The 71,591-nt window shown below is 47.7% G+C and overlaps 2 protein-coding genes and 1 pseudogene across 3 annotated transcripts; 1 reads left to right on the top strand and 2 right to left on the bottom strand.

Annotated features, from left to right (window-relative positions):
- Positions 1-29,687: 29,687 nt before the first annotated feature.
- On the bottom strand, positions 29,688-52,281 carry LOC128337329 (shematrin-like protein 2). Of its 2 annotated transcripts, XM_053278191.1 has the most exons (4): positions 51,969-52,281; positions 44,401-44,544; positions 33,756-33,917; positions 29,688-30,429 (listed from the first exon to the last, which is right to left on the bottom strand). In XM_053278191.1, exon 4 carries the CDS (start codon positions 30,405-30,407, stop codon positions 29,904-29,906), a length of 504 nt encoding a protein of 167 aa, XP_053134166.1. In that variant the 5' UTR covers positions 30,408-30,429; positions 33,756-33,917; positions 44,401-44,544; positions 51,969-52,281; the 3' UTR covers positions 29,688-29,903. The 2 variants fall into 2 exon arrangements, with proteins under 2 accessions (XP_053134166.1, XP_053134165.1); XM_053278190.1 differs by lacking the exons at positions 29,688-30,429; positions 33,756-33,917; positions 44,401-44,544 and adding an exon at positions 41,525-42,449.
- LOC128337233 (scale keratin-like) lies at positions 35,124-35,612 on the top strand. The gene has a single exon (XM_053277995.1). It carries the CDS (start codon positions 35,124-35,126, stop codon positions 35,610-35,612), a length of 489 nt encoding a protein of 162 aa, XP_053133970.1.
- A 6,341-nt stretch (positions 52,282-58,622) lies between the features above and the next one.
- LOC128336924 (shematrin-like protein 2) lies at positions 58,623-59,246 on the bottom strand (annotated as a pseudogene).
- Positions 59,247-71,591: the final 12,345 nt, after the last annotated feature.

The following is a 71,591-nucleotide window of genomic DNA, read 5'->3' as shown; positions in this document are numbered from 1 at the left end:
TTTAAATTGTTAAATTGATTTTAAGTTTTTGTATATGTTTTTAACTGGTTTTCTGTTATTGGTAATCGCCCATAGATGAAAGTTAGGGGCGGTGTACGAATTTGATAAATCAATCAATCAATCAACCTCAGGACTCCAGCTCCACTCTGGGGAGGATGCACACCTACCCCGCTAGCATGCGGTAGATTTTGCTGAGGTGACGTAGGTGAAGGATTGGAACCATTCAATGGAGGAGGGGTAATGTAGTAATTTACTTCTAACACTCCACTGCAATCAGGCCCGTAGCCACTAGAGGGCAGTCACTCCCAAGAAGCAGCCGTCCCTCCATCCTTACTGGTCCACACTGGGAAGACCTGTTTATTTCAAGAACCCAAGGGAGCATGTTCTGAACATACTCCGTGGACTGAGGACTCCAGCTGCTGGGTAAACCACCAGCGAAGGAAGTCTATTGCTTTTTGACACTGTGTCACAGTTTCGATGCCCTGTGGGCCACCTCCAGCCTCAAAGGCAGGATGCCTCTCAGTACCAGTTGCAGTGGAATAATGGCAGGTGAGGGGGCATGCCCTCAACTCCTGTCTGTGGCTTCCAGCGGCATCTGGTGGGCCACTGTGCGAAACAGGATGCTGGACTAGATGGGCCTTGGGCCGAATCCAGCAGGGCTGTTCTTATGTTCTTATGCCCTGCGCACAAGGGCAGATTCGACTGGTCATAGGAATTTTAGGGTACCTTCCCTCCAGTACAGCATATGGAAGTGTGTTAAATCGTGCCAGGGAGAAGGCACTTCTCTGGGACAAAGTAGTTAAATTCTTTATATAGTGGTCTGGTTTATGGTAATTTGTGAAACTACCAAGAATGTTTCTTGCAGAGATTCGTGCCAGCTTGCTCTGCTTTTCAGAGTCTGCTATACATTGTTTTATAAGCCTAGAGGTTGGCCCAGTGGCATTAGAAATTGAGGGGAGAATCCATGCTTTCACATGGGATTCATGGTTGCTTAATGGCTCAGTTCCTTCAGATTTTCCGGCGGAATATACGCATTGGGTGGGGGCCAAACCATCTATAATTGATTATGTTGCCGTTTCCTCCAGAATGTTGTCCAGGGTTTTGAACTTCCAGATTATCCCCAGACTTGAAAGCGATCATCCCCCTATGCTTTTGAAGTTTTGGTTGGGTGTTGGCTCAAGAGGTGCAGCTGGACCGGTGGTAGGAGATTTTAGGAACACTAGTTACCAGAGATTGAGGTGGTCTGAGGAACTTGCCACACGAGTTGCTAATGTGCTTGGATCAGCAGAGGCGTGTAGTTTACGGGAAGCAATTATAACAGGATCTATTGGCTCCCAGAGGTGTTCAATGTTAGATCCTTTTTCTTCAGTCTTAGCACTGTTGTGCCCAGTTTTTGTCACCTCAGTATATCCAAATAAAAATTCAAATCACGCCAAGTCCTTTTCTCGTTCCTGGTTTGATCGGGATTGTTGCATTGCCAAAAATAACACACTTAAGGCTTTCTTAACTTATAGAACAGCACCCTCTTTGGAAAACAGGCAAAGGGCGCTCTCGATGAAATCCGCCTAGAAGAGGTTGCTTAGAGAGAAGAAGGCACAAGCCGTTAACAAAAAACAGCTTGATTTAATTGAGGCTGCTAAGTCTAACAATCAGTCTAAGTTCTGGAGACTTGTTTCACCTGCTCTGTCGAAAACACCTACACTTCCAGCTTCTGTGATTCCAGCTCAGGTTTGGGAACAACATTGCCTACAGCTCTATAGTAAGGCTGATAATATGGTTTATAATGCTGAACAACTAAATGGAGATACTCTTAGGTGGAACCCAGTCTCCTGTTCAGAGACTGAAAACTTATTCAGAAATTTAGTAATGGTAAAGCCCCTGGTAGTGATAACATTTCTATTGAGGCTATCAGAGTGAATCTTGATTGGTGGGTCCCCGTTTTAGCCTCGCTATTTACCTATATAGATACAACTGCTAACATTCCCAGTGATTGGGGCCTTGCTATAACAATTCCTCTTTATAAAAAAGGTAGGCGTGAGGACCCAGCCAACTATCGTCCCATTAGCTTGCTTAATGTTATTAGTAAAATGTATGCGAGGCATCTTCTCATAAAACTTCTAGACTGGATTGAGGCAAATGACATTTTAGCTATCGAGCAGGCAGGCTTTCGGGAGGGTCGTTCCACCACGGAACATGCTTTTACCCTTCAATTTCTGGCAGAGAAGTATTCTAGGTTCCCAGGGTCAGCACTTTATGTAGCATTCATTGATCTTAAAGCTGCAGTTGATTCAGTTTCTAGAGAGAGACTGTGGTCTAAACTGGAAGCCCTTGGAATAGATAAAAGATTACTCAAACTTATTGTTAGTCTGCATAAGCATACTTGTTTGAAAGTTCGTTATGGCCCAACTGGACAGTTAACATCGGAAATTCCAACTTTCAGAGGACGTCAGGGCTGTATACTTGCTCCTACTCTGTTCAACATCTATGTTAATTCTGTGGTTACTTGTTTGTCCACCCTCTCTATTCATCCACCAAAGTTAGCCGATAGGCACGTCTCCATATTATTAAATGTGGATGACATGGCTATTTTGTCGCAGACACCTGTAGGCCTTAAGCGTGCCCTAAGACTCTTCTCATCATTTTGTAACCAAGAGTCTATTGAAATAAATTATAGTAAGACTAAAGTCTTAGTGTCTGGCAAGCGAGCTAGGCATTATAATTGGTCCATACAAGGAAACAAGATTGAGCAGGTTAATTCCTTTAAATATCTAGGAATTACATTTCACTCTGTTGGCTCTAGAAATGCCCATTTTAACTCCATCAGACAGTCTGCTCAAATGGTTGTAAATAAGATCAAATCTTATCATTTTACACATGGTGCTGCTTTTATACCTGCGACAGTGAGACTTTATACAGCCAAAGTACTGCCTTTGCTCTTATATGGAGCCCAACTGGGACCTGAAAGAAATTTTGCCTTACTGTAGGCTATCCAGACTAAGTTTATTAGATGCATTTTGCAAGTTCCATGTTGTGCTCCGAATGCTGTAATCAGAAGAGAAGTTGGTCTTATTAGGTTGGAATCCTTATACTGGTGCTGTCTTTTTCGATTTTGGTTAAAATTGAGTTTTGGACAGGCGGGTTTAGCCTCTTTGGCTATGAACGATGGTTTTAATTCGAGCTGGAAACGAGCTGTGTTGAGCAAATTTTCCTTTTTTGGCCTCTCCATAGAGGATTTGCATACTGTAGGAATTGAGCAAGCCAGGAAGTTAGTTAAGCAATGTGTCCTGGATATAGAAGTTCAACAAGAAGGTGATGGCTCAAGCAGGGTTTATACTTAGGGAGTCAAGCTATTAATCTTAAACCAGCTAAATATTTTGATGTGGTGCTTGTCCCTAAATTTAGACGAGCCCTCACTTTAGCACGTTTAAATGTTCTTCCTGCAGCAGTATTGGATGGCAGGTTCAAGGGAGTTCCGCTATTTTTACAACTTTGCCCATGTGGCAAAGGGGTTATAGAATCCACCTCGCACATTATTCTTTATTGTGATTTTTATAGGGTACCCCGTTTAAGACTTTTATCTCCAATGTTAGACAATTTGCCTGGCCGGTCTGATGAATTTTATTTAAATTATCTTTTAACTAATGAGGACACTGATATTATTTCTGTTATGGCCAGGTTTTGTTATATTATTTGTAAAATACATACTGGTTTATTGGAAATTTTTGCTGGTCAATGACCGAATAAACTTATAACTAAAATATCATAGATTTGTTATGCCAATTAGAATGGAAGCTGTCTTCAAAAACAATGGAGATTAGTCTTTTAGAGTAGAAGATGATTTAATCCAACAGTTAAATACATGTATCCAAACCTTGGTCTCCACTCTTGTTAGGTTGGCCTCCACCCATAGAATGACATTGGGCACACATATGGGGGCCGAGAATAGAACACACAAGAATTTTGATTGGACCTCCTCCATTTGTTTAAAGGTATGCAGAGCACAAATAGCAGCACCATACACCAAATGTGAGAGCACTTTAGCCTCATAAGCCTTAACTGCAGCAGCTGTTCAGTGGCCATCTCTCTGGAAGAAGAACTTTAAGATAGCAGAGGCCCTCTTCTGAGTGTCAGTTGCAACATGCTCACAGTGGACCCTCCAAGAAGCATTTTTACTGAAAACCACTCCCGGGTATTTATAAGTCCTTACTTGATCAATTGATTGATTAAGTGCCATCAAGTCGTGTCGACTGTTAGCAACCACATAGATAGATTCTCTCCAGCATGATTTGTCTTCAACTTGGCCTTTCAGGTTTCTCAGTGCTGCATTCATTGCTGTTGTGATCGAGTCCATCCACCTTGCTGCTGGTCGTCCTCTTCTTCTCTTTCCTTCAGCTTTCCCCAGCACTATGGACTTCTCAAGGGAGCTGGATCTTCGCATAGTGTGTCCAAGTATGATAGTCTGAGCCTGGTCATTTGTGCCTCGAGTGAAAGTTCTGGATTGTTTACCTCCCCATTAATCCACCAGACATGTTTCTTAGATTTTTTTAAAAAGCAAAACTCATGCTCTAAGACTTTTGGACATTTATTGATAAATGGTCTTCTTCTCATGTCAACAGATGTGATGTTCTAGATAGAATAACTGCATCATCATCATAAAGCAAAACTGTGATCGATTTACTGGCTAATTTAGGAGGGTGGAAATCTGGGTTATCCAAGAGCGTAAACAAAGATTGAAAAGAAGTGGGGCAAAAATGCATCCCTGTTTGATTCCCTTCTGTGTGGGTACAGACAGGGTCAGATGTCATTGGACATTGCATCTCACCCGAAGTGAGGTGTTCTCATGCAACATTCAGATAAGCTGACGATCAGTGGAGGAACTGGCAAGTTTACTCCCCAAGCACTCCCTAGAAATGGAGTCACACCCTGCCTTAAAAGCTGCATACAGAGGTGAATACTTTTCAGCCAGATGTTGTAGAACTTGGGCCTGATCAAGAGCCATCCGAATGGACATAAACCCCGCCTGTTCCTCCCTTAGTATGTTCTCCTGTTCCAACCAGTCTGTGAGGTTAACATATAGATGTCTAGAATATAATTTATGAATAATGCTTAACAGATTGATTGGTTGATAATTAGAAGGGTCAGAGTGTTGGCCTTCTTTATAGATGGGAACAATCACCGTTGTACTCTACTCCTCAGGGATACAGGCAGTACAATCCATATAAGTAAAGAATCTTGCAAGTACAGGAGCCCACCATTCAACATTTGATTTTAACAGTGCAGAGGGTATCTGATCCAACCCTGGAGTCTTACCGGGTTTGGGTTGGGTCACTAAACTAGAGACCTGCTTGAGGGAAACTGAGTGTCAAATTGGTAGAAATTCTACAGGGAAAGGGGCATTCCTTCAGGGGCAGACATCCCATACAATGCTCGAAAGTAGGTTACCCACACATCTGCAGGTATGTGACAGCCCAGCCTAGTCCCCCTGCCAGAGGAATGGACAGATACTATCTTGAGTGTTCTTCATGTACAAAGGTTTTGATTCTCCCTAACTGCGTGGATGTGACAGAAGCTCAGTGGTAGAGCATCTGTTTGGCATGCAGAAGGTCCCTTGGTTCAGTCCCTGGCAGCATCTCCAGGCATGGCTGGGAAAGATCCCTGCCTGAAACCTGAGATAGATGGACTAAGGGTTAGAGATTTGCATGGAACCAGGTGTGGGTCCTCGATGGCGTGGGAGGGTGCCCTTCCCTTCCCTCCATTTGCCCCCCTGCTGGCACCAGGTATTTCCCAAGTCCTACGGGGTAGCATCATACTTCCCTGCCACCCCATTTGCTCTTTGGTTGGAAGTGGCTGGAAGTAGCTGGCACGCGTATGTGTCCATGTTCAGGTCCAGCTTCTTCTGGCCATTTCCTGCCGAAGAACAAACAGGGCAGCAGGGAAGTATGCTGCCCCCGGGTAGCACTTGAGAAATAGTGGGCGTCAGTGGGGGGAAAGTGGAGGAAGGGGTAAGTGCACCCTCCCCTGCCCCCTTAAGTGCAACCCCCACCTTTGAATGTCGAACTGCCCCAGTGCCCCATAGCAATTGGTGATGCAGTGCAAATAAGGTGCCAACCACCCCCATACCCTCAAGCCCATGGGGTACTGGGATTTGTGGTTTTTTAGGTGTTCTGAGAGTAGATTCTCTGGTAGCAAGTGAGAGTGGATTCAAAAATTACTTGGGGCCACCACCCCCCACCGGGTGGGCAGCAAGATGGATTTGGCTGGCCTGGAAGCTGGCTCCACCTCCACATCTGCCACGGGAGGATCCTTCTTCCCTGGCAGGGGAGGCCCTCCCTCCAACTGCTGCCTGGCCGCAGGCCCTGGCATAGGGCCAGGCAGACAAGAGAAGTCCAGCCTGTCCACCCAAGCAGGGGTGGGGGTGACTGGGGGAGGTCTAAGCTGCTCTTGGTGTAGTCAGTGCCTGGATGGGAGGCTCAACGATGCCACTTTTGAGGTTGGAGCTATAGATCAGTGATGGATGCTCCATCACTGATCTATGGCCGCAATTTAAAAAGTGGCATCCTTGAGCCTCCCATCCAGGCACTGACCACACCAAGACCTGCTTAGCATCACCAAGGCGGCTGTCACATGTGCCTTTAGACGATGATCTGGGAGCCTCCAGAAACTTCATTGCAGGCTGTAGCTGATGGTTTCCTTCTTGGCCCTCACTTGGTAACACCGTGAGATGTCCCTCTCCTCCCCAAGTTGACATTAATACCACATTCCTTCCGGGGCACACAGCCTCTTCCCCTTTCCTCCTTTTTCATCCGTATCACCATGCTTTGAGAGATGGAAACCCCCATGATGGGGAGTGACTGCGCTGTAGGGGTCAACAGTGTGAGTTGAGAAGGCCCCGATTCAGATCTCACTTTTGCTATAGATTCACTTGGGGGCTTGTGCAAGGGACTCTTTTTGAACTTCAGGACCACTGATGTACTCTCTGATGAATGCACAGCTACCTCGCTAGCATGCGGTCAAGATTTCTGAGGCACCCCAGCTGGAGGATTTGCCGCAACACACGATCCAATCAATGGGGTTAGTGGAGCGCTCGCTCTGCTAAGCTCGTTTGAGGGGAGGGGCATTTAGGGAGGCTTGCTGCCAGCAGCTGTTTGGTTCCCAATGCAGCATACGACCAGATGAAACTGGGCTAGGAAAACTTTTTAGCAGAAGAGTCCTGGAGACAGTCAAGAAGAAAGGAGAGGAGAACTGGTCTTGTGGTAGCAAGCATGACTTGTCCCGCTAAGCAGGGTCTGCCCTGGTTGCATATGAATGGGAGACTTCGTGTGTGAGCACTGTAGGATATTCCCCTCAGGGGATGGAGCCGCTCTGGGAAGAGCAGAAGGTTCCAAGTTCCCTCCCTGGCAGCATCTCCAAGAGAGGGCTGAGAGAGACTCCTGCCTGCAACCTTGGAGAAGCTGCTGCCAGTCTGTGAAGACAATACTGAGCTAGATAGACCAATGGTCTGACTCAGTATATGGCAGTTTCCAATGTTCCTATGTTCCTATGGTGCAGATCCTCCACACGTGCTAATTATTATGAATGTCTCCTAGTATCCAATATATTCTAATATCTACACTTTGAGCCCTCTCTCATGAGCAGAGAAAGGGCTCCGATGAGGCAAGGGGAGGAAACCTCAGAAAGCGGACCTCCCCTGCAGTCGAGCAGGTCCAAAATGTTAGCAGTGGGCCCTTCAGAGGGAGAGGGGGCCTTCAGCAACTACCCAAGACTGCTGACCCCAGATTTTGTATCTTCAATCTTTCCCCTCAGTGGTCTTCTCATAATCTTTTTTATGAACCAGACAGGTCCAAAACATGTCGAAGACTAGCAACTGTATATTGTCTTAAAGGAGACAGATATCAACCAACCTGAAGTAACTTTGAGTGCTACCTTATGTGCACCTTCATCTCCCCCTCCCTTTTAGAAATCAGGGGGCAGAATGGCATATTGCTGCCCCATGGGTATCCCAACCGTCTGCCACCTGAGGTAAGCACCTCTCTTCGCCTCAGTGTGTTCCTCTTCTCTCTATTGAACAGCTGCATACCCTAATGTCCTTTCTGCATTTTCTCTTCTGCTTCTTCCCCTTCTTATTATCAGGTTGGCAGCAAGGAAGAGGAGGAGGTGATGGTGGTAAAAAGCTGCTCAGATGATCGGAGACAGCAGAGGTAATTAGAAGAGGTGGGAGGGGGCATCTAAGCAAACTTGTGATGTCCCACTAATCTGGTGACTGAAACAACTACCTTGCCTCATGTCACGTCACAAAAGGGTCATCCCTGGTTATATGAATCACCTTTTGCCCCTTAATTCTATAACCAGTTCCTTTCTTCAAGTATGGCGCCTTCTCCTCGATGCTGTTCCCAGTCTTTCCTGCAGCAAGGTGACTCAGCCATTTGAAGAGATTGGGAGATGCAAGACAGTGAGCTAAGTATTTTTCTGCCCTTCCTTGAGGATATCTAGGCCCATTAGCAAGGGGGCACGCCCTTGTTCCAGGCATGCTAAAATCAGGAGCAGAGAAAACACTCGTCTGCCTAATGAATTTATACAGCAAAGACATTTTGTTGTGACCACTATTTCATGAAGCATTGTGGCCATCCCACCCTGCATTTTTCAGGATCGATGTGATCCTGGATTAGCATTCTGCTGACTTAATTGATGTTGAAACATAACAGAAATGGCTCTCTGCCTTCTTGAAAGACAGGACAATTAAAAACAAGCGAGGAGGAGGAGAGTCTCACAATGTCTCACGTCTGTTAGGTCTCACAACGTCCTCCGCTCCCGTAGCTGCCATGTCTCATGGACTGGATCCATCTGCACCCAATCCATTATGGACTTCAAACAGAGTTCAAGCAAAAGCAGAAAAATTCACAGAGATCTCAAAAACCTTGGGGTGAATTTTCACAAGCATCCATTACTGTCAAGTGCAAAATGGATGCTTCCATGAGACAAATATGGCAGCTATCAGAGCGGAGGACGTTGAAGCCATGAGGTTCAAGTGAAGGCTTTGATGTGCTAGGAATTCAGAGGAGCTGCATTTTTTAACCCATTAAATTCTTAGGAATCTAATGGTGTTCCAAGAAGAATTGGAGAAGCAGAAAATTTGGTAGGAATTCTACAGAAGACCTGCTGAAGACCCTGGGAAAAAAAACCCATTATTTACATAAAAGTAGCCCAATTGCCTGATTTCTTTGCAATTTGGGTGGTAGGTAGCACCCATCATGACTTACTAGCCAATCCATTTTGATGTCCCTAAGTGCTACCCATGGGGAATAATGGACTAGTCCGAATTCCCATTATTTAAGACCTATCTGTTTGGCCTGGCCTTCCAGGTTTTTTTAAAAAACCTGTTTTTAAAGTGTAAATGCTTGGCCTGGCTTTCCAGGGCTTTAAAACTGTTCTAAAGGTCTTAATCGCTAATTGGTTTTATATTGTTTTTATAGTTTTTTTATGTTAACAGTTAATCGATTTTAATTGTTTTTCTTTTAATGAAACTGCCCTGAGCCATTTTTTGGAAGGGCGGTATAGAAATCAAATAAATGAGCAAATGAGTAAATAAATAAATAAATAAATAAATAAATTTCCTATGGGAGAACTACTTCGAATCGGTTCAACCCCGGTTCTAATTCGAGCCAAACGGGTAGCCGGTTCGATGGAACAGGTGCTTGAATGTTCCCCCCCTCCCAGTTCTAGTCCATTAAAAACTCAAACTAAACCGGGGCAAACGGTTTTGTGGACACCCCTAGACAATTGGTCTGATTCAGAAGAAGGCAGCATCCTAAGGGATGGGGCCATTGCTCAGTGGAAGAGCATTTGCTTTGCGTTCAGAAGGTCACTGGTGCAATCATGGGACAATAGAGATAATTCTTTCTCCCTCTCCCACCACACTAGAACCAGGGGTCATCCAACGAACGTGAAGGCTAGGAAACTTAGGACCAAGAAAAGGAAGTTCTTTTTCACACAACACATCATTCATCTATGGAATTCTCTGCCACGGGATGTGGTGATGGCCACATCCTGTGGCCATCCCATGGCCATCGCTTTAATAGGGGCATAGACCAATTCATGGAGGAAAGGTCTATCAAGGACGACTAGTCTGAAGGCTAAAGGCCACCTCCAGCCTCAGAGGCAAGATGCCTCTAAATACTAGTTGCAGGGGAGCAACAGCTTTGGGGCTTCCCAGAGGCATCTGTTGGGCCACTGTGGGAAACAGGGTGCTGGACTAGATGGGTCTTCTTGGGCCTGATCCAGCGGGCTGCTCCTATGTTCTTAAACCCTGGCATCTTGCTCAGATTATCGCAATGCGTTGTAAGTCTTCCCAAAGGGTCCAGAAACTGCAGTTGGTACAAAATAGGGCTGCAAGATTACTAACTGGGACTGGACGTTTGATCATATCATGCCAGTGCTTCGTCAGCTACACTGGCTCCCAGTCTGTTTTTGGGCCCTATTCAAAGTCCTGGTTTAATGCCCTGAATGGATTGGGTCTGGGTTACCGGAGAGAGTGCCTTACCCACTATGTTCCTACCCGAACCTTAAGATCTTCTTCGGAGGCCCTCCTCTGGGTGCCCCTGCCTAATGATGTATGGCGTGTGCCTACCAGGAAGAGGGCCTTTTCTGTGGTGGCACCCCATTGATGGAACAGCCTCCCCAATGAGGTCTGGCTGGTTTTGTCAATTTGTTCTTTGTCACTTTGTTCTCCAGGTAAAGACCCTTTTGTTCACCCAGGCCTTTTACATCCTGGGTTTTTTATTCGATTTGCTTCTTAACTAATTTTAAAATGAGTTTTCAAGCTTTGTATTGTATTTTGTATTTTCTTTTCTTCAAACTTTTCTCTTGTGATTTAATGTGTTATGTGTTTTTTATTGTATGTTTTAATCCTCTGTTGTGAGCTGCCCAGAGAACAATTTGTTATGGGGCAGCTAACAATTAAAGATGATGAGGATGATGATCACCACCACCACCACCACCACCACCACCATCATCATCATCATCAGGTAAAGCTGGGAAAGACTCCCACCTGAAACCCTGCAGAAGCCGCTGCCAGTCTGTGTAGTCAACACTGAGCTAGATGGACTAATGGCCTGACTCAGTATACAGCAGCTTCCTATGTTCACCTCTAGAATTTCATTATGTTCAAAGGATGCTCTTGAACAGTTTCTTCCCTGATGCAATCATTTTAGTCACCAGTGCAATAATGGATGAAAGAACGAACCAGTAATCAGATGTTTAGAAAGCAAAGTCAGCTTTATTTCAAGAGAAGTCGAGTGAACAATTGCATACAGACCACAAAGAAAACAGGAAACCAGGCATGGAGAGAGATGGGCAACTTTTCCTCTTGGAAAGTTGCCGTACAAGATGACTGAAAAGACACAGTTGAAACTTCTCCTAATGAAACCATTCTGTTCATGGGACCAGTCTCAAGTATATTCCTAACAGGAAGTCCTCAGCATGTGTTTCATGGGTCGATCTACAATTCAGCAAACATGTGCAATGAACAAAGGCCACCATTAGGAGGAGCTGTGCCCCAATGTCCTTCTTAAAACCATATTTTGTCCCTTATGGATCAATGGGCAACTCAAAAAGGCCCATCACTCATGAATGGCTGGGCAGAAAGCTCTGACATCTCACATGGTGTTCCTGCATGACTATAGCATTATATGTATTGATGTTTAGAAGCTGCTATTTCTAAACAGTTTGAAAATCCACACACTTAATACCATCACCATGAGATAGCCATAATATTTAATGTAATACCATGTGAAATTTCTGAGCTTTCTGCCCAGCCTTTTGGGAGTTATCAATCTTTTTGTGTTTCCCATTGATCACTGTGGGGAAATTATCTGAGGGGACCCAGGTTCAAGTCCTAAATGCCTGCCCCTTCAGAAATTGTTATGTCACTGAGTAGCAGGTTAGATCAATCAATTTTTATTACAGCCATTGGCAAGCCAGTAGTGGGTTAGAGAAACAGTCTCCCTTAAAAAAAATAATTCAGCGGCACCAAGAAAAATAGAAGTGACCACATCTTCAATTCTGGAACACAGGTCCCTTCAGACCTTGCTACGGCCCTGCTCTGTTTTGTTCTATGGAAATAGCTGCATTGGGACGACTGCAGAATGTACCCCAACTTAGATGGACAACCCAAACCTGGAAAAGAAAATATTTTTTAAAAGGTATAAGAAGAAGTCAAATCTAAACTCAGAGAAGAATCCCAAGCAAAAGAGAAACAGAGGCTTAAGCATCTTTCCCCCACAGGTAGACAATTAGGGGTGACCTAGAAGGGGGTTACGCAGACATTGCTTCTGCCCCAAAGGTATCCCACAGAATGAGCCCTGTGCTGGATGTGATTCCAGAACCACCAATGGTGCAGGGAATGTTGACCCTCAAAGAGACAGGCTCTTATCACATGGGCATGACAGGTCCAGGGAAGGAGGTGATGAAGGGTTGAGAGTTGATTTCAGCCATGGCGCTTGTGCTCCCTCATATAGCTCCTCAAAAGCCACCAAAGCCTGAAAAGCCTCCTCCAAGGCTTGGTCCAAAGCCTCCAAAGCATGCAGGAACTCTACAGAGACATAACAGACCACTGGGCCGGAGTCGCCAGATGCGGTGGTGTAGGCTGGGACAAAGTAAGGCATGTTGGGAGCGATGGAGCCGAACCTAAAAGAAACAATTTGGACATGGAGCGTTGGTGGGATTGGGAAATGGAAGGGTCTTGTGCTCTTCGGAGACGGTCAACTTGATCATGAACATGCTACGGTTCCATGTTGGAAGGAGGGGCCTTCCTGCTATGTGCCCCATCCTATTTCAATATGACTTTAGAAGCCCTTTTCCTTCCTTCTGAGAGTGCAGCCAGGGCATTGGCATCTTCCTTGGCTCCCTGTCGACTAACAGATCCTATCGACTCCTTTGCACATGCACCTTGCTATGGGTCTTGGTTTCTTCTGCTTTTTTCTACTGTATCCCTTCTCCCTGCCACTGTATCGCTGGCACAGAGGTGCACATGAAGTCAACAATGCAGAATGAAAGCTATTTTTGAGACAATTCTGCAGATGACATGACCTCTCTTTGTGTTGTATTCTGTTGCTGGTATTGATCGTGCACTGCAGAAAAGCATCTCATGGTGTGACGGGTCATGTCAAGGTTCTTTCTGTGTGGTGTTTTCCCTATGCAATAGTGCTATTATCGCAAAGAGATCTTTAAGAAAAGAATGGGATAATGGAATTCAACCCCTGGGAAGCCCTCAAAGCAACAGTGAAACATGGTTTTACGTCTGTGGCAAACCCAGTTTTTTAAATATGCAACTATATATTTGGATGAGTTGTACTCTAATATTCCAGGAATAGTCGGGGCAATACTGGAGGATACTCAAGGTCCCTTACAGCTCAGAAATGTTATAGTATTTCAGAGTGTCTCATATTAACTCCTGTTTCTCTCCCTTTCAATTTTACGCTATTTCATCCAATATCCTAGCCAAATCATCCACTTCCCTGGATGAAGTTGTCTGGAACGTCAAAGACTGAGAGAGAAATTTGAATGCAGAGACATTGGGGGGCAACTATCATCAAGTTGGGTCTTCAAAAAGAGGCAGCACATTTTTCATGGAAAAGGTGTTCCTTGGGAAGAGAAGTTGCAAGCAAGATATTGATTATAAAGTATTTGGAATTAACTGCTCTTGTTTTCCTTCAAGAAAACCTCTTCTTGCCTATTATGTAGAACTTGCAACGTAGTCATATTTTGGTATACAGAGCCCCCCACCCCCAATTGTGAGGCCTTAAGCTGTTAGCCTCCTTAGAGTAGGTCAAAATCCCACACTGCCAGCAAATCAACAGCAGTGAACAAAGACATATGGAGTAGGGATGTGCACGGATCGTTTTTTGCGATTCGATTCAAGTTCAAATCGAATCAGCCTGATTTGAATTGAAAACCTAATTTGAGTCATATTGATTCGGCCACAAATCGATTCACACATCCCTAATACGGAGAGAAATCACATACACAAAGAGTGCTGAGACTAGAAAGCATCTCAGTGCACAGTTGGAAGCTCAAGATCTTTTAACATGGTGTTTCTTTTTGATGTAAGAAGTTGCCCTGTGCTGTTTGACTTACCTTATCTGAGGGGGAGAAGATGTGAGAAGGTGCAAGTTAAGAAAAGCTGTTGGAGAATCTAAGGAGCTGGCCATGCTTATATACCATTTTCCTAGCCTCTGCCTTGGGAGAAGTCCCTTTTTGGCCAGAGCTTTAATTATCGACTTTTTGAGCTGTTCCCTAGATTGCTTGGATTAGCACAAATGATTCCAGCAAAAGGACTGTTATTATTTGCTTAGTAGGATTCGTTCCTTTCAATTCAATAATTTCCTTTGATTGCTTTCATGGTAATTATGACTCTGCTGGATATTTTGCTTGATGTGCAAGGTTTAATTAAAAGCAACATTAAAATATTCCCCAGTGTCAAGCTACCTACTGAGTCTGATCCTTGGTCCATTTTACTCCATATTGTCTACACTGACTGATAGCAGCTCTGGAGGGCTCACACAAGGGTCTTTCTCAGCCTTACCTGGAGATAGCTTACCTGGAATTTTATCTTTTTATTTCCCATTTTGTGGCACTGGAGGGTCACAGAGGCAGTTCCCAACAGGATTTGGCAGACCAAACATCTTATTAATGCCAATAGTTGGGCACCAAGCGACTTTAAAAATCCCAACACCAATGGAGAAATAACTGCATCCTAAAACCACGGTGGAACAAAAATGTCTTGGCTACCCACTGAAACACCATTAATGAGGGGGGTCACAACTGAGAAGGCCCCATCCATGTCCCAGACAGACAGCGTTCTCATGGCAATGGAATGTGGAGAATGACCTCCAATGACCAACACAACAATCCTGTCCTCACGATCATGTGATGCTGGGCTGGAGGGGAGCCCAGTCGACCTGGACCCCTGGTTGAGTTCACTTACCCAACCCCCAGACAACTGGGTTACTGTGTGCTCCAGGAGGGAAGAAAACCTGAGCTGGGTCCTCCAGTATTCCACAATGCGTTGTGCAAGAACAGGAGAGGCAGTCCCCAGTACTGCAGCAGCTCAGCTCTGCCTGGCCCTTCAAGCCCAAAACTCTATGATAAACATGGCTGTTGGCAGCCCAAGCTGCATTTATTGCAAATCGCACTCACACATAACCTTAGAAGATAGGATGGTCTTGGTGGTCTTCTTAACTCACTTTTATCCTGGGTAGCAAATATCCAGCTTTGGCACAGTTGGATCAGGAGGGCTCCCAGTTACTCTTATGACCAGGGTTCCATGGTTTAAGCCTCTCCTACCCAGGGATCTCTGGTCATGGGAACAAGCTCAGTGTGTGGGCATCACATTTTGGGAAGAACTGGTCCTTGGGACCAGAAGAACTGGTCCCAAATATCTTGCTCCTAAGTAATTTAAGGCAGTATAGATAAATGCCAGTACTTAACTGGGCTCAGGAACAAACCAGAAGCAAGTGCAGATGATCCAGCACTGGGGTAATATATTTAAAAGGGGTACCCAAGATTTTTCTCTGCCTGTGGGATTTGAGATCTAAGAGACATCTAAATAAGGCCTTACAGCAGAGGTAGCAAACGTATTATGGAGTCACAACCCCTTCGTCCTTGAAGCAAAAGACAGAGAAGAAGTCGATCATTTCCAGTTCCTCTTTCGTCCTTTGAATTAGATCCTCTGGGCAGCCGGCATTCCTAGTTCTCTCCAGAAGATAATTTGGGAACAACCTGAGGTTTTTTTCTGACTGGGATAAGTCAGCAGAACCAGAAAGGAAGGACAGGAGCCCTGAGGATTGGCATGGCCTTCCTTTAGTATGAACCTCATCCCTGGTTTAATAGCATCACACTTCAAATGTAATAATACATTTGGTTCTGCCGATGCCCATGCAGCGTTCAGTATATCCTGGTTCACAGAGGAGGAATGCATTCAGAACACAATACTCATTTTACTGCTACTGGAATGTATGCATGTGTTCATTTGATTTCAGCATATATATCCCCATATGCAAGTCTGAACACAGATTTCCAAGGTTAAATTTACATGATCAAAATGTGGACTGAGCTGTGTTGGGTGATGAATATTTCCATTTGGAAAAAGAGAGCTTGAGGTGATAAAACATTAACATTGAGGTGATCCAAACATTATCCAAAGGACCACCTCATCCATTTTTTTAATTTTTTTAATCCTCTTTCATTCATGGTCCTTTCATGAGGCAAGGTGAGGCAATTGCCTCAGGTGGCAGATGATTGGGGCATGAGCAGGGTGGTAAAATGCCCCTCATATCTGCCTCTTTGGGTGCAATCTGGCCATGCCAAGCTTTGCAAGGAGTGATTCTCCTCACCTTCCTTTCAAGAGAAGGCTTCTGGAAGCCTTTCCTTCTCCCCAACCCCACCCACTTTCAAAGCTTGCAAGGATTAGTCTTGGAAGGGGGCTGGTCCCCAGGGACACGGGACAAGACAGTATTATGCACCTCATCTCAGTCACCATAGTATCTTGGGACACTCTTCTTCTCCGTCCCCTCTCAGCAATTGCTTCGCTGCTCTTTTCAGATTCAAAAGTGTTCTTGTAATCAGTTGGGGTTATGTTGCTACCTTGTTTATTTCATGGCACCACATGGCCAGTCAGATTTGGCTGCGTGATGATTTCACAAAGCCAAATCAGAGTGAGGGCAATGATCCTTGCCCTCACTCAGATGGAAGAATTTATCCCTCCCCCCGTCCTGTTTCAGAGTCTATCCAAACTACTGCCAAGCGAGGTGTGGGAAGCATTTTTTACAAGGAATGACTAGGCCCCCCAAACGCAGAACCCTTTTGTGAAATGTCCCTTGTCTTCATAGAAATGCATTTTGGATTCCCTTGAAGGTTCACAGATGTCCACCCCACCCACACACTGTGATATTCATTCTGAATTTCTCTTTTGTTGACATTTCAGTAGAACAACAGCTGGGGCTGTGCAGGAAAACTCCCCGAGAAAGTTAAATCCTCTTCAGAAGCAATTTCTTTTTCTCCGTTTCAATATGACGCAGCTTTTCTTGAAACATCTGTCGAATGACACCAGTTGAAACTTTGGTCATTAGAGTCTGATTTATATTCTGGTTTACCAGTCATCAGGATTCTTTGCTGACTCGATTCCTTTGAAGCCAACACGGTTTTCAAGATTACATCTCCGTAAGTCAATACTCCATTGAAATCCTATTTGAAACAATATGGGACATCCCAAAGAGTTGATTTCCATCTTTTGGCGATTCCTTTGTGGCCTCAGAGCCATCAGTAGCTGATTGGAAGGTAGATCGGCTTGACTAAGGATGCAATGAATGGGATGGTTTCCATCATCATCATCATCATCATCATCATCATCATCATCATCATCATCATCACCAATAATAATTCGATTTCTAGACCGCCCTTCCAAAAATGGCTCAGGGCGGTTTACACAGAGAAATAATAAATAAATAAGAGGGCTCCCTGTCCCCAAAGGGCTCACAATCTAAAAGGAAACATAAGATAGACACCAGCAACAGCCACTGGAGGTGCTGTGCTGGGGCTGGATAGGGCCAGTTACTCTTCCCCTGCTAAATAAAGAGAATCACCATGTTAAAAGATGCATCTTTGCCAAGTTAGCAAGGGTTCCATGCTTGTGCTGTGCCTCTGGTTTGCTTATCCTCAAATCCCAGTTTGGTATTCTCCCTCCTATGGGAGAAGAGCTGGTCTCGTGATAGCAAACATGAGTGCTCCCCTTTACTAAGTAGGGTCTGCCCTGGTTTGCATTTGAATGGGAGACTACATGTATGGGCACTGTAAGATATCCTCTGTAGGGGATGGGGCCATTCCAGGATGACCATCTTCAGGCTTGCATGCAGAAGGTTCCAAGTTCCCTCTCTGGCATCTCCAGAGAGATGCAGACAATATTGAGCTAGGTGGCCCAATCGTCTGACTCGACATATGGCAGATGCCGATGTTCATAGAACTAGGAGAAATCCTGACATTGTTTCCAGAATTGGAACATGTACTGTTGTCCACTGCTTTCAGTTCCTGAAATTGACGGGCTCGTTAGCAGGATGTGGCCCGAATGATCATGGTGTGCCTGAGGCAGAGGAGCTCTTGATGGGGGCCAACCGCATGACAAGCTTTGGAAGAGGTGCAGGGAGAGGGGAGGAGGAAAGGTGCCAGCAGCTCAGGGCCTCACCAGTCCAGCATCCTGTTTCCCACAGTAGCCCACCAGATGCTTCTGAGAAGCCCACAGGCAAGAGGAGAGGGCACGCCCTCTCTCCTGCTGCTGCTCCCCTGCAACTGGGATTGAGAGGCACCATGCCTCTGAGGCTGGAGGTGGCCTATAGCCACCACTCTAGTAACCATGGATAGACCTGTCCTCCATGGATTGGTTTAAGCCTTATGGAAAGCAATCCAAGCTTTTAAATGGCACATAGAGAAGACACTGCTAATTGTGGTAGCCAGCATGATTTGTCCCCTTAGCTAAGCAGGGTCTGCCCTGGTTGCATATGAATGGGAGACTAGAAGTGTGAGCACTGGAAGATCTTCCCCTCAGGGGATGGAGCTGCTCTGGGAAAAGCAGAAGGTTCCGAGTTCCCTCCCTGGCTTCTCCAAGATAGGGCTGAGAGAGTCTCCTGCCTGCAACCTTGGAGAAGCCACTGCCAGTCTATGAAGACAATACTGAGCTAGATAGACCAATGGTCTGACTCAGTATATGGCAGCTTCCTATGTTCCTATTGTATTTCTGAACTGCCTGATATATACCTTTCCAGGCAGTATATAGAAGAACATAACAAATATAAAACTATATAAAAACAGTTGAAATTCACAAAACAAATAAAGCCATCTCAGGAAAATAAAAACACATTGAACTGTTTCCTGTTTCCCGTTAAAAGCCTGAGAAAACAGGTATGTTTTGAGGGTCTTCCTGGAAGCAAGCAGAGAAGGAGTTGCTCTTATTTCAACAGGGAGCATATTCCAAAGGCCCGGGGCAGCCATGGAGAAGGCCCCGTCACATCACGTCTTACTACCAGACTGGCTGGCGGCAACCATAACCCAACCTCACCAGAAGATCTTAATAGACAGCATGTTTAATTCAAAGCATGGGGTTGGCATGAACTGCTGATGCAATTTACTTATTGAAATCAAATGCCGTGGTGAACCCAAATGAGGGAAAGGATGGTGTTCCTTTTTCAGATCAGGATGTTCTCCCCTGTTCATCTTATCCTGCATGAGCAAGCAGAAACAAGAAGCCAATGAACCCATCGCTCGTAACTTATTATAATTATAACAATTAGTTAGTTGACCACTAACCACTAGGATTGCTGTAAAAAAAAAGGATAAAAGGGCTCGTTCTTCTGAGCCCTGCCAACAGCCTCGTTCGACTCTCGCAACATCACTTCACTTCTGCTCTTCGGAGAAGTAAGTAAGTAAGCTTCTCTTCCCATAGTCTTCTTCATACCAGCTTGTATTCTGAGTGGATCTTGGGGTTGGATCTGAAAGTGAGGGCTGGATCCAAAGGTGTGGTTTTCCATGTGCAGAAGGGATTTTTCTGTGGATGGAAAAATCCTTCAACTTATGGAAGGGTGTCTTAGATGAACAGGAGGGTACCATTGGACCCAGCCTTCCCCGTGGATGGAATCCTGTGCATTGGAGAATCACTTTCAGAAGTACTCATTCTCCGAATGAACAGGTAACTTTTCAATCCAACTTTTTTAGACTTCAGCAAAGGAAGCCGAAGTCTACTGAGTCAGACCCTTGGTCCATATAGCTCAGTACTGCCTACTCTGACGGGCAGCAACTCTCCATGGTTTCAGGCAGGAGTCTTTCCCAGCCCTACTTGGAGATGCTGCCAGGCATTGAACCAGGGACCTTTTGCATGTGAAGCAGATTCTTGCCACTGACTATGGCCCCATCTCCAACTAGGGATGTGCAAACCGGTTCAAATTTAAACCGGTTCGGATTTGAACCAGTTCAGTTCAAAGGTTGGGACTTGAATCAAACAGGGCACTGAATTGGCAATACTGGTCCGAGTTCGAACCTGGGTGCCTACTGCACACCCTGGTTTTGTGCCCCTAGGTGCTCTGCATAGGGAATCATGGGCCACTTTGAGTCCCCATTATACCCTATGTAGAACCTTTTAGAACCGGTTCGAGTTGGGTTCAAATTTGAACTGAACGGTGGGGGGGGGGGGGTCGAGCAAAACCAAAACTGAACCTACCCACCCTGGTTCGAATTGGGATCGAATTCGAACCAAGCAGGTCAAGCCAGTTTTGTACACACCCCTATCTCCAACTCTGCTTTGGGGGTTCCTACCCCAGAATATACTCACCAAACATTAACACCGAAGGTGAATTTGGAAGAATAAATAGATGTCATCTCGGCCACTGAGAGGATCTTCCCTAGATTTGATATGTTAGCGCCAGTTTTCCCAAGACAGGCTTTCTGTCGATCTGAAAAGCCTGGGCATGTTTTCATGGGAAGAGGGATGCTGTTTGGCATTCTCTCTTCTATTTCAACTCCTGCTCAACTCAGAGTTCCTTCCTAGCCCTTCTGCTGGCCAATGGAGCAGGGCTACAGAACTTCAGCCCTCTGCAGGTGTTGGACTACAGCTCCCATCATCTCCGGCACGTAGTCACTGTGGCTGGATATGATGAGGGGATTGTAGTCCAACAACAGCTCACTCCTCAGCTTTCTGTGCTTGGCTGCAAACCTGAGCTAGCCCTTGCTAGCAACAAGCAGGAATCCCCTCTTCCATGCCTCGATTGCAAGGGATGCCAACCTGTGGTCCTCCAGATGTTGCTGAACTACAAATCCCATCACTCCCACTACAATCTGTTGTGATCAGGTATGATGGGCATTGTAGTTGTAGATCAGGTATGATGGGCATTGTAGAGACACATAGGGAGTACTACAGGTTGGGAAATCCTGCTTTTTTGTTTCTTGGGTCTGCTCATTCCTAGGGCTGCTGAGAGCAGGGCCCCGGGGCCCCGTTTGCAAGCAAAGCCATGGGGGGGGGGATGAGGTGCAGGTTCTTGGAACTCATTTGCTCAAATGTGGCTCCACCCCTTGGAGGTGTCTAAAGGAACGCTTCCACTCTCAGAAGGAAAAAAAGGGGGGGCTTCCATATTCCGATTGAAAATTGGACGAAGCAAATAGCAAGAAGGTCCCTCTTTCCAACAGGGAGCTGTGTTCATGATCAAGTTGACCATCTCTGAAGAGCAAAAGACCCCTCTCCATTTCCCAATCCCACCCACGCTCCATGTCCACATCTTTTCTTTCAGGTTCAGCTCCGTCACTCCCACCATGGCTCTGTCACTCCTACCAAGGTGTCTATGTGGCCCAATGTGTGCCGTCCCGTCTTGTGCCTCCAGCCCAGTGGTCAGTTTTGTCTTTGCAGGCTCTGGAGGTCTTGGAGGCTTTAGAGACATTGGAGGCAACGGAGGCACCACAAGATCCAGAGAGCTCGGCACCCTGGCAGAAGTCAACCCTCAACGCAGCATCCAGTTTCCCCCAGAAGCAACCGAGCTCTCACCCATCCCCTTCCTCTTCACTGTCCGAGGACCCATCCTGTAGGGGGGAAACACTCCCTGTGCCATTGACGGTTCTGGGATCACACCCAGCACAAGGCTTCATCCTTCATCCCTAATTGTCTACCTGGGGTAAAAGATGACCTCAAATCCATGGCAGAACATCCAGGTCTGGGTTTTTGATATGAGGAACACCTTCAATTCCAACTGAAGCCAGCTGCAGCTGGGCTGGGAGGTGCTCCGTGTTTCCAAAAACCGGGACCAGAACGATCTCCCAACTCATCTGCTTCCATCTATGAATCGACGTCGCAGGCCTTAGTTTCAGGACGGCTGAGAACCCAACATCCTCTTTGGAATCAGCAGTGGTTGTGGAGGCTCAGCCATCTTGGAAAGTGTGTTTGCCAAATGCTTAAGCCTCTGTTTTGCTTTTGCTTGTGATTCTTCCAAGTGGTGAAGCTGTCCAGCTCTGTCCATTCCTGGCTTTCTCTTTCTTGTTTGGTGAGTGTCCTGTTTGCTGCTCTTCACTCCACATCCCTTGAAATAAAGCTCACTCTGCATTCTAAGCATCTGACTCCTGGTCCTCTTTGGCTTTCACCCATCATGGTGACCCAAACTTTTCAAGAGCATCCCTTGAACGCAGTGAACCTCCAAAGTGAAAGCTGCCTTGCCTGCTGAGAAATGTTTTACCTGATGAATTTCTTCTTGTTGCTCAGCTGGTGAGAAATTCTCAAGGTGAAGCTCCTGTGCGTCCCCTGCAAACGCATCTTAGCCACTGAGCTATTTTCACACTGATGCTCCCCTTCGCCAATACCAGCGGTTCTACTGAATCCTAAAGATGTTTGTGGAGGACGCAGCTATCCCACCAGACTATCAAGCATGGGGAACAGCCCTCTAGTCCAGGGTTTCTTAACCTTGGGCCCCCAGATGCTGTTGGACTACAACTCCCAGAATCCCTAGACATGGCCTTTGTGGCTGGGGATTCTGGGAGTTGTAGTCCAACAACATCTGGGGGCCCAAGATTAAGAAACTCTGCTCTACTCCACCTGACTCCTTCACTGCTGCCACCAAGTGGGCCTTTCTGTAAGGCTGAGTGCACTGCAGCAGCCCTTCCAGGAATTCAAAACCCCCCAACCAAACCTTAGTAGAGTGAAAAGGCCTATAGACATGGGGTGGAGACAATAAACAAGCTCTGCTATATTAAAAAGAAAGTGTTTACTAAGAACAAACGTTCCAATTAAAACATTACTTTACAGAAAATCACAAAATAATACTCACAGAGCAGGTCGGGGTAACTAACAATCCGTAGGCTTTTCCACACCACTCCGTTCTATCCAGGCTCTCTTTCAGAATCTTCCTCTTTTCTTTCTCTGGCTGGCTGGGCAGACTTCTTTGTTCAAGGGATAGCACAGGTCTGGGGCTCAATCCAGCCTAGCTACTCCCCCACTTTCAGTGATTTCAGCTCAAAGTCTTGTCTTGCTCGCTCCAGCAGTCTCCAGCAACCACCAGTTCTCTGGTTCCTTAGTTCTCTCCCAGGTTTCTTTTGCCTGCTTTTCTTTCCAGGTTTCTCTCTCCAGTAGCCTTTTGCCAGCTCTTTTTCTGCAGACTCTCTCAGCCTGACTCAACTGGACTCCAGCTCTTTTTAGCAGACAGCTCCAAACTGAACTTCTCCAATTCCACCGCACTCAATCCTTCTCAAACCTCCCCGATATATACACTTCTTCCATCGCATCAGTTACTTAGTTCGGCCAATCAGAACTCAACAAAACATTCCCTCCATAATTTAAAATCATTTCCCCCTCCAAAGATCATCTGATAGATTTGCCAAAACCAAAAGTGAAACAAGACAAAAACAACTGAATTTTTTACCCTATACAGAGACCAACTATAATACACACAACACTTTTACAAGGGAGAAGGGGTTTGTAAGCACAAAAATCAATGCAGGTTTAAATTCATTTAAGTGGGCTTATTTAAAAAAAACCCCAACAACAACCCAGGAGTTTATTTATTTATTTATTTATTTATTTATTTATTTATTTATTATTTAACTTATATACCACCCAAACTTTAGTCTCTGGGCAGTTAAGGCCTCATTCCTTCACAATGTTATTGACCCCCTACAGATCCAATCCCTACAAGTCCTTGTAAAATTCAGCACAACCATATTAAGCTTAGGGGAGCTGGTAGACTGTGGAGACCATAACCTCACACACGTTCAAATCTCACTTTGACCTTACCCTTATTTGGGTTTATTCCCAACTTCAACCTGACTTATATGGTTGTGCTGAATGTGGTAAATAACTCCGCCAGCCTCCACAGAATGGATCACACCATTTCACATGCTCGGGGGCAGAGGCGTATCTAGGGAAAATAGCGCCTAGGGCGAACACTGAAATTGCGCCCACTGTCCAAGCATCTGACACTCATCTTTCAGATAACTTTACCATAATATCAGCTGAAAAATACAAGTCAAGCTCGTTAATCTTTTAATATTTCAAAAACTATTCAGCAGTGGACGTAGCCAGACCAAAAAATGCTGGAAAACTACAAATTTCAATATGCTGGGGCTCATGAAATACCCAAATACTATGTGGAGGTGTACTTGGAAAACTAAACAGAAGTGCTTGTCTAATTCTTTATTATGCATTGTAGCATCACTATTACATAAGCTTTAAAATTAAATGGAGAATTGAACTTTTCCCAGATACTCTGAAAATAATTAAAGGATATGCAGATTAAACTGTGTCACTGCTTGGAATATATTCTAGTCTTTCAGAAAGACAGTTAAAATGAGAGAAAGAGAGCAAGAAACTCCCAGTGGACCTTAATATTAAGGGTTTCACACTGATTCAAAGACAAACTCACCATTAATAGCCATATTATTAAGACATCACATTTAACTCACTTATCATAAGAGCAAATGAATACAATCCTAACTCATAAGCTTCAGCTCAGTATTCACAAGCCCTGATTCTCTGTACATAGTGCCAGTCTGAATATGTGTACAGTGTCTTATATCATACAATTTTTTTAAAAAAAAACTTTTTACCTGTAGCCCCTTCAGGGGGCTTTCTAAAGGCCATGGGGGCATGGGGGATCTGCAAAGGTTTTCCCTCTCCCCGCTGGCCTCTAGGGCCTCACAGGGACAATTTGAGCATGTGCGGTGGCCATTTTTAAAAATAATATATATTTTTTAAAAATGGCCGCTGAAAACAAAAAGGCCACCGTGCATGCTCAAATGGCCTCTGCAAGGCCCCTGCTCGGGGGAAATAACAAGCTTTCTCCTTTCCCCAGAAGTCCCCAGAACCTATCATCATTGGCTCTTCATGGGTGAATATAGGAAGCTGTCTTATGCTGAGTCAGACTTTTAGTCCACCCAGCTCAGTCTTGTCTACACTGACTGGCAGCGGCTCTTCAGGGTTACAGACCAGGGCCTCTCCCAGCCCTACCTGGAAATGCTGCCAGGAATTGAGCTTGGGACCTCCTTCATGCAAAGCAGATGCTCTGCCACTGAGCTTCAGGCCTCCTCAAGAGTCAACAGGGCCACCACTAGCTTAACAGTACAGAGTTGCCTTCTCCACTCCACCTCTAAATTAATAGGGAAAACAAATGCGAATGTTGCATCCATTTGTGGGGAGGGAGAGCTGGTCTTGTGGTAGTGAGCATGAATTGTCCCCCTTGCTAAGCAGGGTCCACCCTGGTCCACATTTGGAAGGGTAACTACACATGACTGCTGTCTGCTGTTGCTTACTCCCTTAAGCGGGTGGGATCGTAGCTCAGCGGGAGAGCATCTTCTTGTACGCAAAAGGTTCCAGAGTCAATGCTTGGTAGCATCTCCATGTAGGGCTGGGAAAGACTCCTGCCTGCCTGACACCTTGGAGAAGCTGCTGCCAGTCAGTGTAGACAATACTGAGCTAGATGGACCAAGGGTCTGACTCAGCATATGGCAACTTCCCATGTTTGGGGATGGGGCCATAGGTTGGTAGTAGAACCTTTGTTTGTTTGCAGAAGGTCCCAGGTTCACTTCCTGGCACATCCAGGTAAGACTGGGAAAGTCCATGTAGACAATACCAAGCTAAATTGACCTACGATCTGACTCAGTATAAGGCTGCTTTGTGTGTTTCTGTATTTGGCCAAATTTCTCAGTCTATTTTGACATCAACAGTGTGGGAAGAGTAGTCAGGGGTTCCCAACCTCTAGTATGCCAGATGTTGCTGGACTACAAGACCCATCATCCCCAGCTATATGGTGCAAATGCCTGGTCTAACTGATCAGGAAGTTGGTCTCCTGCTTTATGAAGACCTCTAGCACTCCCCCTCCCAATCCGGAATAGCTCAAGAAACTCCAAGATTCCAGAGAAAGTCTCAGAGGAAGGACCAATGTGGGACGTCTTGAAGCAAAATGAATAAAGTTGCATGATCTTGAAATAGATCAAATAGATCAAATAGATAACAGAGTTCATGTCCTAAGAGCACCCATCCAGATAGTATACACTGGTCACATGGGCATGAAGGTGAGACCAGGACTGAATGGACAGAAATCGGCTGTTTAGACACGAAATACTATGAAGTCTATTGGTGACCATTTTCTAGACCTGGAAAAGAAAATCCTCCCATTTGAATTTATTCTATTATTTTTCACCTAGAAGTGGTAAGAACATGTTGGGAGAATATTCTTCAAATCTCTACCCCTCCATATCCATCACCTTCCAATTCTCACCTCTCAAATTGTTTCACACAGGAATACTCCAAATTCGCATATCTCTCCGTAGATGGTTCCTTGGGGACATTTTACCAAAGAATTCAGAACTCCAGAATACTTAAAGAGCATAGTGGTGGGAAAAACAATTAACAGAGAGACTTCTTTTTTTAAAGAAAAGCTGCATAATTGGCTGACAAAGTCTATTGACATGAACAAAACAACATTTTGGGGAAAGCAGAGAAGAAAAGTTCCTATCTGTAGCATGCAATTGAAGGTCCTGTTTCCTGGTTCACCTTTAAAATGCACACAGTTGTAGTCATTCACACAAACACACATACGAGTGTACAGACGCCTGTACACTGAATCAGCATAATATCTGAATTGGGCTAATATGTCTAGGGGGTAAATTCAGTAGGATTCTTATGTTCAACACTTGTTCAATGAGTGTACCATGTACACAAGCACAGATCTGTACACAGGTACAGTCATTCACATGATATGCTGAACGCATGTCTAGACTTCTAGACACAGGAAGTCCAGACGTTTCTAGACATATTAGCCCGATTGAGACTTTATGCTGAATTTATTATTATTATTATTTCCCAAAGATAGTACCTGACCCCAGCAAAAATACAACAGATCCAAAAAGACTGCTCTCCATGTTGCTGGAGTGGTTGCAGGATGAAGGCAACCTATTTTCATCTTTGGTGGACCTGTCCTGGGGTCTCGTCTTTTGGACAGAGCTTTTCATGTGCAGAATTACAAACCAGGAAATAGGATTTTGTCCGCAGCTGGCATTAGTATATGTATTCTCTCGAGTCAATACAGATGTGTCATCCCAAAATTTAATGGTCTTTTTAGTAACTACTGCCAGGTTAGTTATAGCCAAACATTGGGGAAAAATCAAACCTTGTTGATGGACATCTGGTACAAGAACTTATGGCATATCACCATCTCAGAAAAGCTAACAAATAACAAATATTATTTGTTCCCGATGACAAATCATTCTTTTTCTATAATTTGGACAGATTTTATTCTTTACACTAATAGGGGAAATTACAGTTGTTTTCCCACCACAGGCAATATTAGGGTGGCTGTGGATTGATGAATTGAGGTTTGTTGTATTATGTTTTGCTGTTTGTGTCTGGATCTATATTGTTTAGCATTGTAATTCTGTTTCAATACATTTAATTTAAAAATGTAAAAGAAAATAAAGTAAAAAATCAAGGCAGAAAATGATGCCGCACCTTTAGCACTATAAAATAGTTCGGCCACAGGGCACCCCTGTGGTAGAAAGCAGTGCCCTCGAGGAGGCAGCAGCCTTTCTCACACACCTGTGGAATCACGGCCTGTTTTGCAGCACGGAATATTTGCCACATGACTGCAGTCTGAAACTGCCCTGACCTGAGGATTTGAGTGAACTCAGTCTTCTGAGGAACAGGAACAGTAGCCAGTTTGGGCTTCATACATTTCCGTGGAGAAAACAGAACGCGAGAGCTTCGGCTTAATTAAAACCCATGGATCTGGGCTATTTGCTGCCGTAAGAAGGCACAAAGTCAAGAAAAGGTGGTTTCCCGCATCAGCATTAATTTTGAAGTGGTTTTGTTCATCTTCTCCCTGGAGTTTAGAGATGCCGCCTTCTGCTAATAAACCTGTTGTCTTGTCACCTGGGACTGAGTGCCTCTGAACATGTGCAGAGTTGTTTCCCTGCACAGGGAAATAAACCTTAAAGAAAACCTCGTATGGGTGAAGTTGTTGCTGGGCGTGTGCAGAATTATTTTTCACTTTGTTTACTGCAGACAGAGGAGTTCTGATGCAGGGGGACACCCTCCCTCCCTGTGACCAGTATAATCTGGAATTCTGCCACCTAAAGGTGTTTACAGGGGCATTCTGTGGGAAGGGGGCAAGCTAGCTGATACCCCATCTTTTGCCCCATTTAACCCCCAACACACATTCACACCTCCCCCACACACACGTGGGGTGGACACATCACCCCAATGAGTCCCCATTTTCCCCACCTGGAAGTGGGATAGTGAATAGAGGTGGAGAAGTCTTCTCCTCAGCTTGTGTGCCCTTCCTCTCCACACTTTCCTCTGAGCCCTCCCACCCAGGGGCGTATCTAGGGGTAGGGCAGGCAGGGCACGTGCCCCGGGCGCCACTTGAAGGGGGGGCACCATTTTGTAAAATTAATTTTTTTTAAAAAAAATGGCTGCCAAAAACAAAATGGCCACCGTGCATGCTCAAATGGCCTCTGTGAGGCCCTAGGTCATGCCAGGCTTTGCAGAGGTCATTTGAGTATGCGCGGTGGCCATTTTGTTTTCAGTGGCCTTAAAAAAAAAAGATTATTTTTAAAAATGGCCACTGCACATGCTCAAATGGTACCTGCGGGGCCCTAGAGGCCAGCAGAGTGAGGGGGAACCTTTGCAACCCCCCAGCCTTTAGGAAGCCCCCCAAAGGGGCTACAGGTAAAAATAATAATAATAATAATAATAATAATAATAATAATAATAATAATAAAATATAAGACACTGTACACATATTCAGATTGGCACTATGTACAGAGAATCAGGGCTTGTGAATACTGAGCTGACACTTATGAGCTAGGATTGTATTCATTTGCTCTTACTTTGCTTCTTGTGATAAGAGAGTTAAATGTGATGTCTTAATAATATGGCTATTAATGGTGAGTTTGTCTTTGAATCAGTGTGAAACCCTTAATATTAAGGCCCACTGGGAGTTTCTTGCTCTCTTTCTCTCATTTTAACTGTCTTTCTGAAAGACTAGAATATATTCCAAGCAGTGACACAGTTTACTCTGCATATCCTTTAATTATTTTCAGAGTATCTGGGAAAAGTCAAATTCTCCATTGATTTTTAAAACTTATGTAATGGTGATGCTACAATGCATAGTAGAGAATTAGACGGGCACTTCTGTTTAGTTTTCCAAGTACACCTCCACATTGTATTTGGGTATTTCATGAGCCCCCGCATACTGAAATTCATCATTTTCCAGCATTTTTTGGTCTGGCTAAGTCCACTGCTAAATAGTTTTTGAAATATTAAAAGATTAACAAGCTTGACTTGTATTTTTCAGCTGATATTATGGTAAAGTTATCTGAAAGAAGAGTGTCAGATGCTTGGACAGGGGGCACAATTTCAGTGTTTGCCCTAGGTGCTATTTTCCCTAGATACGCCTCTGCTCCCACCTGTGGTTCTGTGTTCTCAGTCCAAAGCCCTCCCTGAGATCTGGAGACAGCCCCCACCACACGGTCATAAATTGGGCCGGGGGGTTTCAAGCAGACCAAGAGACTCTAACACGAGTGCAGCATGGATTTTATTGAAAAGGAGTGGAGGGAACAATTGTAGGAGATGAAGGTTGTGAAAATGATACAGGCAAGCTCAAGAAGAGAGTGGGGCTCCTTCTTGGAAAGGAGACATTCAGGAAACAAAGTGTAAATGGGGGGCAAGAAAGGGGTAGCGGACGTTAATACAGGAGCCGGAGGCTGGGAGGATGGTCCCGGAACCTCATGGCTCTTCTCACTCCGGGTCTAGATGCTCCGTCACAAAACTCGATGGTGGCTGTCCGTTCCTGGTCATTTCTGCTTTCATGGGGATCTTCTTTTCAGCATTAAGAGGTTTATATGCAGATGTTCCCACAGACGCTCCCACGGCGCCCCAGGAGAGACTTCCTTCCGAAATATCCACCCCCCCTTCCAAGGGCTCCGTAACCGAAGCCAGAACCCAGGCTGCCAAGGAGACCGGATCCTACAATCCCGGAACCCCCAATGGCACAGGGTGTGTTGCCTCCCACGGCGACGGGCTCGCAGCTAGCAGACAGGATGGGTCCTGGGATGGTCACCACGCAGGCGGGAGGCTGGATCACGACCTCTGCTGGGGGGGTCTGGTTGATGCAAGAAGGGATGACTCCGGCCAGGGTGCCCAGGTTGCCAGAATTTTCGACGGCTCCATACCCAGAGCCCAGACCTCCGTAGCCAAGGCCATAGCCAAGACCACCAAGGCCATAGCCATAGCCAAGACCACCAAGGCCATAGCCTAAGCCATTCCCTGCAGAGCCGAAACCGACCACTGGGGCAGAAGCACAGGATGGGATGGTGCAGGATGGTCCGCAGTTAGAAACCATGGCTGGAAAGATGGAGGTGATTCTGTAAGATTGGCAGAACAGAAGGCATCAGAACTGAACTCCTACTCCCTGCCTCAGTTGTGGATCTTGTTACTTTGCTCGGACCATCGTAGGAGCCAAGATGCCACCAGTGAAACCTGGTGAGGTTTTCAGAATTTCATTTCAATTTATTTCCTCTGGCTTGCATGTAATAAGAGGGTTTCCCCACCTCCAAAGCCCTGTGGAATTTCCAATCTAGATTGGCCAAATTCTGGTGGCATTGTCTTCACAAGCAAGGATTCCACCCTTGCTCATATTCAGGCCTCTGACCACTACACACTCCTCTCATATATATCCACCAAGTGAAGAGCTTGGGCACGGCTGCTCAACTTTGGCCCTCCCACTGTTTTTGGACTATAGCTCCCAGAATCCCCAACCACAGTGGCCCACAGCCAGGAATTATGGGAGTTGTAGGCCAACATCTGTGGGAGGACCCAAGTTGAGCAGCCCTGAGCAAGAGGATGGGGCTGTAGATCAGTGGTGTAACATCTGCTTTGCATGCAGAACGCTTCCATCCCTGGCAGCACCACCGGGTGAGGCTGAGAAAATCCCCCGCTAAAACCTTGGAGAACCGGTGCCAGCCAATGTAAACTTCATGGCAGAGCATCGGCTTTGCATGCAGAAGGTTCTCTGGCAGCATCTGCAGGTGGGTCTGGGAATGACCCATGCCAGAAACCTTGAAGAGCTGCTGCCAGTCTAACTCAGTCCTCAGTCCTGAGCTTGAATGACCAATGGTCTGGCTCAATATAAGGCAGCATCCATTGTCCTTTGGGAAGAAACACAAGAGAACTGCTGGATCAGACTAAAACCCATCCAGTTCAGCCTCCTGTTTCCAACCGTGGTCAGCATGTTGGCATTGATAAGTCCACAAGCCAGGCACGGAGATAATAGCCCCTTCCCGGTTTTGTTCCCCAGTGCCTCGCATTCAGTGGCACAGTAATCCTAGACTAGCTGTCAACCGCTCCATTTTCCGAAGAACAGAAGACTCAAGGTGGAAGATCCACCAAGCTCTGTGTCAACGAGACTCTATCCAAACACCACCAAGAAAATGGACTTACCGGCTTCTCTGAGAAGATGCAGTGAAGACAGGAGAGTCGAATGAAGCTGATGTAAGGACAGAGGGAATGTGGAGCTTTTATACAGTTTCCCCACCCTCTCTTGTGGTTCGGATGCTCCATCATTCTAGCTAACCTTAGACTTGGCTGTTGACAGGCTTCCTTTCATGTCCCAAAATTACTGTGCATCTGCATAGCTGTGGTGATGAATTAAGTTGTTGTCTAAATGCAACGCTAATCATCCACACATTTATTTTTTCTATCTCTCTCTTCTTTTTTAATCTGCTGACCTGAACTCAGTTCAGTTTATTTGATGTTAAGAAATAGGGACTGTGAACCCCCAGAGGCTGGGAATGAAAATCTTTGATATTCTTGCATCAGCAGTTCAGGAGAGTGTTGGATATCTTTTGTGTTCTTGCTGGAACTGGACAGGTCAGAGATAATGCTGAGGTTGGAACTGAACTGGTTCAGAGGTGAAATTCAGAAGAGAATTTCAAGAAAGGAGAAGCTGAAATTTTTTTAAAAGGGGATTTCAGGGTCCTTCCTGAGGATAACCCTTGGAGAATTCTCTCACACATTTCCTCCAAATCTTTGCTGCCTACAGGCTGGGAAAAGATGAGGTGAATATAGAGGGGACATTTTAGGCCCCTCTACTTTTTTCAAGAGAGTTTACCCTACTGACATTCATTTTGGTCGCTTCAAAACCATTTTGAGTTCTTTGAGCAAAAACTCAAAGGATTTGCTGGAAACGTCGGGATAAATGTTTCTGTTGAGTCCCTCTACAGTCCCTCTACAATTGTAAGCCTGTTTGGGACAGGAAACCATCAAGTCTGTGAGCCCCTTGGGGACAGGAAACTTCCTTCAGGCCCTCTTGTGGCCCGTAGTTTGGGGAGTTTTCCTTCAGATGTTATCCAAAAGCCCCACTGGAGCCAAAAGCCCCACAGCAGAGTGAAGGGGGAGGAAATCCCACCCCTGCTACATCGATCATCCACACACGCCACCACTCATTGTTATGAAGGGGTTTGACTGAAAAGCGAAGGGCTCTACCTGTGATTATAGGCACTGCTGTGATGATGAGGTTGGATCGATCCACCCTCACATTCATGGATGTGCCCACCACCATGGGTAGGGCTCTGTGATCTTCAGACAAGCCCCACTGTAAGTGTGAGCAGGAAGGCATGCAGGTGAGTGATATGGCAGGGCGGGACTTCCTCCCTGTCCCTCCTCCTCACTGTACAACGGGGATTTTTAGAACATCCAATGCTCCTTTGATGGAGAGCCCTTTGGGAGAGGGATCCATCTTCTCCCTCTTCTCCCTATGGAAACCACTTCAAGAACTTTGGTTGGTTGAAAGTGGCCTATGCATAGTCCAGATAATGCACAAATATAAACTGAAATCTGTGGAACTCTCTGCCATGGGATGTTGGGATAGCCGCCAGCTTTGATAGCTTTAAGCCAGGATTTGGCAAATTCACGGGGGACAAGCCTATCAATGGCTACTCGTCTTTAAGACCAGAGGCTACATCCAGGCTCAGAGGCAGGAGGCCTCCAAGTATGGGAGGCCAGAAGGAGAGGGGACATGCCTTCATCTCCTGGTTGTGTGGCTTCTCAAGATATCTGGTGGGCCAGATGGGCCTTAGGTCAGTTCTTTGTATGTTCTTATGATCCTAAATGGAATCTGGGGCATGAAACAGGGCAGGTATTTCACTGGAACTCACTGGAAGATATCCTGACTAAATTACTGAACGTACATCCGAAGGAAATTAAGGTGTCCTTTTGAGTAACTCCTGAATGGTACCATTGAGTTACTTAGTCTGGATGCAAACCCCTGTGATCAGCCATTTTTGAGAAGAATGAAGAGGGCCCCAACTCCTCTTGATGTCAGTGCCACAGAAGAAGGAAACAAGGAAATGCATTTTTGCTGAGGAATGCAAAGGAGAAGATCAAAGTGTCAGAAATGTGCCAGCCACAATGTGCAGATCTGTCAAAATGCTAACATTTTACCTCTCCTTTGAGAGTCATTAAAGTAATTTGGGGGCATGATGCAGTTCCCAAATGGCTCTGGGCTGCTTGCTAATTAAAACCACAGGCACAAAGTGGTATCTCCAAGCTGACGGTGGGGCCAGCATGGGACACCGAGAAAATGGTATAAAAGGCCTCCCCATCCTGAGATCTTCCATCAGCTCCACTCAATCTGCTTCCCTTCTCTTGCTTTCTACTCCTGTTGGTAAGTCAAGAGGCACTTTGAACAGACCTGTTAAAGAGCCGGCCCTCCTATGAGGCATGTGGAATCAGGCCTCTTCGGGTGGCAGATTCGGAGGGGTGGCGTGACAACCACCCAGCCTCCCCTCCTGCCATGGACGGCCTCAGAGGAAGGAAGGAGAAATGGGACATCACTGCTTTTCTTTTTCCTTTCCTAACAGAGAAGGAAGAAAAGGGGATGTTTGACATAAGGCAGGAGATTTGATATTAGGGGGGAAAGAGAGACAGGAAAAGTATAGGAAGGGACAGCTATTGGTGCTTTGCTTCATAGAGCAACACAACCATGGACTGGGACAGATTGGTTTAAATCCCAGTGACATAAGCATTTTGCAGGTGGTTAGATGTTGTAGCAGGCACTCTAAAATGTGCTCTGTTGATGCAAGATTTCTTTGTATAAGAATCTGTGCCGAAGTCATATTTGAACGGCAGACATCCCTGGTCTCTCAGGGAGAGAGTTCTGATCATGGACTCTGGCTGCCTCGAGATCAAACCTGGCAAACGTTGTTCTGTGCAACAACCCACATTTGGAAATGTACAAAAATGCACACGTGATGCCTCCTGGGAGATCACCTGCTAATTAGGCAGAGAAACACCTTTTAAAGTGATGATCCTCTTATATTTAGCAGGGGGGGAGCAACTGGCCCTATCCAACCCTAGTACAGCATCCCGCCAGTGGCTGTTCCTGGTATCTGCCTTATGTTTCTTTTTAGATTGTGAGCCTAGCTTCTTCTCTAACAAAGAACTCCGTTCTTCCTGACAACAGCTCTCTAGATCCCACACACCTTGTCTGCTGATTGGCTGAACGCTGGAGTTCACCAGCCTGTCAGTCAAGATAAGGGTTCACTTCCGGTTAACTCTTTAGAGGGAGGGAAGGTTGTGCACTACAATTGTTGTTGTTGTTACTATTATTCATATTAGTAGTAGTAGTAGTATACCTAAGGTGTTGACAGAAATGGGTGACTTGGAGGACAGTAGGAAATTACAGCCAATGATTCTGATAGCCAGAATATCTCCTGCACCCCTGATAGTACAAAGTTCACTGTACTGAGGATATCAAATTTTTCTTTTAACTTCAGCGTGTGCAATGTAATCAGCCTGGAAAATGCCCAGGTATTTGTAATGTTCTTTCTCTTCCAGGTTCTTGATGTTGCATTATGATTTATTATTATTATTATTATTATTATTATTATTATTATTATTATTATTAGTGTACCTGAGGTATTGATGGAAATAGGTGACTTGAAGGACAGTAGGAAATTACAGCCAATGATTTTGATTGCCAGAATATCTCCTGCACTCTTGATAGTACAAAGTTCACTGTACTGAGGCTATTTTCTTTCAGCTTTACCTCCAGCAAATAATGGCCAACTGTGGACCAGCCTGTACCGTCCCATCCTGTGCTTCCAGCCCTGTTGTGGGCTTTGGGTCAGCAGGCTCCAGTGGTCTTGGATACAGTGGTCTTCGCTACGGCTATGGAGGTCTCGGCTACGGCTATGGAGGTCTTGGTTACGGAGGTCTGGGCTCTGGCTATGGAGCCGTTGAAAATTCTGGCAACCTGGGCACCCTGGCCGGAGTCATCCCTTCTTGCATCAACCAGACCCCCCCGTCAGAGATTGTGATCCGGCCTCCCGCCTCTGTGGTGACCATCCCAGGAGCCATCCTGTCCGCTAGCTGCGAGCCCGTCTCCGTGGGAGGCAACACTCCCTGTGCCATTGGGGGTTCCGGGATTTTAGGATCCGGTCTCCTTGGCATCCTGGGTTCTGGCTTGGGTTACGGAGCCCTTGGAAGGGGGGGTGGATATTACGGAAGGAGGTCTCTCCTGGGGCGCCGTGGGAACATCTGCGTATAAACCTCTTAATGCTGAAAAGAAGATCCCCATGAAAGCAGAAATGACCAGGAACGGACAGCCACCATCGAGTTCTGTGACGGAGCATCTAGACCCAGAGTGAGAAGAGCCATGAGGTTCCGGGACCATCCTCCCAGCCTCCGGCTCCTGTATTAACGTCCGCTACCCCTTTCTTGCCCCCCATTTACACTTTGTTTCCTGAATGTCTCCTTTCCAAGACGGAGCCCCACTCTCTTCTTGAGCTTGCCTGTATCATTTTCACAACCTTCATCTCCTACAATTGTTCCCTCCACTCCTTTTCAATAAAATCCATGCTGCACTCTAACACGAGTCTCTTGGTCTGCTTGAAACCCCCCGGCCCAATTTATGACCGTGTGGTGGGGGCTGTCTCCAGATCTCAGGGAGGGCTTTGGACTGAGAACACAGAACCACAGGTGGGAGGGCTCAGAGGCAAGTGTGGAGAGGAAGGGCACACAAGCTGAGGAGAGGACTTCTCCACCTCTATTCACTATCCCACTTCCAGGTGGGGAAAATGGGGACTCATTCGGGTGATGTGTCCACCCCACGTGTGGGGGTGGGGGTGGGGGTGTGAATGTGTGTTGGGGGTTAAATGGGGCAAAAGATGGGGTATCAGCTAGCTTGCCCCCTTCCCACAGAATGCCCCTGTAAACATATTTAGGTGGCAGAATTCCAGATTATACTGGTCACAGGGAGGGAGGGAGGGAGGGAGTCCCCCTGCATCAGAACTCCTCTGTCTGCAGTAAACAAAGTGAAAAATAATTCTGCACACGCCCAGCAACAACTTCACCCATACGAGGTTTTCTTTAAGGTTTATTTCCCTGTGCAGGGAAACAACTCTGCACATGTTCAGAGGCACTCAGTCCCAGGTGACAAGACAACAGGTTTATTAGCAGAAGGCGGCATCTCTAAACTCCAGGGAGAAGATGAACAAAACCACTTCAAAATTAATGCTGATGCGGGAAACCACCTTTTCTTGACTTTGTGCCTTCTTACGGCAGCAAATAGCCCGGATCCATGGGTTTTAATTAAGCCGAAGCTCTCGCGTTCTGTTTTCTCCACGGAAATGTATGAAGCCCAAACTGGCTACTGTTCCTGTTCCTCAGAAGACTGAGTTCACTCAAATCCTCAGGTCAGGGCAGTTTCAGACTGCAGTCATGTGGCAAATATTCCGTGCTGCAAAACAGGCCGTGATTCCACAGGTGTGTGAGAAAGGCTGCTGCCTCCTCGAGGGCACTGCTTTCTACCACAGGGGTGCCTAAAGATGCGGCATCATTTTCTGCCTTGATTTTTTACTTTATTTTCTTTTACATTTTTAAATTAAATGTATTAAAACAGAATTACAATGCTAAACAATATAGATCCAGACACAAACAGCAAAACATAATACAATGAACCTCAATTCATCAATCCACCGCCACCCTAATATTGCCTGTGGTGGGAAAACAACTGTAATTTCCCCTATTAGTGTAAAGAATAAAATCTGTCCAAATTATAGAAAAAGGTTAAGAATATGTCTAGAAATGTCTGGACTTCCTGTGTCTAGAAGTCTAGACCTGCGTTCAGCATATCATGTGAATGACTATACCTGTGTACAGATCTGTGCTTGTGTACATGGTACACTCATTGAACATGTGTTGAACATAAGAATCCTACTGAATTTACCCCCTAGACATATTAGCCCAATTCAGACATTATGCTGATTCGGTGTACAGACGTTTGTACACTCGTACGTGTGTTTGTGTGAATGACAACAACTGTGTGCATTTTACAGGTGAACCAGGAAACAGGACCTTCAATTGCATGCTACAGATAGGAACTTTTCTTCTCTGCTTTTCCCAAAATGTTGTTTTGTTCATGTCAATAGACAAGTTCATGCAACTTTGTAGGATCCGGTCTCTATGGTGGTTATGGCTAGGGTTACGGAGCCCTTGGAAGGAGGGGTGGATATTTCGGAAAGAGGTCTCTCCTGCGGCGCCATGGAAGCATCTGTGGGAATGTGTGCATATAAACCTATTAAAGCCAAGAAGAATTTCCACATGACCATAGGAACGACCAGGAATGGGCAGCCATGACCTAGAACTGTAACTGACGTCACCCACCTAGATTCAGCCATGATAAGAGTCTTCTCTCCCACCCAGCGTCAACAGTAGTTTCCCATTCTCAGCATGTCTGAAACTCAGGACCCAAGTTTTCTTGACTCTATTTTCCTGTCGCCCTCCGAGTCCCTCCAACATTTTCATCTCTCTGTGCTAATTTCGCTCTCTCATCTCCACTAAGATGTAGGCTTCTCTCTCGGGGAAAGAGCCTCTGCGTTTGATGTCTGTACATGAATCTGGAAAGATTTGCCAGCCTCGGACTTGAAGGAGAGCCCTTGGTTTCTTTCCTCTTTGCTTGTTCTAGAAGATTCTCAGTGAGGAAGCTGTTCAATTTCTGCACGACTCCGGCTCTTTTTTGCTATTACTGTCAAGTGTACTGCTGTTTTCCATGCCTATTAAAGCATTTTCTGCATCTCAACTCCAGTGTCTATGAATTTGGTTTCTTCACGTTCCTGTATGTTGTACACCAGTAAAATGGTTAGGGCCAAGTCCAGAGGCCAGGTCCAGAGGCCTGGTGGGGTGGAAGATCCTAGGAACACAGAAAGTTGCTTGATGCTGAGTCAGGACCCTGGTCCACCTCGCTCAGTATTATCTGCTCTGACTGGCAGCAGCTTGTCAAGGTTTCAGGCAGGAGTCTTTCCTGGCCCTACCTGGAGATGCCTCCTGGGACTGAGCCTGAACTCCTGAATGCAAAGCAGATGCTCCAACCCTGAGCTACAGCCCCATCCTCTAAGCATCAGGAATGAGTGATTGCTGTTGATGTATCTCCCATAGCTAAACAACACAGGAGTCCTCACCACTTCTTGGCATTTTGGCTAAGATCACATGTGAACTGAGGGATGTGGCTTAGCTTATTAGGAACATAGGAAGCTGCCATATACTGAGTTGGACTATTGGTCAATCCAGCTCAGTATTGTCTTCACAGACTGGCAGCGGCCTCTCCAAGGTTGCAGGCAGGAGTCTCTCTCAGCCCTATCTTGGAGATGCTGCCAGGGAGGGAACTTGGAACCTAGATACTCTTCCCAGAGCGGTTCCATCCCCTAAGGGTAATATCTTACAGTGCTCACACTTCTAGTCTCCCTTTCATATGCAACCAGGGCAGGCCCTGCTTAGCTATGGGGACAAGTCATGCTTGCTACCACCGGACCAGCTCTCCTCTCCTCCCAGCTTGAGTGCCAGCCCCTTTTGGGCTACGACATCGATCATCCCCTTTGTGACTGAGGATGATGAGATTTGTAGTCCAGCAACATTGGGGAGCCCCAATTTGAGAACCTTTGGCATAGAGAAAGACTCAAGGGGTTACTATCTCAGTATCACTATCAGTTTTTCTTACAGCCATTGGCCAACCAAGAGATAAAAATCAGAATAACAAATATAACTGATATGCACAAATAGTGACTAATAATTACACACAATGCAACAGTATAGAAGCAGGGTTACTATCTCCCCATCTCTTGCATACAGAGCTTTAGACTATGGCCTTCCTCTCTCAAACCCCCGAGCTTTCCTCCCTGCTCTACTTAAGCAAGCAGTTCATTACAATCAGATAGATTAGCTACAGAACAATCTTACAATATCCTAGAAAACACAACTTCCCGCACCATAAGGTTTCTCGGATGGATGGATGGATGGATGGATGGACTGCTGTCAAGTTGGTGTTGACACTTAGCGACCACATCGAGAGATTCTCTCCAGGATGATCTGTCTTCCACTTGGCCTTGAAGGTCTCTCAGTGGATCATTCACTGTCCTGATCATTGACGAGTCCATCCACCTTGCTGCTGATCGTCCTCTTCTTCTCTTTCCTCCAATGTTCCCCATCATGATGGATTTCTCGATGGGGCTGGGTCTTTGCATAATGTGACCGAAGTATGATCGTTTGAGCCTGGTCATTTGTGCCTCGAGTGAAAATTCTGGACGGATTTGTTCTCTGATCCATTTGTTTCCTTTCCTGGCTGCCCATGGTTTCCCTATCTGTAGCCATATCTACTGGCTAGCTACTGTTAACTAGGGATGTGCACAAATCAAGAAGATTTGGAATCACGCCTGATTTGTTTTGGGTCTGAATCTGACCGCCCAAATCACCCCAGATTCAGTTTGTACCCAAATTTTCTGAATCTGCATCTGAATCTTAATTGATTGGCTAGCTACTGTTAATTGCTGATGGGTTTTAACCCATTGCCTGCATTGTGAGGGAAAGCAGGCTTAATATTGGATAACTAGAGCTTGGCATGAAATTAATCTTCTTGACCGGGAAGATTCAATGACAAGGGAGTCATTGATCTATAAGGACACTGATTATAAAATTGGTGGTATAACAAAACGTGTCCCTACTAGACTAGTATTGTTCTTTATTTAGGCAAAATTGGAAGGCGAGGAGAGCTGGTCTTGTGGTAGCAAGCCTGAATTGTTCTTGTTGCTAAGCAGGGTCTGCCCTGGTTTGCATTTGAATGGGAGACTACACATAAGACATTCCCCTTAGGAGATGGGGCCGCTCTGGGAAGAACACCTCCATGCTTGCAGGCAGACACTCTCAAGGTCCGTCTGTGCCATCTCTAGATAGGCCTGCAAGATACTTTGCCTGTGACCTTGGAGAAGATGCTGCCCATCTACGTAGACAATACTGAGCTAGATGGACCCATGGTCTGACTTGGTCTAAGGCAACTCCTTATGGTCCTAGAACACAGGCACATAGGAAGCTGCCTCATACTGAGTCAGACCCTTGGTCATCAAGCTCAGTATTGTCAGCACTGGCTGGCAGCAGCTCTCCTTAATTGCAGGCAGGTGTCTCTCCTAACCCTACCGGGAGATGCTGCCAGGGACTGAACCTGGAATTCCCAGCATGCAAAGCAGACACTCTTCCACTGAGCTATGGCTCCACAGAGCCTGCTTGACTGTTAGGAGGGCCCAACAGGAGATAGCACCAAGAGTTGCACTGGGTTATGCCCTTATAAAAGCTGTTAAATTGATACCCCTGAAGGGTCATGAGCTGTTATTTGGCATGGCTGTGGTGGGAGGTGGGGAGTGGGGAGTGGTGGCAGAGAGTCACACATGATGCAACAGAACACCGTACTGCTACCCCACTGGTGGAACCACAGTGAAATGTCCATAATCATCAGTGTTATTTGACCAGTGGGGGACGTCTCATTTCACCTGTGGACTGTTGATAGTCTAAAATCTTTACCTGTTGCATGTCTGCCTCCTATACAACTCCAAAGGGGACCTGGGACTTTCTGGGGAAGAGGAGATATCAGCTAGCAACAATAGTGTCATCTTCTCCCAGTGCAAATGGGTGTCTCATTCCAAGCACTCCCAAGAGATCCCCAGCTATAAGGAGACTACCTTCTAACCAATGGTCCCACTGATGAAATATCACCCCCTTGGTCTGGGCTGTCCGCCAGCAACCTGCCTAGCCAAGAGATCGTTATTTTTGGAAGCTGTAACACTTTACTGGCTGCTTGCTTTGTTTCCCCTCTCCTCACTGTGAATGGTCACTAACCTTTCCTGTCTCTGCTGCTTACCCTGTGAAGATCTGTAGTATCCTTTTCCTCTCCCTCAGAGAGAGCTGGTTTTGTTAAAAAGGCATGAGACACCCACTTCCCAGTATGGATCTCATCCCAGTCAGTCACAATACATTATCGTGAACTTTATTCTCAGAACCAAATTTCTACAAAAGTGATTGCAGAAAGTGTGTGTGTGAGTGTGTGTGTGTGTGTGTGTGTGTAGAGGAGGCTGCATTCAGACCCTGCACAGGTCACCATGTGAGCAAATCAGATCCAAGAGTCCATAATTTTATAAAGCAAGGCAAGCATTTAATTTAACAATGCGTTATTATACAACTGCCCCAAATAAGGCACAGATGTACATGGAAACATTGCTAACAGACAGTCTGTTGGCTTCCGAGAAACAAACAAAAGTGCAAAAAACAGTCTACATTTATGGGAGGTTTTGGATGTCTGGCTGTGTAATGCCATTTCCCTCCAATAACTACAGCTTGATCGCAAGATGAGTTTTCTAGTGGCCTGCTCAAGTAGTGAAGAAAGAGTTAGATCATGCAAGAGGCAGAGAGCACTGAGAAGGTGCTTGTGATGGAAGGTATGGTTGGGAAATGCAGACTATTGGTGAATCCCATTGGCTAGCTAGCTGGGATGGCCTTCTGCATATTCAGCATATCTGGACCCAAGTCCAGAAGCTCAGCTGTGGACTTCACCTTGGTCGCCAGTCGTGGAGCATTTGAGATTCCCTTCAGTTGGGATTTAGCAGGGGTATCCGCAGATGCTCCCACGGCGCCCAAAGAGGCCCCTTTTCCCAATGTATCCACCCCTTCTCAGACCATAGCCAGATCCCAGACCACCATAGAGACCGGATCCGACAATCCCAGAACCCCCAACGGCACAGGGAGTGTTTCCTCCCACGGAGACGGGCTCGCAGCTAGCGGACAGGATGGCTCCTGGGAGGGTCACGACAACGGGGGGTGGCTGGATCACCACCTCTGCTGGGGGGATCTGGTTGATGCAGGAAGGGGCGACTCCGGCCAGGGTGCCCAGGTTGCCGGAAGTTTCAACCAGGCTGCCAGCACCGTAGCCATAGCCGAGACCTCCATAGCCGTAGCCGAGACCTCCTTTGCAACCTGCTGATCCAAACCCAACCACTGGGGTGGAGGCACAAGATGGGACGGTGCAAGCTGGTCCGCAGCAAATCATGGCGGAGAGGTGGAGATGAATCTGAAACAGAATATTGCAGAGCAGAGTGGGACATGGGAGGCCAAAGGCAGCCGTCCTGGGGATGGGTCTGTCGCTCAGTGGAAGAGACCCTGTTTTGCCTGCAGAAGGGCCCAGTTTCAATCCCTGGTGGCATCTCCAAGTTGGGCTGGGAAAGAACACTGTTTGAAACTCTGCTGAGCTGCTGCCAGTCAGAGCAGGTAGCATTGCCCTAGATGGACCAAGGGTCTGGCTCAGCATGGCAGCTTCCTATGCTCCTACGTTGCCATAAAATCAGTGAGGATCACATCTCTTCAGTCAGACAGGAATGGCAAGAAGCCATAAGAACAGCGCTGCAGGAGTTCAGCTCCGAGCGTCCGTTGGACTACAACTCCCATCATCCTGACTGTGTCTGGGGATGATGGGGCCTGTAATGCGACCACAGCTGGAAGGCTGAAGCTGAGCAGCCCTGCATAGGAATCTATTCAGGGAACCTATTGAGCAGCTCCAATAAATGTGCAAGAGAATGGTGTATTAATGGGAAAGAAAGAAGATGGGGTTCCGTGTTACATCTGAAGCTGGCCAAAGTGTGAGCTCTTCCTGAGATCTCCCACCCCACCCCGCTTAGCCTTTTCCTGAGTTTTAGGCAGAGCTGCAGATCCTGCCCTTCTGCCTTGGATAGTTCAAAGTTGAGATCCTAGGGACTGAACCTCGGACTTCCCACACACTCCGCATGAGAGGGGCAGCCCTTCTTTTATGTTCTATGGGCAGAAGCAGGTAGTGCTCTTCATCATGTCCCTATGACATGAAGGGTAGCTCTGCGAGAGAATGTTTCCTTCCAGAGAGTGGGTGCCACCACCGAGAAGGCCCTGCTAGGCGTCATTGGCATTGTGAGTTGAGTGAGGGCTAATGCAACCGGCGGAACGTCACTCACTATCTTAAAACTATGCAGAGGCACAAATAGAAAAAGAAGCTTTCAAAATGATGCCTCTTTCAGGTCATTGAAGGTTTTGGAAATGCAGCACCTTGACTTGAGACTGGAATCTCATGGACAGCTTGCATGGGCAAAATTGGGGCAATCTGTTCTCTGCATTCACTACGATTCCTCCTTCACTACCTATGGTGGTGGGGAGAATGTTTTAAATAGTTTTTAAAATGTCCACTGTTACCACTTCCAAGAGCAGGAGGACCCACTTTGGTAGATCTCTTTCAACTTGAGTTCAGCTTGTTGAAAGGGTTCTACCAGTCAATTCTCAGCTCAACCTCTTCAAACCTGAAGCTGCCCCTGTTTCTAACAAAGATCATATCCAATCAACATTTGCAACCCACCGGGCTCCTTTCTGAAATGATGATGCTTAGTGCTTCTTTAGTGAGAACCTCACATTGAGATGTTAAGATTACCCCCTGAAATTTAACCTAATCTGAACTTCCAATATTAATTACTGGAGCAAAATATCTGAGGGCTTTTGTGATAGAAGACTAGTAGTTTTCCTAAGGAGGGATCTAGATCTCCACAATCAGCAGTCAAAAAGGTTTTGCTCAGAAGAGTAGTATTTCTTGTGGTGGGGGGTCCTACAGATAATAAGTAGCTTGGTCAACAATCATACCTTTTCCAAAATCCTTGGGGTCTATATCTGAGTCAAATATTGTTATAGTGGAAGGACTCCCCAAAACGTGTCGTAAGTATCACAGAGCAAAAAGCCTATATTACATTCTGAGTGGTGTTCCTGACAGTATTGGAAGAGAGCTAAGGACCCCTTGGCTAGTATCCTGTTTCCCAGAATAGCCAACCTTCAGGAAACCCACAAGAAGGTTGTTGAATGCAATAGCAATCCCTTGCTATTTGCCCATTCCCTACACAGCAACTTCTGCTCAGAGGTAGACTACCCCTGTGGCAGGAGGTTTCATTTATCTGCCACAGGTAACCATTCCTAGACTCCCCCTCCATAGAAAAGTCTTGCTGTGTTGGTCTTACCTGCTGCTCCTCTGAGAAGAAGTCGAGAGGGAGAGTTTGTCAGGGGAAGCTGTAGAGATCTCTCTCAGAGCACTTTTATACAATTTTGGCCCCAAACGGTAGTAGTTACAAGACACCCCCATGATGCCTGAGGGATGAATCAGCCTGCCAAGACATTATTGTGGGTTCATCTTAACACCAGTTAACTTTATTATGCAGCCTGCCAGGAACATAATCAACATTTCATGCTACAACTTAATACCTCATGGGTCTATCCAGCCCTCTTTTCCTCTTCATCTCCATGATCTCTTTTTCTCTTACTGTTTCCTGGAATGATTTAGATATTCATCGAACACAAGGCTGCACAATTTTGGCATGCCCGCTCTTTGTTGGACTACAACTCCCATCATCCTTGATGATTGGCCACTGTGGTGTGGATGATGGCTGTTGTAGTCCAACAAGCACTGGAGGGCATATAATGCCCCCATGTTCAGTGGCAGTCCAAGACCTTTGCTGCAGCATTCCCGGTAACCGGGATTTCCAAATGTTCTGGCCTACAGCTCCCATCATTCCCAGCCCAAGCACACTGCCCCTGGGAATGATGGGAGTTGTATTCCACAGCATCGGGGAGTCCTTGGTACAGGGAACACTGCTAGTCATCCATCCAATGCAGAAAAGGTGAACCCTGCTCAGCAGAGAGGACAATTCATGCTCATTTCTAGGGATCTGAGAATCGATTCGGGTACAAAACGATTTGTACCCGAATCTACCTGTTTGTGGTGATTTGTGGACAAAACAAATTGCCCCTGTGCTAGCTGGCCAGATTTGGGTTAAAAACACCACCCAGATTTTGGACCCGAAAGATTTGTCGATTCAGACCTCCATTTTGTGGCGATCCCTCTTGCTGTCTCCATTTGGTTTCAGGTAATTCTTTTTTAAAATCCCACCCTCCCAAGCTTCAGATTGGTGACTTACAGTGTGCAACAACCGCCTGGTGATTCCCCCCCTGATTTCAGATTGGCTCGTTTCCATTCAAATCTTGTGTTGCCAGGGGTGACTGACCCCATATTGGCTAGGGGAAGAGTCAAAGAAGGGACAAGGGTGGGGGGAGTTTGAAGGAGGGGTTTTAAAATGTATTTAAGGAGGCAGGCAGCCACCATTCTGCCTTTCTGACCCATGGAAGAAGAGAGAGAAAGAAAGAGACAGCCAGAGGAGCTGAGCTTGGCTTTGCCTGCCTGCTGCCTGGAGTGGATTTGATGCTTTTAGTTCCTGCTTTTCAGATTGAGGAAAAGAGAAGAGAATTTTTTTTCCACCCCCTTGCTGCTGCTGAGAGAATCACTGCCTGTGCCTGCTCTCTGTGCAAATCGTTTTGGGTGCAAACTGATGTGTACCTGAATCTACCTGTTTTGGGAGATTTGTGGAGAAAACAAATAACCTCTGTACTAGCTGGCCAAATTGGGTGATTCAATTTGGGTACAAATTGAATTGAAAAAACCGATCCTATTCATTACCACAAGGACTGCTATGGTTCACCTGAAGGAGGGCACAAAATGGCATCCCCCTCATATATGCATCCTCTTCCCCTTTTCTTTCATAGGAACATAGGAAGCTGCCTTATACTGAGTCAGACGGTTGGTCCATCTAGCTCAGTAAATCCATATTGCTCATTATTGCCTAAACAGACTGTCCCTATCTTGAGGATTATACAAAACAAACAAACAAACAAACAAACAAACAAATAAAACCCCAAATAGAAACTCATAATCAAGAAATATGGATAAAATGGATCCTATGATACCACAATTTATTCATTTATAAACATTAAATAATGTCACTATCAGGATACTGATCCCAATCACAAATAAAATACCTATCAAACAGATGCACTCAAAAGCCATATATAAATACATAAACAAAGTTTCTTTGAAATAAAGTGCCACCAAGTGTTGAAAGATATTTGAATGCTATCACAGAACCTTCACGGAAACCTTCTTGCTCATTGAGAAACCATAGGGAAAGTGGGCTATGCCTTCCTGCCCTGGATGGTGGGCTTCCTGGAAGCATCTGATTGGCCACTGTGGAAAGGAAGATGCTAGACAAGAAATGGAGCTTTGATTCAAAGATGGAGCTTTGGCTTTGATTCAAGATGGAGCTTTGGCTTTGATTCAAAAATGGAGCTTTGGCTTTGATTCAGAGATGGAGCTTTGGCTTTGATTCAGAGATGGAGCTTTGGCTTTGATTCAAAGATGGAGCTTGGCTTTGATTCAAAGATGGAGCTTTGACTTGATTCAAAGGACCTTCATATGCTCCCCATAAAGCCGGGCTGCACAACTTTGGCCATCCTGCCATTGTTGGAAGACAATTCCCATGATTCCCTGCTACAGTGGCCACTTGATTCACAAACCCTTCTGCTTCTGTGGGGATAAAGTGTGCCATCAAGTCGATGGCACCATCAAATGTGCCATCAAGTCGACTCCCTGCATCCACTGACCCCTGTGGTTTTCTTTGGTAGAATACAGGAGGGTTTTAACATTGCCTCCTCCCACGCAGTATGAGATGATGCTTTTCAGCATTTTCCTATATCACTGCTGCCCGATATAGGAGCAGCAGGGATTCCAACTGGCAACTTTCTGCTTGTTAGTCAAGCATGTCCCTGCTGTGCCACTTAAGGTGGCTGGTGTCTAAAACCTTCACCGTGCTCAGGGAATGCAGGGACACCAGGAATATACTGCAACATTTGTTGTGGGTCCTTATTTGCATGTGTGTGTGTGTGTTTGTGTTTGTGTGTGTGTGCATAAGAACATAAGAACAGCCCTGCTGGATCAGGCCCAAGGCCCATCTAGTCCAGCATCCTGTTTTGCACATTGGCCCACCAGCTGCCGCTTGAAGCCACAGGTAGTAGTTGAGGGCATACCCTCTCTCCTGTTGTTACTCCCCTGCAACTGGTACTCAGAGGCATCCTGCCTTTGAGGCTGAAGGCGGCCCACAGCCCTGCGACAGGTAGCCACTGATAGATCTCTCCTCCATAAAGTTATCCAAACTGGGAATGGGAATTTGGCTTACTGCTCTGCAAGTATTTACTCATCTCTGGAACCTCTGGCCTCTTGATTCATTTTCTTATCTGCATCTCAAAGACACCACATTTAGTGTGCCCTGAAGTTTTACCCTGTACAAATATTTGCTGTTTGGATGGTTTGTTGTTGTCAAGCTAATTTTAAAAGATCAGAGCCCAGATTAAGAGAAGTAATGTTCTTAATTACCATACAAGCCGGAAACTGGTCCTACCCTCAACCTTGAATGCATCACACTGATTTCCAAAACCAGCCCATCAGCAGCCCTGGATGATGACTATACAGACAACAAGCCCCAGAGGGGCAAAATGACACTATGGCAGCCCGATCTTTCTCTCTGAAAGCTTAGCAGTCAACGGCATCTTTTTGCTAATGGCCCCTAGTCCTTTCAGGTCAGGAGGAGGTGGTGGGGCTGTGGCATGATGTGAGAGCATTTGTTTTGCCCAAAGAAGGTCCCAGGTTCAATCTCCAGGTATGGCTGGGAAAGACTCCTGCCTGAAACTTTGGCGAAATCACTACCAATCAGTATCGAAAATACTGAGCTAGATGGACCAATGATCCATCCAGCTCAGCCTTCAGTAGAAGACAGATTCTCATAAGGGGATGGGGCTGTAGCTCAGTGAAAGATAATTTTTCAGGTCCCTGGTTCAATCCCTGGCAGCTCTCCCCCTGCTAAGCAGAAGAGAGATGCCATTTTAAGAACGTGCCCCCTGGCCTACTGAGGATTCTCATACTGGGTGTCAGAAGAAGACCTGAAGATGGATCTCTGTCCCAAAGACCTCCTAATCTGAAGAGAAACTCAAGGGAAACACCAAGAATATCCACTGAGGGCAAGGATGCCAGGCTGGGCTGAAGAGGGACAGTTGCTCTCCCCCTTACTAAGCGGAAGAGACTTACCCCCTCATTTATTTATTTATTTATTTTAATTATTTAATATTTATTTTTAAGCGTCTCTTGCTTTTAACCATGGGGATTGGGGAAATAGTCACCTCCTTTAGTTGAGGGGTATGACTAGGAGCCCAGATGCGCAGAAACCCATTTTCTTTGGGGGCAGATAATTGCACCCGGAGCGAAATAAAGTGATGAATGAGGTACTGCAAGCTGGGACAGAAGGCCTGATGGGATAATGCACCCTTTGGGGTCCGAGCCCATTTCTTGTTTCTGTGCAGGTTGACCATTTGGGAGGCAGGAAACCCAAATGCTTGACACCCAGCAGGAAGTGGAAAACATCAAAGCGTCAGCTTGGCCACAAACTGCTTGTCTCCTCACACCATTGAGCACTGCTGACTTCATGATCTGCCTGTTAAGAATTAGGCTGTTCAGCTAACAACCTGCATTAAGGATTCTGTCCTCTATTACATCCACATCCTCGGAGCATCAAAGCTACCTTGCATGTTTCCCCTTGAGGAGCTTAGAATCTTTTACTCAAGTGGTTTTCTAAGCTCAAGGGAGCCACCTCCCATATGATATCGCTGTTCCCATCTGGCAGCAGTCACAGTTTCTTCATAATCATTTTTTATAATTCCGACGTCATATTGTGCAACTCTTTGATTTCCCTACCGAGGACTGTCGCATGAGAATAAAGCTCAGTTAGCACATCGGCCTGGAAGGCACACAGGAAGATGGTTTTCTTCAGACATCTGCTCAAGTGTGTTAATAACAGGGTGGGGGGTGCATTTGTTTCAAGGGTGAAGCGAAACCCAGCCAAATAGAGTCCACTTAGCTTTAATTTATCAGGAAAGAGATGGAGACTCTAACCAATAGTGGCAGAGGGATGAGGATGCAGCTCAGTGTGGGTTGAAGGACCAAAGCTCAGTGTAAATGTGTCTGCTTTTCATGCAGGATGTCCCATTTTCATTCCCTGACATCTCTACGTCAATACTTTATAGAAGAATGATCGTAGCTTGGTGGGAAACCATCCACTTTAGGTGCAGGACTTTCCAGGTTCAATCCCCAACATCTCCAGGTCAATACAATTCAGGTTGAAAGCACACCGCTCAGTGGTTGAACATCTGCTGCTTTGCATGCAAGAGGCCCCAGATTCCATCCCTGGCTCTCAGCATTTCCAGGTAGGGCTGGGAAAAACGCCTGCATGAAACCTTGGAGAGCCACTCCCAGTCAGTGTAGACCAGGTCTGCTCCACTCTGACCATCCTTCAGATGTTAGCCTTCAACTCCCAGAATCCCTTCATATTGGCCATTGTGGCTGGGGATTATGGGAGTTGTGGTACAAGCACAGCTGGAGGGCCGAAGTTGATCAGCCCTCGTGTAGACAATACTGAGTGAGGTGGACCAATGACCTAACTAAGTATAAGGCTGCTTCCTGTGCACCTATCCTATTCCATTTTTGGGGAGAGGTCCAAAGCTCAGTGGTAGAGCTTCTAGTTTGTATGTAGAAGGTGCTGGGTTCACAGTAGGGATGTGCAAACATGTTCAGTGTCGAACCAGTTCAGTGTTAAGTCTGACCCTGGACTGAACCCCACCGTCCCATTCGGGGGGTTCACGAACTGGCCCGGTCTGATTCGAACCAAACCAGACCAGCTGCACACCCCTAGTTCACAGGTCTGACCATTATAAAGGCAACTTTCTATGTTCCTATCTCCTTCGTCCCTTTTAGAATATCATTCATTTCTTTCTTTGATATCAACACTAGCTAAACATTTGTATGAAATTTATCTGTATCCCACACAATGTCCAATGGGGCGCCCACCAAAATTAAGATCATGAGTGCAAAGGGGCGTCTCTCAGCCATTAAGGACACTGTGAGCAGGGTATAAAAGCCTCCGTCTCTCCACACTCAACCATCAACTCATCTCTTGCCTTCTCTTGCCTTCCTACTCCTTCGAGGAACAGGTAAGCTTGGCTTGCTCAAGCCGTTTCATTTATACTTCCTGAAATATGATTTCACTGAGATGGTTAGCCTCATGAGATGGTTGCTTGCGTTTCCATCTTGTGCTATGGGGTTCTTGGATTCATCGCCCAATATATTTCTGGGGGTGTTTTGAGTCTTCGGATGGTCCAGATGTTGGCTGAGAAGCTAAACATTCTCCTCACGTTTGGGCTTCTTTGGGTGTATCTAACTTACACACTTTAAATTAGTTTGTTATCCTTTCTCCCCATGAAACCTAAGGGATTTTTGTTGTCTGAGAAGGGGCTAGGGACCTCGAATGGAATCCAAACAACATTTCCCAGGATTCCTTGGAGGAAGCCATGACAGTTGACACTGCTATGAAATTATTATCATGCTTTTGGAGTGGTGGAGATGGCTGTTGTCAAGGGGTGAATAATATCTGGGCTTAATCCCGGAAGACCAAACTTGGTCAAGCAGAACATAGGAAGCTGCCTTCTACTGAGTCAGACCTTTGGTCCATCTAGCTGACTGGCAGTGGCTCTCTCAGGTTCCAGGCAGGAGTCTTTCCCAGCCCTAAGTGGAGATGCTGCCTGGGACCTTCTGCATGCAAATCCGGTTCTCTGCCATGGGGCCACAGCCCCATCCCCAAACACAGGAAGCAAGTAAATGGCCTCCTACAGAACCAGACCCTTAGTCCAGCTAGCTTGTGATTGTCTCAACTTCCTAGCAGCAGTTCTCCAGGGTGCCAGGCAGGGGTCTTTGGAACCAACATTGCCAAAGTGAAATTTGAGTAGGGATTTGGAGGTTCCTCCCAAAGAGAAACATTGGAGAATTTGCTCAAATGATGTCTCCACCTTCCACAATCTCAGGAACTGAATGTGAGAACTTCTTCTTGCCAGGCAGGGGCTCTTCTAGTGTGGTATAGCCTGCGTCCCAGAAGACAGAAGATAGGTTACCTTTGATGGTTTACTTCAATTTCCTTAACACACTGTGCTCTGAGGGCCCATTGGCTCCCTCACAGATGTATCCAGATGGAGGTCCTATATATAATGTGATTGCTTTCTTTGCTGTGTTGTGTCACGTACATCCCTCAGAGCTGGTTTAATGTGGGCCACCATCACTCAGAGGTGGCTTAATGTGGGCCAGTTTGTGCCATCCTGTCCTCAGCCCAAAGCCTCAGAGCAGTAGGCAAGGTGGACCAAGGCACTGATTCTCTAAGAAGAGATCTTCAGAAGTCTACAGCTAGTATACATTTGGGATACTCAGAATCCACTAGCTTGACAGAAAAGCACCCATCAGGCATGATCATTTTCCAGTGCCTGAAATTTCTTTCTCCCGGCATCCTTTGCTGTAGAACAGGGCTGCACAGCTTCCACCCTCCTGCAGATGGGGGACTACAACTCCCAGCATCCCTTACTGTTAGCCACTGTGGCTGTGGATGTTGGGAGTTGTATTCCACCAACAGCTGGCAGGCCAAAGCAGTGCAGCCCAGTTATAGAGGAACTCTGAGTGAATCATTTCTCAAGGACTGTATCATTAGTGCTTCCCTTCCATATAGGAAGCTGCCGAGTACTGAGTCACACCTGAATCTGTGCCCTTCGTGGCATTTCTCATGGATCATATAATTTGTGCTCCCTCTTGCATTCTTTCAGACTCACCCCTACTCACCAGACATGACTTTCTGTGGACCATCCTGCACCGTCCCATCCTGCACTTCCACCCCCGTCGTTGGCTTTGGATCAGCAGGTCTCTGAGGGAGTCTCTGCAGTGGCGGCTACGGAGGTCTCGGCTACGGAGGTCTCGGCTAGGGCTATGGAAGTCTTGGCTATGGCTACGGTGCTGGTGGACGGGCTGAAACTTCTGGCAACCTGGGCACCCTGGCTGGAGTCTTCCCTTCCTGCATCAACCAGATCCCCCCAGCGGAGATTGTGATTCAGCCACCCGCCTCTGTTGTGACCATCCCAGGACCCATCCTGTCCGCTAGCTGTGAGCCCGTCTCCGTGGGAGGCAACACTCCCTGTGCTGTGGGCGGTTCTGGAATCATCGGCAGTTACGGCGGTTATGGTGGTTACGGCTATGGTGGATATGGCTACGGCAACGGTCTCCTTGGGCGCCGCTATGGTGGAGGTCTTGGACGCAGAGGCAGCGTCTGCCTGTCCCCTTGCTAAATTCTCATGGACTGTATAGCTAGGAAGAAGAAGAATGACCCAAGATCCACAGTGGGATGTATAGTCCTGGGTTTAGATATGCAGAGAGCCCTCTACCCTAACTGGAGTCAGTGGGTGAAAAGGGGGTTTTCGGCATCCCTGAAAACCAGGCCTAGCTCTCTTTCTTTCCTGCCTCTGCTTTCAATTTGACTTCTCTTTTTATTTATGCACTTCATCTGGGGCTCCTTTATTCAGGTCTTTCAAAAGGCCACGCACAAAGTCACGAGGAAAGGCAACAGAAGCATTTAGCTTGGCCACCTGAATTTTGAACCCAGGTGAACTAGCAAAACTGTGCAAACATTGCTTGTGGGAGGGAAGAATGTTCTAGAAATATCAACCACCCACCTCTCTCACACACATGCACGGTCTCTTTCATCCATGTTGCTTACTCACTTTGCTTAATGCTCCTTGGGAATGATTCGTGCCTTGTTTTGTTTCCATTCCAAATAAAACTTACTTTTCATCATAATGGCCATCTGTTGGTTTTGTTACATAGGAACACAGGAAGCTGCCTGCCTTATACGGAGTCAGACCATTGGTCCACCTAGCTCAGAAATGTCTACATGGTCTGGCAGTGGTTCTCCACCATATCAGGCAGCAGTCTTTCCCTGTCCTACCTGGAGATGTCGCTAGGGATTGAACCCAGGAATTGAAACCTGTGGGAGTCTCCCTGGTAGCCACTGTGTGACAGGCTAGATCAGGGTTTCTTAACCTTTGGCCCCCAGATGTTGTTAGACTACTACTCCCAGAATCCCCAGGAGTTGTAGTCCAACAACATCTGGGGGCCCAAGGTTAAAAACTCTGGACTAGATGGGCCTTGGGCCTGATCCAGCAGGGCTGTTATTATTTTCTTCTGATCTTCTTCTGAGCTATGGTCCTTCAAGACATATTGCATTGGCCTGAAGATGCCAGAAATTGAAACTGGCACCTTCTGCATGAAAAGCAGATGCTCTTCCACTGAGCTGTGGTCCTTCTCCCATATTGTACTGACCCAGAGATGCCAGGGCTTGAAACTGGGACCTTTTGCATCTATAGCAGATGCTCTTTCACTGAGTTATGGTCCTTCCCCCAACACAAGGAGACAAAAACTACCTTGTTGAAGCAGATTAAAGTTTCATAGGTTCCAATATCAGCAGCTAGGTATCCCCAGAAATCTCAGGTGTTGAGGGGAGCTCCAACCCATTATGAGGAGGGACAGTAAGATCAAGAAGCGGAGACAGACTCCTACTTTATACATGTAAGGATTAGGGTCCATTCACAATACTTTTAGTGTCTAGCCAAACACTTCTACAACTTGCAAATATTGAGGAACACCTGACATTCCTATCTGCTGGGGAGTGCAGGAAGGATGACATTTCTTCTTTTGATCAAAACCTATAAATAGCAATAATAAGAACAGTAACACAAATAAGATGATGCCATCTATTTACATGGTGCTTCGGGTGCATAGGTCCCTGCCCCACGTGGCCTACAATCTAGATACCAAGACAAAGGAGAGAGCAGAGTAAGGGCAAGGAAAATGAAGTAAGGATGTGTGATGATTTCAGCCACAGATCCTTCGGTGTAGTTACGGGGGGATTGGGAGGATGGGGTTGTTGGGTCAAGGACTTGGTAGGAAAAAAGGGGTTTTAAGGTGGGGTCTGAAGGAAACGAGAGAGGTGGCATCACAGAGAGGAGAGCTGGATGTTCTCCTTTGCTAAGCAGTGTCCACCCTGGTTTGCATTTGAATGGGATACTACATGTGTGAGCACTGTGAGATATTGCCCTTAGGGGAGGGGGCCGCTCTGGGAAGAGCCCCTGCCTGCTTGCATGCAGAAGGTCTCAAATTCCCTCCCTGGCAGCAGCTCCAAGATAGGGCTGAGAGAGACTCCTGCCTGCCACCTTGGAGAAGCTGCTGCCAGTCTGTGTAGAAGACAGTTCTGAGCAAGATGGACCGAGGGTCTGACTCGGTAAAAGGCAGCTTCCCATATTCCTGTCTTCCTTGAAGCTTTCGGGGAGGCAGTTCCCAGCAAAGGGGGCAGCAAGGACAGAATGGGTAGTGGGAAATATATAGTCTAAATATACCTCAAGAATTCTGTCGGAATATATCTCCAGAAGTGCAGCTTTGATCCAGCACAGTTTGTTCAGTAGGGGATGGCACAAAGGCATTTCCCCATCCCCCATGCTAAACGTTTCGATATAGATTGTTGAAATATATTAAATATCTTGCCACTGTTCCAATCTCTGCCTCTGGACTTGTCCTGTCCCATCCTTGGGATGGGTTGTAATAGGGAGGGGGCCCGTCACTCCGTTACATTACTTTTCTTCCAGGTTAAACCATGAGTATCCCACTTGGTGGGACAAAAACCTGACCCTGACCCTGACATTCTAAAAAGCCCAAAGGACCCCTTGCTGACATTTGTGGTATTGGCTCAGATCAGGTCGGACCTCATCCCAACATTGACTCTTGTGCACAGCCCTAACGGGAGGTGATGCTCTGGACACTCTTCTAGTAACACCTACTGGCGAGGAAAGGATCTGCAAATATCCCAGTGTTAGATTTTTTTAAACAACCCTTCTCCACCTCCAGGCCATGCTGGATGAGATGAATGCCTGTGACTGGATCATCTCTCTCTACATTTTTTGGGGAAATGAGCAGTAACTGGGGGAAGAGGGTGGTCTGATTGGGACTGCAGGACTTTCAGTAGGCTTTTGTTTGTTTCTTAAATGCTTTTAACGTTAACTAGCTGATCCTGCACAGAGCATCTGTGCGGCAGTACACTCCCCCCACCTTCAGGCTCAGTTTGTTCTCCCCCTAACCTTCTGCCCCAGTTAGTTCCCCACCCACCCTTCAGGCCCAGTTAGTTCTCCACCTTCTGCCCCAGTCTCCCCTGCCCTCCCCCACCTTCTGCCCCAGTACCCTCCCCACCTTATGCCCACAGGGCCACCCTCCTCCGGTCCTGCTGCTCAGGGTGCTGGGGCTTTGGCTGCCGCCGGCCCTCCTCTTGCCGCCCGTCCTCCTCCGTTCTGCCCACCAATCACACGTCCTCCTCGCACGTCCTTGCCCATTGCCTGTTGCTCGTCCTCGGCCATCGCACATCCTCCTCCATCCCGGCGTCCATCCTGCTGCTCAGGACAGTGAGGCTTCACCCACTGTCTGTCCTCCTCTGTCCAGCCACCCATTACTGGTGCATGGGGCAGCATGCTGGAACACTTGCAGGATCTTGCAAAGGTTCCATCAGGCATCCCTACGCATCCCCACAAATTCTGGCTTAGAGAATTAATTATATAGACTATATCAACATTCCAGCTTACTTTCAATTAACGGAATCATTAATGGAATCATTAACAGAATAATTAAGGGAATCATTAAGGGAATCATTAACGGAATCATTAACGGAATCATTGAACAATGATCTATACAACTGTAGAGCAGAGAGCCACCCTATGAATATGAATACAACAAATATTTATATACCACTTTTCAACAAAAGTTTCCAAAGTGGTGTGTATGTGTGTGTGTGTGTGTGTGTGTGTATCTATCTATATCTATCTATCTATATCTATATCTATATCTATATCTATATCTATATCTATATCTATATCTATATCTCCTGCTCTTCCTCCAAGGAGCCCAGAGCAGTGTACTACATACTTAGGTTTCTCCTCACAACAACCCTGTGAAGTAGGTTAGGCTGAGAGAGAGGTGACTGGCCCAGAGTCACCCAGCTAGTATCATGGCTGAATGGGGATTTGAACTCGGGTCTCCCTGGTCCTAGTCCAGCACTCTAACCACTACACCATGCTGGTTTGTTTGTTGATACAGATCAACAAACAAACAAACAAAATTGCTCCCTGTCCCCAAAGGGCCCATAATCTAAAAAAGAAACATAAGATAGACACCAGTAACAGCCACAGGAGGGATGCTGTGCTGGGGATGGAGAGGGCCAGTTGCTCTCCCCCTGTTCAATAAAGAGAATCACTACGTTTAAAAGGTGGATCTTTGCTCGGTAAGCAGGGGATAACCATTTTAAGAAGTTGCCTCACGGTCGGGGCGCACCTAGCTAATTTTGAAGCCCAGACCTGAAGGGCTTCAGAGGTGCCCCCCATGCTTGAAGGCTTGGGGAGGGTTAGGGGCAAGTTAAATCTTTTTTAAAATTTACCTTTTACAACCACCTCTGCGTGGCAGCCACTCAAGGGGAAACCGAGGCGGGGAAGGCGGCGGTGGCAAGAGCTCCTTCCCTGAGTCCGCCTCCCTCCTAAATGAAAGATCGGGCCATTTCGGCCCATTTCAGGCCTCTGCACACACACGCGTGTGTGCAGGGAGGTAAGCCAGACCCTTGGGGAACAGCTGCACCAAGGAGCAAAGTGGCAGCAGTTAGACTCTCCTAGCAAAAGCAAGCACTGTTTTCCCCTCCCCCCAGTTTATTGGGGCATGAATTGGGGTAGGCAAAAACCTACTTCAAGAGATGCGGGGTGGAGAGAGCGAAAGAGAGCGAGTGAGATTGGAACTATTTTGGATGTGAATCTTTGAGAACCACCTTTTCCAGACGGATAATTCAGATGCTGAGAGACTTCTCAAACTCATCTCCTGCTCATCTCCCATAGACTGTCTACACTTGATCTTAGCCAAAAGGCCGAGAAGTGATTCAATGAATGAAATTTTAGATCACTATCAATCACTGATTCAGTGTTTGCAGGGTCCTTTCACTATTGAGAAGTAATCGGGCCCCCTATCCAATAATAACAGATCTAGGCCATGGTTCGACCACGTTTATGTTCTAGCTAGGAAACAGCTGGTTAAGGAATTTCGTTTATTTAGAGCAGGGATCCCTTCAACATCTTCTCAATCAGTGATTGTCCTGGGGGAAAAAAAAAACAGTACAAAAATCTGATTCACCATAAGAAAAAAGTGTCAGTGAAAGTGTCCTGGCAGCTTCTGATTCAGGCCTCTAGGTTGAAAAATCCCTCTAGATTCTGGTCGCTAGTCAGAGGGAGTAGAAGCCCCCAAACAGTCCGAGATTATTATCTGATCCCACCTGGAATATGGGAATCCCACTTTTGTGCCCATTTTATGGCTGTTGCAGATGGTCCCAAAATGATTGATGATACAGTGCATGCTCCCATCCCTGTTACGCCTGGGGAGATTAATGAACTGGTTGGGCAACAAAGTTCTGGGAAAGCGCCTGGAGGTGATTTTGTCCCCAGTGAAAAATTAATTTGGCATGGTGGGATCCAGTATTAGCATCACTCTTTACGTCTATTAACCAAACTGCATGTATACCTCACGACTGGGGATTGTCTATAATTATCCCGATCTTTAAACAAAACTGACCCAGCTAACTATTGACCAATTAGCCAATTAGCCAATATCAACCAATTCTCTATCACTGGTAAACCTTATGCCAGAAACTTAAATAGGAAGCTCCTTGACTGGTTTGACCGAGAAAGTGTACTGGTGGATGAGCAGGCAGGCTTTAGAGCTGGATGGTCTACTGGATGGTCTACTGATGATCTACTGGATGGTCATCTACTAGATGATCTGGATAGTCCAGAGGCACTTAATTATTAAGTACAAGAACAAGCAGCATCTCCTGGTAAGCCTGGAAAAGACTGCTGCCTGATAACTGGAGAACCACTGCTGGTCCTTGTAGAAACTTCTGAGCTAGGTGGACCAATGGTCCGACTCTGTATAAGGCAGGCAGCTTCCTGTGTCCCTATGTAACATAACCAACAGATGACCATTATGATGAAAAGTAATTTTTTTTGGAATGGAAACAAAACAAGGCACGAATCATTCCCAAGGAGTATTATGCAAAGGGAGAAAGCAACATGGATGAAAGAGACCATGCAAGTGTGTGAGAGAGGTGGGTGGTTGATATTTCTAGAACATTCTTCTCTCCCTCAAGCAATGTTTGCACAGTTTTGCTAGTTCACCTGGGTTCAAAATTCAGGGGCTGAACTAAATGCTTCTGTTGCCTTTCCCCGTGACTTTGTGCGTGCCCATTTGAAAGACCTGAATAAAGGAGCCCCAGATGAAGTGCATAAATAAAGAGAAGTCAAATTGAAAGCAGAGGCAGGAAAGAAAGAGAGCTAGGCCTGGTTTTCAGGGATGCCAAAAAAACCCTTTTCACCCACTGACTCCAGTTAGGGTAGAGGGATCTCTGCATATCTAAACCCAGGACTATACATCCCACTGTGGAATTGGGTCATTCTTCTTCTTCCTAGCTAGATAGTCCATTAGAATTTAGCAAGGGGACAGGCAGACGCTGTCTCTGCGTCCAAGGGCTCCACCATAGCGGCGCCCAAGGAGACCGTTGCCGTAGCCATATCCACCATAGCCGTAACCACCGTAACCACCGTAACTGCCATAACCACCATAACCACCGATGATTCCGGAACCACCCACAGCACAGGGAGTGTTGCCTCCCACGGAGACGGGCTCGCAGCTAGCGGACAGGATGGGTCCTGGGATGGTCACAACAGAGGCGGGTGGCTGAATCACAATCTCTGCTGGGGGGATCTGGTTGATGCAGGAAGGGAAGACTCCAGCTAGGGTGCCCAGGTTGCCAGAAGTTTCAGCTCGTCCGCCAGCACCCTAGCCATAGCTGAGACTTCCATAGCCATAGCCGAGACCTCCGTAGCCGAGACCTCCGTAGCCGCCACCGCAGAGACTTCCTCAGAGACCTGCTGATCCAAAGCCAACGACGGGGGTGGAAGCGCAGGATGGGACGGTGCAGGATGGTCCACAGAGAGGCATGTCTGGTGAGTAGAGGTGAGTCTGAAAGAATGCAAGAGGGAGAACAAATTATATGATCCATGAGAAATTCCGTGAATGGCACAGATTCATGTACAATCCCTGACTCAGTATACGGCAGCTTCCTATGTGGAAGGGAAGCACTAATGATACAATCCTGGAGAAATGATTCACTCAGTGTTCCTCTGTAACTGGGCTGCACTGCTTCGTCCTGCCAGATGTTGGTGGAATACAACTCCTAACATCCACAGCCACAGTGGCTAATAGTAAGGGATGCTGGGAGTTGTAGTCCCCCATCTGCAGGAGGGTGGAAGCTGTGCAGCCCAGTTCTACAGCAAAGGATGCCGGGAGAAAGAAATTTCAGGCACTGGAAAATGATCACGCCTGATGAGTGCTTTTCTGTCAGGCTACTAGATTCTGTGCATCCAAAATGTATACTAGCTGTAGACTTCTGAAGATCTCTCCATGGCAGAGAACCCACTTCACATGCAGAAGGTCCCAGGCAGCATCTCCAGGTAGGGCTGGGAAAGACTCCTGCCTGGAACCTGAGAGAGCCACTGCCAATCAGCTAGATGGATCAAAGGTCTGGCTCAGTAGAAGGCAGCTTCCTATGTTCTGCTTGACCAAGTTTGGTCTTCCGGGATTAAGCCCAGATATTATTCACCCCTTGACAGCAGCCATCTCCACCACTCCAAAAGCATGATAATAATTTCATAGCAGTGTCAACTGTCATGGCTTCCTCCAAGGAATCCTGGGAAATGTTGTTTGGATTCCATTCGAGGTCCCTAGCCCCTTCTCAGACAACAAAAATCCCTTAGGTTTCATGGGGGAGAGAGGATAACAAACTAATTTAAAGTGTGTAAGTTAGATACACCCAAAGAAGCCCAAATGTGAGGAGAATGTTTAGCTTCTCAGCCAACATCTGGACCATCCGAAGACTCAAACACCTCCAGAAATATATTGGGCGATGAATCCAAGAACCCCATAGCACAAGATGGAAATGCAAGCATCCATCTCACAAGGCTAACCGTCTCAGTAAAGTGATATTTCAGGAAGTATAAATGAAACGGCTTGAACAAGCCAAGCTTACCTGTTCCTCGAAGGAGTAGGAAGGCAAGAGAAGGCAAGAGATGAGTTGATGGTTGATTGTGGAGAGACGGAGGCTTTTATACTCTGCTCACGGTGTCCTTAATGGCTGAGAGACACCCCTTTGCACTCATGATCTTTATTATCAAAATCGGCTGGTTTCATCACATCCAAGATTACTCTAATTACCCCAAAGATTTCAGAGCAAAAAACAAAATTATGCTGGCATCAGCTAAAAGTGGAAACACCCAGATTGCCTTCCTTCTTCCCGGAATGTTCCTTAACGCTATACATTTTGGAATGCCGTCTTGGAAGTAAGCCCTACTAAACACAGATTTCCCTCTAAGTAAATATGGAATGGGTGAAGCTGTTTGCAAGGGGTGGTGGTGGTTCGCAAAAGGAATGGTTCCAGTTTTGATCATGACAAGGACCTACTATGCAGCTGTTTCCATAGCACAGAACATAAGGCAAGGCCTTCTGGACAGTTGTTGAGGAGCACCAGTCACAGAAGGCGGTTGTCTCTTTTTTTGGTGGGCGGCCCCATTGGACTTTGTGTGGGATACAGATAAATTCCATATAAACGTTTAGCCAGTGTTCATATTTTAAAAAACCACTTCAGGCCTCTCTTTGTTTTTCCCATATAGGTTTATTCATTTCAGGAGGATTTAGGTATTGGAACATTAGATTTCTGGATCCATTTGGAGGTACCCAGTTCATTAAGGGGCACCAGATTATATTTGGGTGGTGATGGCAGTAGATATTTCTTTCTAAAAACCAAAGAAAAGAAATGAAAGGTATTCTAAAAGAGAAGAAGAAAACAGGAACACAGGAAGCTGCCATTAATGGTCAGACCTGTGAACTAAGGGTGTGCACGGAACCAGCTGGTCTGATTTGGTTCGAATCGGACTGGGCCAGTACGCAAATGGGCTGGGGTGGTGGTCTGGTCCGGGGTCGACGTCGAACATGTTTCGACGTCATGAACTGCTTTGATGCTGAACACGTTTGCACATCCCTACTGTGAACCCAGCGCCTTCTACATACAAACTAGAAGCTCTCCCACTAAACTTTGGCCCCATCCCCCCAAATGAATAGGACAGGTGCACAGGAAGCAGCCTTATACTGAGTTAGGTCATTGGTCCACCTCACTCAGTATTGTCTACACGAGGGCTGATCAACTTCGGCCCTCCAGCTGTGCTTGGACTACAACTCCCATAAACCCCAGCCACAATGACCAATATGAAGGGATTCTGGGAGTTGAAGGCTAACGTCTAAAGGACGGTCAGAGTGGAGCAGACCTGGTCTACACTGACTGGTAGCAGCTCTCCAAGGTTTCAGGCAGGCATCTTTCCCAGTCCTACCTGGAAATGCTGAGTGCCAGGGATGGAATCTGGGGCCTCTTGCATGCAAAGCAGATGTTCTACCACTGAGCGGTGTGCTTTCAACCTGAATTGTATTGACCTGGAGATGTTGGGGATTGACCTGGAAATGCCTGCATCTAAAGTGGATGGTTTCCCACCGAGCTACGATCATTCTTCTATAAAGTATTGACGTGGAGACGTCAGGGATTGAAAATGTGACATCCTGCATGAAAAGCAGACACGCTTCCACTGAGCTTTGACCCTTAAAACCCACACTGAGCTCCATCCTCATCCTTCTGGCACTATTGGTTAAAGTCTCCATCTCTTTCCTGATAAATTAAAGCTAAGTGGACTCTATTTGGCTGTAGGGATGTGCATAAAACCAGTTCTCCCGGTTCGGTTCGGGTCCGAACCGGGTCCGGACCGGACCGGGGAGGTTCGGTTTTGGTTTTGCCGGACCACCCCCCCGGTCCGGTTCGGATCCGAACCGGTTCGGATTACAAAAAGTGGCTGGTTTTGAAGGGGACATTGTGTTCTACCTGCCACCCAAATTTCAAGTCGATTGGACCTTCCTCTGATTTTTTACAATTTTTTTTAAAAAAATAATTCTTGCCCATAACTCACAATGTGGAGCCCTTAGGGGCAAAAGAGCTGGGGTGAGTGGTAGCCACCCATGGGTGTCCTCCACCCCAAAAATCCCAAGGCAATTGGTTGCTCCTAGTATTATTGGTGAATTTTTGAAAAAATTTTTTTTTCCTTTGGCTAGAATGGGGGTTTGGGGCTGCCCCAGACCCGCCTCTGTGGGGTGGCAGCACCCCCAAAGTGGGTCCGGGGCCATGGCAAAAATGCCCTCAGTCCCTCCCTGCAATCCCCGTAGAGATACGAGTGATGGTTCTGTTGTTTTTATGAGGTGTTCTGAGTGTAGATTCTATGATAGCTAATGAGATTTCCAATGAGACACCATGAATCCACTCTCATTTGCTATCACAGAATCCACACTCACTCAGAACACCTCAGAAAAACAACAGAACCATCACTCCTATCTCTACGGGGATTGCTGGGAGGGACTGAGGGCATTTTTGCCATGGCCCCGGACCCACTTTGGCGGTGCTGCCACCCCACAGAGGCGGGTCTGGGGCAGCCCCAAACCCCCATTCTAGCCAATGGAAAAAAAAATTTCTTCAAAAATTCACCAATAATACTAGGAGCAACCCAACAATTGCCACCCCATCTTTTTGGCCCCTCTCTCTGGGCGCCCTAACACGTAACACCTAGTCAGTCCATCTTAATGCCTACCTACTACCACCACTCCTGTCCAAGCAAGTAAGAGGAGGACACTCAGAGAGACAACACCCACTCTCTGATCTAACAAAAAGGCCACTGCTGTGCTGCCTGCCAGCACAGCAGCAGCAGCGGAGCAGCACACTAAGCACAAGAGCAGCACACACAGAGAAGAAGCAGGAGGCGGAGCAGCAGACCTGCCGCTCTGCATGATGGGTGATGTGACGCCCAAAGAAACCACCGCCTCACTCAGTGCCTGCCACTGACTAGGCCCGACAGACAGAAGCCAGCCAACCTGCTCTGCTCTGCTCTGGTGCTCCCCATGGATGATGCACACACACCCTACATCTGCATCCAAATTACCAGACCAGACCAAGTGCGCAGAGTCAGCACAGGCCAGCAGCCACCAGCCCAGCAACAACAACAGCTACTACTGCTACCACCACAAGCAGTGTTGCCGCTACAATAACATTCCCAGTCCAGTCACGCGTGCCACAGCCTGAGCCTAGCACACAGCCAACAGCTGCTGCCAGCCAGTGCCTGGCAAGCCCAGCCAACATGAGGAGGAGAGAGCTAACAAGTAGACGGCGCACGCACATCACCAACCCATCACGACGGCGCAACTGCAAGGGGAGAGGGCACAATTACAGGCAGGAGGAGGAGGAGGAGGAGGAGGCGGGCGAGGCAATCCTAGCACAGATTTGAAAGTTTAAAATCCACCAGGACATCTTCTAGAATCTAGACTTCTGTTTTTTCTACCACCAGCTGTAGTGTCTAGTTAGTCAGTGTGCTGTGCAGCTGAGCTGAGCTGAGCTGCGTGTGAGGAAGGATGATTGTGGCTAGTTCTTTAGTTTCAGCAGACTGAGCATTGAGCATGGGCAGTGGCCTTGGGAAGCAACACAATTACACGACACTCACCTGCTGCTGCTGGTTCTAGAAGTTGCCTCTTCTCGTCTTTTCACCTCTTCGTGTGTGTGTGTGTGTGTGTGTGTGTGTGTGTGTGTGTGCAGTGAGTGCATGCCTTTTGCCTTGCTGGAAAGAAATGCTTCTCTGGTCCACCACCACATATCTGCTCAAGGACACAGAGGCCCAAGGCAGAGGTGGTGGCACCAGTGTGAGTGCATGTGTGCTGGTGGTGTTTGCCACCACAGGTGTTTTGTGTGTGTATGTGTGCGCTGCTAGCTAGGAGGGGGGAGGGAGGCAGGGAGGGAGGGAGGCAGGGAGGCAGTGAGGCAGGGGGGAGGAAAGGGGAGGGGGAGAGGGATGTAGAGGGGATTGAAGGGGGGAGGGTCCGGCTCAGAGTTGGTCAGCCACATATTTGTGCACACACGTGCTCACGTGTGTGCTTCGGTGGGAGAGACCAGACTCTCATCATCTGCCAGACCGGGGTTGGGGGCAGGTGAGGCGGTGGTGGGCTGGAAGGGAGGGAGGATGGAAGGTGGTGAAGAGGAAGGGGAGAGGATGAGAGGGGAAGGATGGAGGGAGGCATGGGGGGGGAGGAAAAAAAACATGTAGACAGACACACACCACACTACACACAGAAAGCATCCACACACAGAGACAGTGCTAGGCATCCATTCACACAGACAGACAGACAGACAGACAACAGGAAGAGACAGACTGAGCCTGCACCACACACACACACACACACACACACACACAGACCCAATTCCCCCCTGCACAGTTATCAATCAATATGTTGTGTTGGCAGCCAGTTCATTGCTATTCTGATGGTTTTGGGTTTTTTGCCATCAGCCAGCATCAACAGTGACCACAATCAAGATGAACATAAGATGATAATAATTCATTCGTTTCATTTGAAAAAATCACCCAATCATTTTCTCCATGTAAACCAAGCCCCCCACACATGATTTCTGGTAACATTTTCAATAAAATCAATTCATTTGGAATTCATCATTTTGTTCTCCCTTTGTCACCTTTTTTTCTTTCTTTTGCATAATTTTGAGGCTTGATTTTGACATGGGGTTTTTAAAGAAAAAATTATTTACATGTTTATTTACATACAGTATTTACATATCTACACTGCATTTTAGAACGTATACCCGCCGCTGCCGCTAAGTCTAGTACTCCGTGGGCTGTGCTACTTTGGGGGGGTGTGCCGTGCCCACGCCAGGTCCCCAAATGCTGACAGGTGGATAGATAAAGGGCCTGTGCTGGTCAGCATTGGGTTTCTTTTTAGGTGGGCGTGGGCATTGTAAACATCTGGCCAGTCGCAGCACTACAACTACTACTACCACTGCATCTCTGTGTGGGCACACTACACGCTGCAACTGGCTGGCACGGCTCAGCATCTGTCACGTCAGCTCAGCTAGAGGTGGAAGGGGGGAGGGTAGGGATAAGCACAGAGGTCGAGCCAGGCAGGTGACCAACGATGGGGCAACCCACGGTAATCACTCGCCCGGCTCAAACTCCAGCTTGGGGTAGCCCAACAGGGGGAGGTTCACCTTAAGGAAGACCAGCTGCTCCACCAGATCAGGGTCCAAGCGGGAGCGAGAGGGTGTCACCACGTCCCCGGCACGTGAAAACACCCGCTCGCTCTGGACACTGGTTGGGGGGCAGGAGAGGAGGCGCACAGCCACCACCGCCAGGTCCGGCCAGACTTGGCGGCGGCTCGCCCAGAACTGTGCGCAGTCCACGCCGTCTCCCTCCACAGGCTCCTCCAAGTACTGCGCAACGCATTGCTCAGCACTGGAGGGGGGCCTGGCAGGTCGAGCCTCCCGCATACCAGGCATGGCGCCATAGCAGAACCGCTGAAACCACTGGGCGGATCTCGAGTCGGTAGCAAATGGCTGCTGCGATGGCGCCGCCTGGGATGCCGCGCTGCTGGACTGGGAAGAGGGAGGGGAAGGGGAAGCTGACGCCGGCTGGCCGCCCATGCTGCTGCTGGGTGCGGGTTGGGCCGCGAGGGCTGCCCCTGCACCACTACCAACACCCTGGTCTCTGCGGGCCCTAGCGGCCTCCTCCTCCCTAACCTTCTTGACCAGGATGCCCTTCCACCTGGGCAAGTCGTCGGCACTCACGGCATTGCCCTTGAGGGCTGGGTGACAGAGACAAGCGAGGACATACTCCTCCCTGTCTCTCAGCACATCAACGAGCCGCTTGTCAACCCCAGACCTCAGCCTCCCAGCCAGAGCACGACCCTCTGGCGTGGTCAGAGAGATATGGAGTCCACCCATCAGCTTCTCGAGACCAACAGCTGTGGGCAGCGCCTGGCTCAAGGGAGTGGTGTCGCCACACAAGCCCTTCGTGGCAAGCTGGAAGGGCTCGAGTGCCGACACCGCCTCGGACATCTGCTTCCACTCTGCGTTCGAGAAGTCGCAGACATCCAAGGACTCGTCCCTCGCCAGGGCGACAAGGGCTCTCTCCTGCTCCAACAGGCGCTGGAACAGGAGGAAGGTGGAGTTCCACCGCGTCTCCACATCCGTAGGGATGAGATGGCGAGGAAGGCCAAGGTCATCCTGCTTCTGGCGAAGCAGTCTCCTGGACTTCTCGCTGCGGTGGAAGTGGGCGGCCAGCTTGCGAGACTTATCCACAAGCATGGCCGTGGCAGCAACAGCAGCTGGGATGGGGTGGGCCCCCTTCTCCTGGGACGCCTTCAGCTCCTTAAGGCCAAGGGCGTCCCTGACGGTCAGATGGAGCGTGTGTGCCATACACCATATGTTCACACAGTCCATGACTGTCTCGACAGCGGCGGTAACGTTGGCTCCATTGTCGGTGACAATGAAGCCGCGGGAGAGGTGTGGACACCTGCCAATCCACTCCTCTATCTGGCGGTCGAGTACGGCTGCCACCTCCTCCGCGGTGTGCCTCGTGTCCATCGTCTCCACGTGCAGGACGGCCCACCTGTGCCGTAGTGCAGCGGGAGCCGCGCCGGACCCGGAAGCATCGCCCGCGGAGGTCCCCTCACTCTCCGGTCCCCACCAGTGGGCAGTGAGGGCCAGGAAAGAAGCGTGCATCCCACTGACACTGGTCCAGAGGTCAGTCGTGAAATGCACGCTTGTCCCGGCCGGAGCTGCACGCAGCTCGGCCGACACGAGCTCCCTGCACCGGCGGTACAGGGAGGGGACCACGTTCCGGCTGAACGTGGTCCTTGAGGGGATGACGTATTCGGGAGCCAGGTATTGGAGAATCCGGCGGAAGCCGTTGTTCTCGACCACCTGAAACGGCTGGTCATCGGTGGAAATCATCTCCCCTATGAGGCGGGTGAGGTGATGATGGTCCACGCGAACAATACGCTGGATGCCCGAGGACTGCGTCCACCGCTGGACGGGCAGTGTAGCCTGCCTGCTGGCTGGCACACTGCCGCTGCCCGCCCTAGTGGCAGATGCACAAGGCGCACTAGCGCTGCCAGCCTGTTCCCTGAGACCTGGGTGGTGACGCTCTAGGTGTCTCCACATAGGCGTCGTACCCAGGTGCGCAGGGTCCCTTCCACGGCTGACAAGCATCCTGCAGTGGACACAGCGGGCATGGAATGGGTCATCTTGAGGGACCTCAAAATGCACCCATGCACCACTGCCCTTGGCCTCCTGCGCCCTGGGCGCCGTCCTAGGCCGTTTCTCGCAGGGTGGCTGCAGTCCTGGGGGGGGCGGCCGCCGCTGCCTGCCCACTGCTGCCACCCAACCCGCCCCTTCCGCCCTCCACAGCGGAGGAAGGGCCCGGCTGAACTGGCATCAGAGAGGCAGGCCTCTCCTCCACCACCTCGCCAGACCGCTCCCCACCAGAGTGTCGGGCTTCACGAGGGGAGGCCCCACTGAGCGGCGAAAGGATAGGGGGAAGGGGCCCCAGAGGGAGGGAGAACCTGGCTGCATCGCTGCCAGCCGCACGGTCCTCACCGCCCTCTACCTGCTCTTCCAACTCCACAGTCTCCTCCACCTCAACAACTGGCGGTAGCTCAGCAGCACCTGGTGCCGCCGGCGAGGAGGGACCTGCCACAGCCCTAACGGTGCCTCTGCCTCTGCCGCGATTGGCGGCAGCAGGCGTGGGGAACTGAATCCTGCACACCAAAGATGGGGCCAGAGCAAAGAATTCTCCAATGGGGAGAACTGGGGTGTCCTCAGGCTCCCCGCGTCCTCTCCCTCCCCGTGCCACAGGCACACCCCGCACCTGGCCTCTCCCACCTCTGCCTGCCAGCCTTGAGCGAGCCCTGCCCGCCACACGGCGCTCAGACATGCTGCTAGGTCAGAAGGAGGGAAACTTTAGGAGGAAGGCCAGACAGGGTCAAAAAAATAATTTGGAGGGGCTTAGGGGCCAAAAAAAAAGGCAGCTGATATTTAGGCGGCGGGGGGGAAGTTTGTTTTCAAAAAAGGAAGCCAATTGGGGGGAAAGGAAGACTTTTTGATATGGGGGGGGGAAGCCAATCGAAGTGAGGGGGAGGGTGTCCTTTTTGAATTTGGGAGTCAACCACCAAGCCAATTGGGGAGATGGGTCTGGGAGGGTTTTTTTTTTCAAAAATAGGGGGTTAAAGGGTGGAACCCCGGTGTGGGAGGGTGGCACGGGCAGTTGGGTGGAGTAGTTGTGGTGTGGGTGGCAAGTTTTTAGCTTTTTTGGGGGGGGAGAGTGGATGGGGGGAGGGCACAGCACCTACCGGGGGTGGGGGAGGGATGCAGTCAACGCTTGGGAACCTGCAGATCAAAGGAGGAAACCCTTATTTAGTGAACTGGAACACAAAGTGTGGGTTCTGGGGGGTGGTTCTCAAGTAATGCTCCTGTGGGGGGAGCATCAAACTCAATGCAGCCTATTTAGTGACTCTAAATTGCACACAACCAAAACCAGAACCCAGTCACACCAACACAGAGGTTGAACCCACCCACTCTGTGACTCTGCCTGCCCAATGCCATGGCAAGCAAGCAGCAGCAAACACTTGATGGCAGCCTCATGGAGTGAACATCATGATCATCATCATACGTGTGTATTGGCCCAGCATGTAGTGGCAGCATCAGAGCCCAGCCAGGACCCCACTCAGACTGCCCCAGAGGCAAGGAAGCACTCTGGCATGGCATGGGCCCAGCATGTAGTGGCAGCATCAGAGCCCAGCCAGGACCCCACTCAGACTGCCCCAGAGGCAAGGAAGCACTCTGGCATGGCATGGGCCCAGCATGTAGTGGCAGCATCGCATCAGAACCCTGGACCCCACTCAGACTGCCCCAGAGGCAAGGAAGCACTCTGGAAGGCACCTGTTCAAAAACCACCTGCAAGACGCATGCAATGCAACGCAACACACAGCAGCAATTTCTTTACTGGGCATGGGCATGAAGACACAAGTTTTACAACAGTACATCTCCTCTCCAAGGTTCCCTCCCTCCTCCCCACACCCAAATGCATTTCAGAATAGGGGTGTCCCTATTTAAAACCGCCAGCTAGGGAGAGAAAGCGGCAACAAAAGGTGCACAATCGCACACGCACTAACCCCTCTTCTTCCGGTCCTTCTCCTGCCGCTCACTGCTGGTCACGGATTCGCCGCCGCCAGCCATCCACCCTGGGCTGGGACACAGCAGGGCGGCCGCACGAGGCACACAGGCAACCGGGGTAGTTCAACAACGATGGAGGGGCAGAAGTGAGGAGACAACACTATTTGTGTCGCTCAACTCACCCCCAAGCAGAGACAAAATCAACCAAAAACTATAAAAAGAAAGAAAAAAAACACCGATGGCAGCCGCCAGGTGGGTAGGCTACTGTGTGCGGCTGCAGCTGTGGGAGAGGAGGTGGAAAGTGAAGGGGAGCAGAGAGAGAAAAGACTAAGAGAGAGAGAAAAGGGGGGGCAGGGACAAAGAGAAAGAGAGGAGAGAGAGAGAAAAGAAAGAGAGAGAGAGGAGAAAGAGAGATGATAGAGAGAAAGAGGAGAGAGGAGAAGCGCAGCGCAGCAGGGAGGGGGGATTCAGGTGTGGGGGGAGGACACAGCAGTAGCAGCGGTCCAAAGAGGTGGGGGGAGCAGAGAGGGTGTGTGTGGTTGGGGGCTAGTGTGTGGCAGGGGGCCTGGGGTAAGTGGAGAGAGTCGGGGCAAGGAGAAAAAGAGGGTGGGGTGGGGGGAGCAGAGAGGGTGTGTGTGGTTGGGGGCTAGTGTGTGGTAGGGGGCCTGGGGTAAGTGGAGAGAGTCAGGGGCAAGGAGAAAAAGAGGTGGGGTGGGGGGAGCAGAGAGGGTGTGTGTGGTTGGGGGCTAGTGTGTGGCAGGGGGCCTGGGGTAAGTGGAGAGAGTCAGGGGCAAGGAGAAAAAGAGGTGGGGTGGGGGAGCAGAGAGGGTGTGTGTGGTTGGGGGCTAGTGTGTGGCAGAGGGGTGTTGGGGGGAAGGGGAGGGGGCAACAACAAACAGCAAAGGAGAAACTGGAACAACTCGGGCAGCAGCAGCGATTAGGCTGGATAGGGTGGTTGGGGGAGGAGCTGGGCCTGGGCTAGGGTCTGGGAGGAGGGAGGGTGGGGGGGCAGGCAGGGGGGGGAGGAGGAGGAGGAGGGTAGCAAAATATATAAAGCAATATATATCAAGAGAACACAAGCCAGAAGTTTTAAAAAAAATGAAAAGAAAGACTCTAACCAGCAGAAAAAACTTGGGGGTGGGGTGGTGGGGAGGGGGAACCAAACACAGACTCTGAGGGGGGCCACTAAGTGAACAGAGACAATGAAACCACAATTGCTGCAAATTAATAATAGCAAATGATTAAGTGGAACTGCAAGCAAAGAAAACTGGACTCTGTTTGGCAGCAGCAAACTTGGGAGAAGGCTGGATGGGGTGGGGTTGGGGTGGGGTGTGGTTGGACTTGGAGGGGCAAGTTGGGAGCAGGGAACCAAAACTGATTATATGGGACAACAAGAAACAACAACAGAATCCTCTGGGGGTGGGGGGGAGGGATTCAGGGAACCAACTTGCAGGGCAGCAGCAGTCAGCAGAAACAAACAAAATGGTACAATTTAAGCAAAACCAGCAAGCAATATATAAATGAAACCAATGCAATGCAATGTGAAAATCAAAAAGTTGGACAAAAACAAGGCAGGACAAAGAGCAATAATTAATGGAAGAAGTTTTAAAGCAATGAGGATGCAGTGGGTGGGAGTGGGGGAGGGGGAGGGTAGGCCCAAAGGATGAGAAGGGAAAGGGGGGGGGGAGGGGGGGAGAAAAGCAGACAGACAAGGAACAGGGAAAATTGGGGGAAATTAAGAAGAAAGTAAAGTGAAGTAACACACAGTATACAGACAAGAGACAGACAGAGAGAGGAGACACACAGAGAGTCACAAAGGGCAGGTGGACAAAGGATTAGAGCACACACAGAGAGACACAGGACACAGTCAGGACTCACAGAGACACCAGAGCAGCCAGCAAAGGGCAAGCAGGTCTCAGAGATGATCCCACAACTGCAGCCAAGAGAAGTTTCCAGAGAAGAGGCTTGGGTTTATATAGGTTTGAAATTCCCTCCTTTGGGAGCCCCCACCTTTGCACTCCCCCCACGGCCAACAGGGTGCCAGCTCTCAACAGTGCAACAGCCAAGCAGCCTACCAGACCAAAGGACTCATTCTGGCCAATCAAGGATCAATAGCGCAGCCAATACAATGCCTGGAAATAGCATCACAAAATGGATGCAAGGAGGAGCAAAAGTTTTGGGAAGGAGACACAAAA

This window comes from Hemicordylus capensis, chromosome 14 (assembly GCF_027244095.1).
Source record: "Hemicordylus capensis ecotype Gifberg chromosome 14, rHemCap1.1.pri, whole genome shotgun sequence".
NCBI classification, from domain to species: Eukaryota; Metazoa; Chordata; class Lepidosauria; order Squamata; family Cordylidae; genus Hemicordylus; species Hemicordylus capensis.
Note: the sequence above shows the minus strand (reverse complement) of the source record. Positions and strands in the feature narration are given on the sequence as shown.

What these genes read in the sequence shown, in the direction of transcription:
- LOC128337233 (XM_053277995.1), top strand. Translation starts at nt 35,124, where the DNA reads ATGGCCAACTGTGGACCAGCCTGTACCGTCCCATCCTGTGCTTCCAGC.
- LOC128337329 (XM_053278190.1), bottom strand. Translation starts at nt 52,007, where the DNA reads ATGGGACGGTGCAGGATGGTCCACAGAAAGTCATGTCTG. An exon ending in TCCACAGAAAGTCATGTCTG is followed by an intron (nt 42,450 to 51,968) that starts GTGAGTAGGGGT and finishes ATTCTGTTTCAG; the next exon opens with ATTCATCTCCACCTCTCCGC.